Source organism: Gymnoscopelus microlampas, assembly GCF_963454915.1.
Source record: "Gymnoscopelus microlampas genome assembly, chromosome: 10".
NCBI classification, from domain to species: Eukaryota; Metazoa; Chordata; class Actinopteri; order Myctophiformes; family Myctophidae; genus Gymnoscopelus; species Gymnoscopelus microlampas.
The window spans coordinates 50316828-50388404 of record NC_139947.1 but is presented as its reverse complement, the minus strand read 5'-3'; the positions used below and the strand labels follow the sequence as shown (position 1 = coordinate 50388404).

The 71577-nt window shown below is 40.4% G+C and overlaps 5 protein-coding genes across 8 annotated transcripts in view; all 5 read right to left on the bottom strand.

Annotated features, from left to right (window-relative positions):
- Window positions 1-3545: 3545 nt before the first annotated feature.
- On the bottom strand, window positions 3546-7114 carry LOC311053461 (pancreatic progenitor cell differentiation and proliferation factor-like). Its single transcript, XM_084068997.1, has 5 exons — window positions 6976-7114; window positions 5256-5356; window positions 5067-5144; window positions 4876-4966; window positions 3546-4580 (listed from the first exon to the last, which is right to left on the bottom strand). The coding sequence occupies exons 2-5, from the start codon at window positions 5308-5310 to the stop codon at window positions 4388-4390; spliced, it is 417 nt and encodes a 138-aa protein (XP_083925123.1). The 5' UTR covers window positions 5311-5356; window positions 6976-7114; the 3' UTR covers window positions 3546-4387.
- Window positions 7115-11194: 4080 nt separating this feature from the next.
- Window positions 11195-21184, bottom strand: LOC311053459 (tumor protein D54-like). Its single transcript, XM_084068994.1, has 9 exons — window positions 21079-21184; window positions 19448-19569; window positions 18600-18748; window positions 17032-17079; window positions 15785-15886; window positions 13966-13992; window positions 12428-12454; window positions 11782-11830; window positions 11195-11431 (listed from the first exon to the last, which is right to left on the bottom strand). Exons 1-9 carry the CDS (start codon window positions 21089-21091, stop codon window positions 11378-11380), a joined length of 591 nt encoding a protein of 196 aa, XP_083925120.1. The 5' UTR covers window positions 21092-21184; the 3' UTR covers window positions 11195-11377.
- Window positions 21185-22758: 1574 nt separating this feature from the next.
- Window positions 22759-41067, bottom strand: dnajc5aa (DnaJ (Hsp40) homolog, subfamily C, member 5aa). Its single transcript, XM_084068993.1, has 5 exons — window positions 40926-41067; window positions 33611-33742; window positions 28483-28696; window positions 27379-27550; window positions 22759-25909 (listed from the first exon to the last, which is right to left on the bottom strand). The coding sequence occupies exons 2-5, from the start codon at window positions 33721-33723 to the stop codon at window positions 25803-25805; spliced, it is 606 nt and encodes a 201-aa protein (XP_083925119.1). The 5' UTR covers window positions 33724-33742; window positions 40926-41067; the 3' UTR covers window positions 22759-25802.
- A 2087-nt stretch (window positions 41068-43154) lies between these two features.
- On the bottom strand, window positions 43155-59677 carry LOC311053453 (voltage-gated purine nucleotide uniporter SLC17A9-like). Its single transcript, XM_084068987.1, has 13 exons — window positions 59411-59677; window positions 57088-57285; window positions 56025-56164; window positions 54625-54724; window positions 54182-54306; window positions 49904-50012; window positions 49206-49302; window positions 48691-48778; window positions 48494-48528; window positions 48224-48339; window positions 47142-47197; window positions 45596-45625; window positions 43155-44846 (listed from the first exon to the last, which is right to left on the bottom strand). The coding sequence occupies exons 1-13, from the start codon at window positions 59569-59571 to the stop codon at window positions 44677-44679; spliced, it is 1425 nt and encodes a 474-aa protein (XP_083925113.1). The 5' UTR covers window positions 59572-59677; the 3' UTR covers window positions 43155-44676.
- Window positions 59678-61215: 1538 nt separating this feature from the next.
- Window positions 61216-71577, bottom strand: part of LOC311053457 (glucose-induced degradation protein 8-B homolog) — a 14455-nt gene continuing 4093 nt past the window's right edge. For 2 of the 4 annotated variants that reach the window (XM_084068991.1, XM_084068992.1), the window contains exons 3-5: window positions 71495-71577; window positions 67361-67558; window positions 61216-64335 (exon numbers count right to left, since the gene is read on the bottom strand). The exon at window positions 71495-71577 is cut by the window's right edge and continues 114 nt beyond it. In XM_084068991.1, the coding sequence (XP_083925117.1) occupies window positions 64162-64335; window positions 67361-67558; window positions 71495-71577 (455 nt within the window). In that variant the 3' untranslated portion in view covers window positions 61216-64161. The remainder of the gene's footprint in view (window positions 64336-67360; window positions 67559-71494) is intronic. The other 2 variants (XR_014601640.1, XR_014601641.1) reach the window with 2 other exon arrangements.

Genomic DNA, 71577 nt, shown 5'->3' with positions numbered 1-71577 from the left:
ACGAGGAAGTGGATCGATACCGACTTGTTTGTCCATTTCGTCCTTTTGTACTTTATTTAGCATGTGTCTGGGTAGACTGGAGTTAGCATGTGTCTGGGGTAGAGTTTGTCCTTCGCTGTGTAAACTTTGAACACAGTGACCTGAATAACTCACTGTGTGTGTGTGTGTGTGTGTGTGTGTGTGTGTGTGTGTGTGTGTGTGTGTGTGTGTGTGCGTGTGCGTGTGCGTGTGCGTGTGCGTGTGTCAGGTGTTAAAGAAACTCGTCTGGCCGCTGAGCGTGCTCGGTTGCAACGTGCAGGATGGGATTTTTCCCAGGCCAGTGAACTTGACTTAGCGGGTGTTTTTGCATTTACAACATCGTGCACATACAGGACACTTTTAGACACTAGGAACTCTCTCTCTCACGGTCTGCCAGGAATGGGGACATGGGTGGGTGGGTGGCTAGGAGGAGGAGGGTTAGAGTGACTCAGGGTGCAACAGAGGCCCATGTGGATTTTTAAAGTGTATTGAAGCTCTGGTATTGAGGTGACCCTGCTCCATGAAGGTTGTTGTAGCTCAGTGGTTCTCAAACGGTTTTAATTGCCCCATAACTCTGAGAGCGTATACAGAAGTAACCAAATGGACCCATCCCATAAGGGATTTGGTTACTTCTGTACGCTGTCTCTAATGCTATACACACAGTAAAATCCACAGGGTTAATTTAACTCTGTACAAATGTAACCAAGGGCCCGTAATCTGTTAAGTTAGAAATGTTTTTGCCTGTTACTGTATATGTTTCCATCAACTCAGGGTGTCATCAACTGTATACATTATCTATATAGCTTGTGTGTGGCAATTCAATCAGTGATCAATCAAGTTAAACATTTTGAATGCACCAGAAATGCACCAGTCTACAGAGCAGTTTGAATCACTGCAGATATCACGTCACAAAATAACTCCAAATATACACCTGGAAATGACAAGGTACTGTTAAAGGAGTAGTTCACCCAAAAAATGACTTATTTTCTATCAATTACAAACCTCATGAAGCCTTGAATTCATGGAGATGTTTTAGTTTTTGTCGCATTCCTGAGCCAATAATTTGATGACCGGGTCATCGGTCAATAGGAGACTCAGTAGGAGACGACTCCGCCGGTCATCAAATAATGGCCTCAGGAATGCGACAAAAACAAAAAATCTCCATGAATTCAAGGCTTCACGGGGTGTGTAATTGATAGAAATTTTGTTTTTTTTGGGGGTGAACTACTCATTTAATAGCAGTGAAAGCCAGCTTTAGTAATATGTAAGCGATTCACTTTGATATAACAGTCTGTCTGGCTTATCAGTTTGATATTATACCAGACTTATATGATAACATATACTGTGACTGATATAACAGTGTGTGTGTGTGGTTGACCCATATACTTCATCAGGTGAGGCATTGTGTGTAAGCTGTGTATGATTAGCCAACGCACTAACCTCTTACCCACTTCAACCCTAATTCTGGGTGGAACATTTCCGAAAAAATAGCAGATCTACAAGCTCTAGATCTGCTATCTTGAGCTCTCATTTAGACTGGAATCAGACAACACACTCTCACTCCCCAAAATACATAATTGTGACTTTTTGTGACAAAATGTTACCAAACGTGAGACGGTGCCGTCCCGGGCACTTCCGCACTCCAGGAATGTGGAAGTGCCGTTCTCAAACCCAAGGCGTGACGGGCCCGCCAAAAAAAACAGTTAAAACTACGGAGGTGCTCCGTCTAAAGCATGCCGAGCGCTGCTTAGTCTGCTTGAGCTGACTCAGAGACGTACGAATTAAAGTTGTAACTCGTAATTAACTCATAATTAAAATAATCGTAACTCATACAGTATCACCCCTAGTCAACATGTGCCGTATTTTTGTCCCCCCCCCCCCTAGAAGTCAAGGGTTGACTTCTTGGGATGTTCGTCCCAAGAAGTCACACGTCTGACTTCTTGGGGTGAGAATAGTAGGCTAGTATGACTGAGCATGCTTGCAAGGTGTTGATATCTACGGGTCATTGGGTCAAGCAGACCTGCTACTGGACACGTGTGTGTGCTCAGCTGGACCCTAAAGGTCTCTGATTAAGTCATCAAGCTCGACATAAGCATCTGTCATTTTAGATTTCTTTGGCTATTCAAAAATAGCAGATCTACGATCGGAAAAATCGTGAAAATGTGTTCAAATCTTTGAATATAATATATTATTTGTTATTGCGAACATTTTTAACTCAAGTCTTTGCTTCTGGGGGGTCCCTGGAACAAAATATTTTGAGATGGGGGTCCGCAGCCAAATGCATATCATTTTGGGGGTCCTTGGCATGAGAACAGTTTGAGAACCACTGATATTATAGCAACATAAGTTGTTTTTTTAAACTGTTAGGATTTAGAAGACATTTGTAGAATCCGAGAAGCAAAGATTTGAAATGCTTGCTTTAAAAAAATATATATTCAAAGATTTGCTCAAATGTTCACGCTAGAAAAAATGGCAGCTCTACAAACTCATAGCGTGGCACGTGAACTTGTAAATCTGCTATTTTGTGGAATGGCCAAAGAAATCTAAAATGGCACAGATGCTTTCCCCGTCTTAATGGGTTAACATAAAGATAGGATATAGGAGATAGGAGACACTGTACAACAGCATGGATGCTGATGCTGGATGCTCACATGATTGATGTCAGATTAATTTAAGAATAGTCATTGCCTTGTTAGGCAAAGGAGGTTCAGAGGCGGGATCACTCTGACACTACAAAACACTTGTATTCTGATACATTGGCTAGTTTAGATTAACTTAAGCTCTATAGCTGTTTTGCCCATGTGCGCTAACTTGCAAACACCTGTCTGTCAGCCTTTATTGTGTCATCATTGAATGTGTGCAGATCTACAACAATCGTATGACGTGTCACAAAAATAACCAGTCTACAGAACTTTCAGATCATTCCTGAACATGTCTGAAAGATTACTTTTTCTTCTTTCATATTGTTATTTTCAAAGTTTATTGGTTGCACATCCTGCCATTTTAGTTTATGCTTGGTTTGATCATCATGCATGTGCAAATTGGTTTTATTTTTTATTCGAAACTTTGTTTATTACATTTCCTCACAAAGTAGAGGGAGATTTGTAAGTGTGAATGTGCCGTATAAGCAAGAAAATCTTTGCCTGCAGTATAACGTCATTGCCCAAATGGGTACGCAGTTTGAACGTTTGAAGATCGAAGCTAAACAGCTTATGTAAATGTAGCACGCAAGGTGCTATTCTTATAGTTATAAATCAGTATTCTTCTGCTCATGGTAGGGGTCACATTAATAAATGTGTCCATGAATTCCTGAAGGTAATTGTCACATATAAATATGCCACATAATGTCACATATCAAATATGTCCATAGTCACAACTAAAGTTTTGACTAATGATGGAAGTAGCCTTCTTCAATAATGAAATATAACATGCCAGGCTGTGAGTCATTAACATAGTACTTTCTATACTAAAACAAACCAGACTATAACATCCCAGGGAGGTCATTAAAATACAATGCAACACATAACTACTGACTGCAAACTTTTATTTGACAGTAAGAAACATTATATAGCAAAAACAAAACAGAAAAACACATCATACATTCAATATCTTAATTTGGTCATGACAAAAACATAATATACAATAATAACTAACATTCTCTACAGGTACTGTATACAGTAGGTAGAGTGGATGATGGCTGAGTTAATGTAACTTTTTTTGTGAATATTTATTTTCATTTTGTTCAATAGAGTATGTTAATACAATATAACATCTCAGCACTTTGCGCAGGAAATACCGGAGTTCAAATCCGGAAACACCAAAGCGCCATGCATATTTAAGCAGTCACATCTGGGCCTGACTCTGAGCCAGGGTACGTGTGATGATGACACATCTGTTGTGCAACCAAGCTAATTGATGCAGCCATCTACGCACACTCGACAAGAAGTGCTTCTGTCTGGACGGTACAATACATCTGCTCCTCTCTGTATAGTGTCTTAAGAAGCCCGATTTCGTACATCAAAAACAGCCCACCTACAAGCTCACTTGCGAGCTGGTAGGTTGGCTATTTTCGGCGCACGGCAGAGCACAAATATAGGCTTCATTCTGTGGGATGTTTAACCTTTTTGAGTATGAAAGAGCAGACCCACATATGGTCTATAATAAAAATATATATATATATATATTTTGGGGGGAACAACCTTTATCAGGTTAACTGATGAGAGTGCACCTGACGCATTGGCAAGCAGCGCCACGGTAACCCAGTGTGAGTTTGAATGTAACAGTCCTGCTGTGGCGGTAAAAAAAACAAGCTTCCATTCGTCTCCAGCACATGAAGGAGGCGACGAGGAGGAGGAGGAAGGAGTCGCCTCTAGGAGGAGGAGGACATTGGCGGTGGGGTTGATGGCGGCTGTGCGGTGGTCGCCTCAAACTTCCCGCTGCCACTGTCGCTGCTTTCGCTCGTCCTCCGGTGCATGTTGCTCTCGCTCATCCTTCGCTGCATGCTGACCATTTCCCTGGCGATGCAAGTCACCTGACCGTTGGCCACCGTGTAAGATCCGTTCCTGGAAAGAGACAAACGTGACGGTCAGAAACGAGCTCGGGAGATCCCCAAGGGGCCTTTAAAAAAAAAAGAAAACCTAACCCTGAACAGGGTTGCCAGATTTGCTTATTATAATTTCCCCGCAAGATTTTATTTGAAAATAGCTGATGTATATGTTAAAGTGCTCATGTGGCCCATTAGTCGCTTCTTTTGGGCTGGTTTTCCTAGACCTGGTTGCTTGTTTCTCTCACAGAATCTGGCAACACCGACCCTGACCCCCATGGATATGTGTGATTTGTCATCGTTTATCAACTCACTTTAGAGAATCGGGTCCTGTGGTGCCGGGCATGTTCCCTTTCGGGAAGAAAAAAGAGGACCACCAGTGGCCAGAGTCCTGTCGCTGCAGACCTGTTGAGAACGCAGACAGACAGGGGCTATGGTAAGGTACAAAGTGACCGTCAGACAGGGAGACGTTTAGAATACATTTGTATGGGAGGGTATCCTTTACCTGGGGGGTGTGGGATGACCTCTCCTGCGTACTCGGAGCTGCCACAGGAGGTGTTACTGGAGGTGGACCCTACTCTCCCTGTGAAACGAATACATCAGTACGTCAATGAGAGAACGCAAACGGGCTTGAAAACTAAAAAACAAATCTAGAGCTCAGAAGGAATCGTCATGAACCATGAATTTCACTCACTTCTGTAGTAGTCGTGCGTTGCGATGAGGGACCCGCTGGATGGAATTGATGCCATTTTGTCAGACACTGGAAGATTGCTCAAGGGTGGGAAATGGTTTAACCTGGGAGGGGAAAAACAGACATACATAATGAAGCTTATTTATTATTTATCTGAAAAGAAAAAAGGGGGGGGAAGGGAATACGATTGTGCACTAAAATGGTTGCATTGCATGTTGTTTGCCTGCACTTGTGTTGCAAAAACCCTGCATGTAAAGAATCCCATTAAATAAGATAGATAGATTAGAGATATGGCATAATATAGGTAGAGACAAGACAACGTGACTGAGAGAATCAATCAATCGTGAGTGACGGCATTCACAGAAAAGCTGGCTCAAATGTGGCATGTTCAGGGAAAAGCTGGCTCAATGGGTCAATGTCCTCTATTCCAACAACCCCAGCTGCTGCCGGGAGGGATCTGGTTTCAACTGACTCAAATACTTGGAATAGACCGGGTCCACATGGCCACCTAGTGCATGGCAACCTGACACTGACTGACCCAACCTTTTCTCCTTGGGGCTCCCTTTCTTTTTATCTGACAGAGCTGAGATCCCCCAAATGGGCCCGCACCGCACGCACGCCCACGCATTTGGTAGACATTAAGCCCCATGTACATCTAATGCAACAATGAATACTGATATTAGAAGATCTACAAGCTCACAACGTGGTGTCACGCGCTGTGGGCTTGTAGATCAGCTGTTTTCGCAAACTAATTTGCAAAGATTTTGAAAATGTTTTTGACTATTTTTGCCAATATAATGTAATAAAATAAGGATGCCAGGTTGAAAGTGGTTGCATTTGATACTTTTCTTGACCGTTATGATACATGGCCCCTATGTTACTGCACTGTGGTACTGGTGTCTGCAAGCCCACCCTTGTAGAGTACTAGTATGCAAGCAATCCCAAATGTTAAAAGGAAACTTTAGTCTACAATGATGAATATATATACAAATTAAATGTGGTGCAAGCGATATTCTTTGTTCATATACAGTAAGTGTAAAATAACACTACTGATAATCATTGCTATAAAGTGTGTTTGTTCAGTAATAGGGGTCTCCCCAACTCTCCAGCTCTTTAGTAAAACATGTTATTGTAAGGTAAGCTCTAAAAATAGAGCATCTGTTGTGAAGCCAGACAGAGCAGACCAACACCAGACCTCTACCGGACCTCCAGATGGACACTGAGATTATAGCAGACCAGTTTGCACTAGATCTAATAGAATACATAGAATATAGCAGTCTGCACTGCACCTAAACACCGTAGAATACAGGCATACTGTAGAGGTACATCGCCAAATACAGTCTACCTCTACCCTACATACTGTACATACAAAAAGACAATGCAGTGCACGATAGCCTATGCAAAAGTAAAAAAAAAGAAGCTTTAATTAATTTAATGAATTTAATTTAATTTAATTAAACCATTAATTAGGTCACATAGCCTGCTATACATTAACAATACCAATTACCCTGTGGCTATATTATATACTGTATAGACTAATGACTTTACATAAGTTTCTATAATATTTTAGACCTACCTTTATTCAGTCTAATAATAATCAGGTCACATACTATAGCCTACATTAATAATGACAATTACACTGTGGCTAATACATTTACTAATAACGTTACAGGTTAATAACTTTACATACTGTACATACGTTTCTATAATATTTTAGACCTACCTTTTAATGAGGTGAAGGAATGATGATATCACCAAAGTCGATGAAGTCTAATAATAATAATAATTATTATTATTATTATTTCCCATTAGTGGATAAAGTGTCCTGTGGTCACAGCAGCTCTCTCTCTCAGGGTGATGTCCACTTCTTAAAGCAGCTAGGACACCCAGGCTGTTTTATATCAGCTGGAGCACCCTGGTGACTCCCATGGGTGACATGCCAATGCTGTCACCATGAGGGCGGAGCGAGAGGAGAGAGACAGACAGCCTGAACAGGCAAAACGTGCTTGGGTGCGTGGCTGGCTGATGACACCCAGTGGGTGACACACCCAGTCAGATGTACAAGTGAACGCGTGTTCGCCTGTACATCTGTTCCTTTCAGCATGACGAAGCGTGATGTAGGCCTATAGATACACAGGCCTACCTGACACTTTTGCATCCTATGTTTAACCTTTTTGATTGATTGATTTGACCTCATTTTTACTTCTTTTGTTTTATGCATCCTTATGTTTTTTTTTTGTGATTGATTTAATACTTTATTAACAGTTTGGAAATCGTACAGATGTACGGTTTACAATGATTGTTAAAAAGATAACACAAAAAGCCCTAGACCACAATGGCTTGTTTCCATTGTGGTCCTGTAAATGTCATTGTATAATTGTGTTTCCTTTGTTTGGTGTTCTGTGTAAAGCACATGGAATTGCCTAGTTGTTGAAATGTGCTGTACAAATGAAACTGCCTTGCCTTGCCTCATCAGTGGTGGAAAAAGTATAAAAGTGTAACAAAGTAAAAAATATCTCAAGTAAAATTCCAGTGTCAATATATACTTGAGTAAAAGTATCGGCATCAAAATGTAGGCCTACTTAAAGTACCAAAAGTAAAAGTCGTGCTGTAGCCTACATTCGTGCAGAATGTCCCATTTCAAGTTTTCAAATGTATAAAAATCTTTTGAAAATAAAATCTACAAAGTAAGTAGTAACTAAAGCTTTCAAATAATTGTAGTGGAGTAAAACGTATAATGATTGATTGAATATTTTATTAGGCAAAAAATGTAAAACAACACATTTACATTTAATATTTGCCTCTGAGATATAGTGGAGGTAGTGGAGGGTGAAGTAAAAGTAGGCTACAGACAATTGGAAATACTCCACTAAAGTAAAATAAATCCTCAAAAGTGCACTTAAGTACAGTACTTGAGTAAATGTACTTAGTTACTTTACACCACTGCTTTTACATTCTCAACGTCGAGTCCGTCCGGCTGGGACCTTAAGTGGACGCTATTACGGGTTCATTTGGTTAGAGTTAATTAACACGGAGGAACCAATAGATTGGGGTCCCAGAGATGATGGGGGTCCGTGGACTGACGTATATCGAACGGTCGGTCCTAGAAATAAACAAGGTTGAGAATCACAGATTAGGACAAATTGGCTTTGGACAGAGTAGCTTTAGCTTTACGTCTAGCCATGGATCACACGACGACGGTCATCTGTCACGACCGTCATGGATGAACTTCAACCTGGTGTTTCAACTTTCCATTTACAGCCCATACATCTACATAAACGCTCAGATTTCAAATATAAAGTGCTGACCCCATGGTCACAAATGTTACAACTATGTTCGGGCCCTCATAAGTACCCGTATGTTCCGTATTGTTCAATTAAAAAGTATTTTAAATCGATTGGTGGCCATTTTCTCATAGACTTATAATGTATCAGAGTGCAATACCCCCCCCCCAACCAATAGGGTCGCGTAGTAGAAATGGCCACCGATCGGATTAAAAAATATTTTATTGAACAATACGGAAGATACAGGTACTTCTGAAGACCCGTACATAATTGTAACATCTGTGGCCATGAGGTACGCACTTAAATGAAATAAATGAAATTTGAATGTTTATGTAGATGTACGGACAAAAAATGAAGAAAGTGCAAACACCATGTTGAAGTTCATACAGTCCATGTATCAGGGCTACTTTACGTCTGAATGTTGACCATGTTTGACGCTTAGAGGGGGCGGAGCCAATGAGATTTTCCTCTTAAACATGAAGCGAATCAGTCTTTCTCCCGGTTCAACATTTAAGGGGGCAAATATTTATTTGAGCCAGTAAGGTGTTTCCCCCTGTAAGCATTGTAAGTGTCATCGGCAAATCAGATTTCAGGTTTATTATTGAACCACGCCCGGGCGTCCAATACCACTCCCTGGTGGTCTAGTGGTTAGGATTCGGCGCTCTCACCGCCGCGGCCCGGGTTCGATTCCCGGTCAGGGAACACGCTTTTGTGTGGTGAATGTAGGTTGTTGTAATTTTACTCTGTTGTTGAGTGGACGTTTCTTACGGTCTGGTAAAACGGTAAAAGGTTAGAGGGGACTCTGTAGGCTACATGGAGAACAGATAAATTACACCATTCAGTTGACTTTGATTGAACAATCTAAGTGTAAAAACACTATAGTCAAATTCTCCCTTTTCAAACAATATATAGTTATACTTTCGATGTACATTCTAACTAGCTTTCTTAAGTCTTAAGTCTTTCATTCATAAACATAAGATACACAGTAGCCTATGTACACTTTCATTTACCGTGACAGTACCTAAGTCCTTAAAAAGTCATTGAGCTTTTGGAATGACATGTCCTTAATGACCTGGGGGTGGCCAAGACAGGGTCTAATAACAGCGTAAGGATCCCTGGGGATCTATGACATAGATCATATCGATGACATCAGTGTGGATGGAACTCCATATTTGGGCAAGACTTATCAATAGATCAGTGAATTAACAGAATGTTAAATATTCATACACACAAAAATCATGTGACAAGTATTCTGGGATTTCAATCCTTGGACTTCTGGCAGTTTGCACATGAAAACTTGGTACTGACTGGAGCCATAGGAGGTGTCATTCACTGCTGCCGTTTTTCCTTTTTAATATGCTATTTTTGCGTTATCCTTTTAGGCTAAATATCTTACTGTACCTCTGTGCCGTTTACATTTCTGACAAGAAAAAAAAAAAAACAGAAATCCATTTTGTGTCCAGACTGGTGTGGCCAGATCTAGATATTTAAGTCCAACTCAGCATACCTGCACGCGCCTTACCGGCATACTACTATTTTTTAATACCACGATTTTGTAACCCCATTTTTTACACCCAGTGCGAATTGTCTAAGTAATCCTGGGCACTTCCTTCCCTCTGCCGACCTAGGGAGGCCTGGACCGAGCTCATGCCTCCTTCAATGCATGAGAGCCAACTGACCTTCTTGTCACCTGACAGGGGAGAGTTTCCCTGGTAGGACGTAGGGCGTGGAAGGAACACGTTATTCCAACCAGTTCCTTTCCCCTCCATCAAGCGCCCCGGCTGGCCAGGGGGAGGCAGTATAGTGGCCAGGATTACTGCATGTTTTTGTGAGGGTACCTACCCTAGGAGACACGGAGAGAACATGCAAACTCCACACACCGGCATACTTTAAATCAATGTGCACTTGTAACTGAATTACCTTGCTACGAAAATGTAACTTTGACAATAAGAATCACCTCTTTCTGCTGTTCGAGCTTGGTAAATGTAGTGAATAGCTTTGGTCCAAGCAACTCAATTATTTGATGGTGAAACTAAATGCAAAGATCTTAAAGTAGTTTAACTGCCACACACAAGACATTGTAGTTGAACTAGTAGTTCTGCTACTTGTACTCCCAAACACTGGGTTAAATAGTGTTTCAGTAAATCTGAGAGCAACTCAAAAAAACCTGAAGATACAGGAGTAACTTAGAGTCAGACCAGAGTTTAACAGCAGGTTTTAAGCCTATTTTCAAGCATTGTGACTGTCACAATTATTTCAGAATGGCAGCTTCAAATACACAAGCCCTAGCATCCCTATTCTGAGCACGTGGTATTAGGCCAACAATCCACAAAAATAGAATATCCTGCGAAAATAGGCCAACAATCAATGAAAATAGCCAATCTACTTGTAGATTGGCTATTATACGTTTTTGAGTGGTGCCAGCCACTCCTACATTTGACTTTGTCCGTATGTCCGTCCGTCCGTATGTCCGTCCGTATGTTTGAGCACGGCTGATTGGTCAAGCTTCACGTGACAATATGTTGTCACGTGTCACGTGACAACATATTGTTGCTGATTGCAACACAAGGATGCAACCAGTTACACTTTCAAAGGCACCACTCTCTTCACACTGGGTGTGATTTTTTAAGTACAACATAGGATTTAAGTGGTTAAGCAACATTCAAAAAAATATTGTTTTTTAATAGTTTACTGATAAATAATTCACAGCAATTTTGCACAACAAACGTCATGTTTTTACAATCAGAAAAGACAGTTCACAATGTCACATCAGTGTTGGGACTTTAAAAGCTATGAAAAGCCAGATGTGTCAGTCTACATCAGAAGGGTCCATCTTAAGAGTTATGACATGGAGAAACCAGAAGTATTTGCTCGACTACCACCCGTCACCTTCTCCTGTAAGTGAAGATCAGCACAGAAGACACAATGAGTTAACAAAACCTTTTAAGTCCATATTTCAACTTTATATGCTTTGTAAATGAATGCCCTACTTTCCCAAGAGTGTTGTGCAAAGTAGCCTATATACAGTACACAACGCGTTGTGAGCTTAGTTTGAAAACATTAAGTGTTAACAAGGTGCTTGTGACTTAATAACTGCATTGGAACACAGGCTTTTTCCCCCCATTTCCTAAAAAGTAGCATTTAAGTGAACATACGGTACGCATGGATTTTCCCCTGACAGTGACGGTATTCAGATCTATAAGGACAGTGCCTTTTTTTTACCAGTTTAAAAAAAAAAAACTCACCTTCACACCACCAACCATTTCTTCAAAAGACTTGAATGTAGAGGAATGTCTAAGGCAAACATGAACATAAATGACATTTAGCTGAGGTAACAAATATCATTAAAGATCAGTTCCCCACAATCATAAAAACATATTACTTGAAGTTCTTGGTGGGCGTGTCATTTACAACCAGATTTGATTGACAGCCCAATGTACATTTATGAACATTAGTATGCCAATAAAATATGTGCTCGCGTAAAACGTTCAACAAGACTGTTGCTACAGGTCACCTTTGACCTCTGGAATTAGATGACTTGGGCTGCAACTATCGACTATTTTCTTAGCGATTATTCTATTGATTACCTTTAAATATTTATCAAGATATAATAGCAACAAAACTTAATCCCCATTTTATACTTCATTGTACAACAGTGTCGTGCAAAAATAGCCGATCTCCAGGCTCACAACGGATCACAAAGAAAGAGCAGCAGGTTGGTTTGGGGGAATGACAAAGGAATGCAGCCAACAAAATCAAACTAAAATCTAATTTCTAAGTCAAGCACATACTGTAGTGTACACTGTACTGTACAGACATCCCTATGTGAATAACAGTTACTACCAAACCATACAATAGCATCAGCAGAAGCAAACAATCTTAAGCTTTTACCTCATAGTAGGCACACTTATGGAGTGACTGTGTGTCAGGGTTGCAGAGGAGAAAGGAGGTTTTAGATTCAGAGAGTTAAAGAGAGAAGGATAAAGATGTGACATTGATCATCATGTAGGTTAGTCTCAAACATTTCACAAAGAGGACCTTTCATTTGGTTAAAAAAATAAATAATCGGAGAATAATGATGAACCAATGGTGTATTTTTAAGTGATATTCGTGTTGCAATAAGTGTTAAATAGCTCTATATTCCCATACTAATCATTGCTATAGTGCCATTGTTGAATAACAGGGATCCTCCATCTTCTATCCCAGGGGTCTTCAACGTTTTCAGGCCAAGGACCCCCTAGCTGAGAGAGAGAGATGAAGCAGGGACCCCCTACTCTAAATTGTATAAAATTGGTGTTTCATATTAAACCTTTTTTTGTTTACTTGGTCTGCTCTTTTTCCCCCTCTACACCTATATACCTCTTTGCCAAATAATAGCCGATCTACAAGCTCACAACGCCTCGCAGCGCGAGGCGTTGTGTGCTTGTAGATCTGCTATTTTTGGCTAAAGTTCTCCTCAGAAAAAGGGATGCTAGGGTTCAAGTGGTTACAGTAAAAAAAAAAATCATATCACACAAAGATTTGGCGGACCCCCTGTAGTAACTCTGAGGACCCCCCTAGGGGTCCCGGACCCCATGTTGAAGACCCCTGTTCTATCCAATCAGGAGAGAGAACTCATACAGTATAGAGGATAATAATAGCAAAAATGTATATAGCGCTTTTCTGAGAACCCAAAGTTGCTTTACATAAAGAAAAAGGAAGGAATCAACTTTATTAAGAGGATGAACGAGTGCAATCAGGAGAGAGAACTCCTACAGTATAGGGCATAGCAGTGGCAGCCATATAATATGATTAAATATTTAAAATATCCTTTTGACACAGAATCAAAGGTTTTATGGTCATGATTCACCAGGAGCCTGCATGGCTATTGGTTCCAGGCTTAAAACAATTTATATAAATATTTTCAGAAATCTCTATGGAGGAAAGTAATGGGTTTTCTATCTGTGGAGCCACAAAATGGCCGCCACCACTATGCCCTATACAGGATAAACGAGTGAAATTGGAAGTGATGAAACGACAAAATTGGAACTCGAACACAAACTGATATTTGAGGGATTCTCTCTCATGATTGGATGAAAATCGTAACCCACCGGAAGTAATTCTTTGTTTATTAAAGAGCTGGGGAGACAGGTGGACCCCAGTTACTGAACAAACACTCTACAAAACTGTTTTTTTAGTTGATTACCATGAGAACAGAGAGCTTTAACACATTCGCTTTTAGTTTTAACCAAAAGAATATCACTTGACGCTACCTTTAATGTTTCTACATTCCGTGTTAAACCCAGTCACCGCATTAAAAAAAATCAGATGTAAGTGATACACACACTTAATGATCAATAATACCCATGCAAAGTGCTCTTCACACATGAAACGCCACACACCATTCCAATGAGACTAATTGGTCTTACCACTTAATGAAAGGGTCTTACCGGGGTGGGGCAGGGAGCGGCAGAGCTCTGTTAACATTGTGGGGTTAAGATAAACACACATACGTTAGGTCACACACTTAATGATGTCATCACTTCACACACACAGCCGAGGACAGCAGAGACCAGGGTTCCCCGCAAGATTTTATTTGAAAATAGCCGATCTACAAGCTCACAACGCGTCGCATCGCGACGCGTTGTGAGCTTGTAGATCTGCTATTTTCAAATAGCTGATGTATATGAGAAAGTGCTCATGTGGCCCAGAGTCGCTTCTTTTGGGCTGGTTTTCCTAGACCTGGTTGCTTGTTTCTCTCACAGAATCTGGCAACGCTGGCAGAGACTGGTAAACTGGAAAGCTATTGTTTGTGTTAAGCTCAGATGTACTGGTGTGGTGATTGGATTACGTTGAATGTTTACTGGTGTGTGATGGGATTAGGTTCATTGTGTTTACTACACAAGACAGGAGTCATTCCACTGGGAAACGTTTGTCCTCCACGCTGCTGGCCACACCGTCTATAACCTCTCTGTCAGCACCACTGCCCTAAACATGTAGTGTTGTTGTTGTTGGTAGTAGGAATAAACACAGACGCACCCGGGAGGAAGTGGACTAAGAAAGCCAAACCGAGTTCCTGTTTATACACACACAAAAAAAAGGAGGTGGCGCCCCCAGAGGCAAAAACAACATATTTTTTTCCCACACTTTTTTTTGTTGAATGACTTTCTTTAGGAATGTGGGTGGTGACATAGCCTGGCTCCAGCCCCCCTGAAAATCACTAGCCTCGCATTCAGTCTGGCGACGCTGTAAAAGGCGGAGTTTTCTCGGGTTGAAAATCTAACCCGGCGGCCCGGTCCAATCAGGATTGGGTTAATCCAGTATGAAACAAATCGCTAAAGAGTCCCACTTTGGCCACGCCCACATCTAAACCATATTCACACGGTGGCCATTTTGGAATTTTGCCTGGGAAGTTCCACCCCGTTGCCGTGGCAACCGGGGTGGCACTTCATTGACTTAATAGCAACATGGCCACCGTGTGAATATGGTCTATGAGAGAGCTTTCAGACTGAATGATGGAGTGAAACGAAAATTCAGGCAGAGTGTCAGGCTAGGGGTGACAGACACGTTTCCTTTCTCTTTTCTTGACATCAGCATGCAGGATAATCATATTCCACACAACTAGAGAACATAAAGACAGAGATCTCTCTGCCGACTATGATTGCGTTACAATTTGAGGCAACAAATTAGTGTTGATTTCGTCGACTAAAACTATGACGAAAAATGTTGGTCGACTACCTTTTTTCACTGAACAAAACTAAATAAAAACGAAGCTACGATGACTAAAACTAAGACTAAATATATTGACAATTTCGTCATCAAATAAAAACTAGACTAAAATGTTAGTGAGGGACTAGTGGAGAAGAGATCCAGTAGAACTAAAAGACAAGTCATTTTATGTTTGGTGTTGTGCTCTGAAAATAGCAGATCTACAAGCTCACAACGCGTCGCAGCGCGACGCGTTGTGAGCTTGTAGATCGGCTATTTTCAGCATGCAACCAAGTGTAAAATCAGCCATTACGACGCCATCAAGGCACCGCCAGAATACATTTTAGTCGACTAAATCAACTGTAGTTTTAGTCGACTATGATCTGATGATATTTAGTCGACTAAAACTAGACTAAAACTAAAACATTTCAGATGACTAAATTATGACTAAGACTAAAATCAACACTGCAACAAATCCTTTCAACGGTGCACAGGGTGGATGGAGAAAAGATGAAGACGTCAAGAACAACGAGGAGAACGTTGTAAAGTATGAGGGTGTACCTCATCTCTGCCAGTCTCCTGGTGATGGCCACACCCACGCTGGACAGCGCAGCAGAGGTCACCTGACCCACATGGGAGAAGGTCTCCTGGGTCCTCTTGTACCTGTAACCATGGAAACAACGTTATGGTCACATGGTCATATCACATGGATTCATATCAAGGAAGGATGTTAAAGCTCATTTATTATTAGAGTCTAACGTTCATCGCATATTTCCTTTTTCAGTCAAAATCCCAATCCATCCAAGAATGCAGTGGTGGAAAGTAACTAAGTAAATGTACAGTACTTAAGTAATTTGTTTAGGTATTTGTACTTTCAATACTATTACTTCTACTCCACTACATCTCGGAGGAAAATATTGTCCTTTTACTCCACTACAATTCTTAGAAAACTTTAGTTACTAGTTACTTTGCGGATATAAATTATTACATTATAAAACATACATTAACCACTTTAGTCCTATTTTATACCTTGCCTATTTGAAAATAGCCGATCTACAAGCGCGACACGTTGTGAGCTTGTAGATCTGCCATTTTCCAACATTTCAGTACTTTCACTTTTGGTACTTGAAGTACATTTTGATACCAATACCTTTGTACTTTTACTCAAGTAAATTTTTAACACCAGACTTTTACTTGTAACGGAGTACTTTCTACATTGCCGTACTGATACTTTTACTTAAGTAAAACATTTGAGTACTTTTTCCACGACTGCAAGAATGACACGTCAATAATATGGCTCCATCTGTCCAGCTATCTTCAAACATTTCACATGCTTATATTTAATGTTTGATTTGTTCTCCCTGCCCCTAAACTCAAAGAGGGTTTAATATGTTCCTCACTCGTACAGGTACAAGTGTAGCACAGTGACTCAGAGCCTAGAATCTGAGTGGTGGAAATCACTCAATTTACAGTCTACTCCATCACAAGACACTGTGTCGCTTGTATCACTCGCCACGCTTGTGTCACTCGTCAATAAGACCTTGTCATGAGAACCACATAGCCATCTGTGTTTCAAACAAACAGCAGTCTCACCCTGCCTGCAGTCTCACACTGCGGCCGGCTCTGTCTTAAGTCAGGCTATTAACAGGTTCACTGATCCTATTTGATCTGGAAAATCCCATCAGTCTTCCAAACAAGAGCCTCTTCAACATGTGAGTGGAGCAGAACAACAACTCCAAGGGAACATCGTCATTATTATACTCAAGGCATCGTTTCAGTAGAACATTAAATGCTTCACTACTACTCACGCATCAGAGCGACTGATGTCATCCAACGTTGCAGAGGCTGTAATGTATCTGCAGAAATAGAACAACATGCACAGATCGGAGGATTATCAACACTTACAGAGACCATGAGAGCCATGCATGTGGTTATGTAACCCTATGGCACTAGGGCCATAGGGCAGACATGGTTTTTGGCCAATCCAGATTGGAATCAGATTAAAACAAAGTCTGAACAAAACAAAAAAATCATTAAGTTTCATTATAGTGCCAAATCATAACATGTTGTCTCAAGACACTTTATATTGTCTCTGTGGGCTGGGCCTAAAACATTGCAGATCTACAAGCTCGAAGAACACTGCGTTTCGAGCTTGTAGATCTGCTACTTTGGTGCTTTTGTGTGACGCTGCAGTACGATCAAGTAGGGCGTAAAACGTTTATATGGTTTCTGCCCGACAGCAACGATATATTAGAGCAGAGACCATGTCGGAGGGAAAGAGGGAAGGAGAGAGAGAGCAAGATACAAGCAATAGAAAAAACAGTGATGGCCACAATAACAGCAGGTATAACAACATTTTTGTCAATCACATTCCACATTCCTAGGTGGTTTGAAATGTGATTCATATCTGATTTCTAAACATGCGTCTCAGTCTGGACCCTCAGGCCACTGAAACAGGATTTATAATTTGTGGCATTATGGCTTTACTTGACAAAAAGCGTGGACAGTCAGTCCTAAAGATCACATTTAATAACAGTGTGGACAGTCAGTCCTAAAGAAAAATGGGATTTACCTGAACAGTCTGAACCAAGCATTGAGAACAAACAACCCTCCACCAACACTAGTGATCAGACTACATTATGAGCATAATAGAGTATTGCTACAAAAGCACACATTTTCAGTTGGTCTTCATAACCTCTCGTGGTAAAATAAACGTAATTACAGGTATCACATGGTTGCCAGCTTCCATATTATTGCATTTGTTTCAGAGAAAAGTGTAAATAATGTGTGAATGTCTTTGTCATTATTCAGTCTAACACGCAAACCTCATTCTTCTATGTGCGTACATACTTTGTACACCAGAGGTCTTCAACAGGGGGTCCGGGACCCCTAGGGGGTCCTCATAGTTACTACAGGGGGTCCGCCAAATCTTTGTGTGATGTTTACATTATTACCACTTCAACCAAGCATCCCTATTCTGAGGAGAACTTTAGCCAAAAATAGCAGATGGCGTTGTGCGCTTGTAGATCTGCTATTTTTGGCAAAGTGGTTTAGTATAGGGGGTGAAAAAGAGCAGGCTGAGTACAGAGTGAAAGGTCAGGTATACTAAGTATTGTTTAAGTGCATGGTTAAATGTCTGAAAATACACATTAACATGAATCCAACATGATAGTGCTGTGAAACAAGTCTATGAAGCTGCCTATGAAATCTATGAAAAAATGAATATTGTATACAATATATAATGGGGGTCCCTGCTTTATCTCGCTCTCAGCCAAGGGGTCCTTGGCCTGAAAACGTTGAAGACCCCTGATATACACACATAAACATGGAAAATCATATTATTACTATAATCATTTGTTTGACATCCTGTACTTACGGGGTTGAGGTTTGGACATCTTGCCAGCCTTTAGACAGATTCTGTTTGATGTTGTTGAGCGGATTCAAACCCAGCTGTCTCTTGATGTCCGTCGCATATTTCTCTTTGGCCAAAAGAACTTGTCGCAAAGTCTGTATTTCATCCTCAGTCTGTGCAATGGCAAATGAAAAAAAAAATGTCTTAACTCATGAGACCTGAAACGCATCTGTGTCACTTTTTGATATGAGCTAAAAAGCATTATTTTACACGTTGGCTATTCAAAAATAGCAGATATACAAGCTCATAGCGCGGCACCGAGTGCCGCGCTACGAGCTTGTAGATCTGCTATTTTTGAAAAATCGTGAAAATGTGTGCAAATCTTTGAATATATATATATATTCTTTTAAAGCAAACATTAACTCAAATCTTTGCTTCTGGGGGTCCCTGGAACAAGATATTTTGAAATGGGGGTCCGCGGCCAAATTCATATAATTTTGGCATGAAAAAGTTTGAAAACCACTGATATAGAAACATACGTTTTTCAGAAAACCGTTAGGATTTAGAAGACATTTTGCAGAATCGGAACCTAAAAGCATAAAGGATATTTTACATGATACTATATTGTCTCTCTGTCGGGTGGAAACCTCATATGTCCAAAACCTTTCAGGATTAAATTCAAAAATAGCAAAAGATCTACAAGCTCAAGATCTGCTATTTTTTATGCTTTAGTGTGACGCCTGTAAAACACAAAAAGTTAGAAGAATATGGAGATGGAGATAAGAAGTTTCTGCCCAATAGCGATAATATGCACACAGCACAATAGTCTTATCTGGAGAAAAAATAAATATGAATTATCTATGAATACAAACCTTTAATAATTCAATTCTCAGATCGTCCAACTCTTCCTCGGTCAGCTCAGGGGGTGAGATATCGTTTCTAGGTCCAGTGCTGTAATGCATTGGTCCAGGAGAGACATTTTCTCCAGCAAAGCCTTTGAAAAAGTACACGTTAAAAACAAAGTGGCTGACATGGAACAATCAAATATTCATAACTGAATTACATATTTCAGTAATGGGCGTTCGAGTTATTTGTCCTGAAGCAATTTGTTTACAAAACCTAAAAATGCAAACAGAAATGTAATTTTCATTTATATGTTCAATGGCAAAAAACAATTAATCACGATTATTTGTATGACAATTATATATAAACTAAAACGTCATGATCGTGACAGCTCTTATCATGTAAAAGCAAGCATGCAGATGCAAACATGATGACTGCGTCCATAGTAATAATCATTATTATTATAATAATTATTAAGATGTAAGCATGAGTCCATTGATTGATTGAACACTTTAACAGTTTGCAAAAAAGTACTGTGGTATGATTATACAAATGGTGCTAAAAGGATAACACAAATAGCTATTATTATGAATCACTTCAAGAAGGCATGTAAAAATGTCATATTTAAGAGGTAGGCTATTTGGTTGAGGAGGGGCCATGTTGCCCTATAGAGTCCTGGCATCCCTAACATGCAGTGGAGATGTTTAGGTTGTGAATACATGTAGAAAATTTGTGAAAATCACTAGTGAAAAAGGGGGTTTTAGACTTCATCCTACTCCTTTTCAGACATTGTTGTTGTAGTTGTTTTGTTGTTGTTTTTTCTTCCGTTTTGTATTCTATTTGTCTTTTTTTAAATAATGTTCGAAATAAAACTCATTCATTCATTGAATGATAATATGTAGTGTCACTCTCCATGGTGCTGAAAGCTCTCCATCTTGTCTGTACCTGTTGCTACAGTAATGGACTCAGCATCTACTGTTGCACCACAGCTAGCCATGGATCACACGACGGTCGACTGTCACGACCGTCATTGATGAACTTCCAACCTCTACCTTTTTTAGCCCGTACATCTACATAAACGTTCAGATTTCAAATATAAAGTGCTTTACACCATGGCAACGGATGTTACAATTATGTACGGGCCCTCAGAAGTACCCGTACGTTCCGCATTGTTCAATAAAAGGTATTTTAATCCAATCGGTGGCCATTTTATCATAGAGTTATAATGTATCAGAGTGCAGTACACCTCCCAACCAATAGGGTCGCGTAGTTGAAAGCGTGGAGAAAATTCGGAGAAAATGGCCAACGATCGGATTAAAATGCTTTTTATTGAACAATACGAAATATATAGGTACTTCTGCGGGCCCGTACAGTATTGTAACATCCGTGGCCATGAGATAAGAACTTTATATTTGAAATGTGAACGTTTATGTAGATGTACGGGCCGTAAATGGAGAAAGAGCAAACACCAAGTTGACGTTCATCCATGACGCGGTCATGATATGACAGTCATGGTTCAGGACCACACCACAACACAACACAACACCATTCTCACACAGAACACCGACACAAAGTATCATTTTACTGACAAACTACAGCGTTTCACTTTAAAACCAGCGGTAGTTTATGTTCCAGTAGAAGTAATCCTTCATAAAATTACCTTGTCTGTGCATCGTCGCTCCTTTTTTTCCTCGCAGACAGTTTAGAACAAGCTAACGTTAGGCTAGTTCACTGAGCTTAACAACAAGGACGATGATGATGATGATGACGACACTTTTGATGACGTCACTCCCCGGTGACCAGGTGCGACGCATTTTGTAGTCTTTTCACAGCTGAAGGCGATGAGGTTAATAGTGTGTGTAATATAATACTTTATTGTCTGCCTGTTTTTGTTTTCATGTTTTTTTTTGGGGGGGTGGGACTGAAATTCAGTGTTACACTGTATTGATATTAACATGCGGTGTCTCGTCTAAATAAACAAATAAAGTAAAGTAAAGCAAAGTCATAATAATAATTATAATTATAATTATAATTATAATTATAATAATAATAATAATAATAATAATAATAATAATATAATATTTGTTGAGTTTGTTCTTAATAAAATGTTTTTTTGTGCACAATTTGTAAGAGAGCTGTATGCCCTGGCTACCACCTGGAATACCATAAATTCCATAATCACATGGAATTTATCATGATTATGATTATTTTATTATTATACACAAACACATTTTGTATCGTCAATGTATTAATATAATTAAACAGAACATATTTGGGATAGAAGTTTTCCTCTTTACATTTTATGTAAGTGGTCTTTAAATATGTAAAGTAAAGCTTACAACCATCAGCTAAAAAGGCTGGGTTTCCGAGGCTAACAGATATGTGACTCTCGCTCTCAACTCTCAACAAGTCGTTGTAAGATGATAACTAGAGATTTGACTCCATCTGCTGGCTGTACTAAAACACTGCAGTGCACTAACATCTAGTTGTGTAAAATACATTCTGGTTCTAGCTGACAAAATAATAATATATATTTCCTCATCACAGCCATAATAACCGTAGTGTGCCATGGGATATTATTTTATCGCTGTTGTTGGGCACAAACCTCATATCTCCATATTTCAGCTTTTAGTTTGTTCATAAATTAAAGGTAGGGTGATATGTTTTGTTAAAAGGTTTAAGCACAATATTCTGATAGTAATAATTGATATAGAGTGTTTGTTCAGTAACAGGTGTCTCCCTGTCTCTCCAGCTCTTTAATAAACATTTTCAGGTGGGTTGCAAATCATCAGCCAATCAGGAAAGAGTAGCCTATACCCATTTTATCAGATTCATTTTTTATACTGTTCCAGTTCCAATTTTGTCTGTTCATTTCTTTGTGTCATCACTTCCAATTTCACTTGTTTAATCTGTATCCGGTGCGAGTTCTCTATCCTGATTCGATAAAATTGGTACCCCAACCTGAAACTGCATTTTATGCTTACTAAAGAGACCCTATTTAATACTTTGTACAACAAAGTATTAAATAGGGTCTGTTAGTTAATCAGTCTAATCGATTCAGTCAATTATATATAACAAGGATTAGGGTTAGAATTTGTTAGTGTCAATTGAGATGTTATATATATATATAATCTAACAAATTATCAAAAAAATGTTTTCTTGATTATTTGTTTACACAAAAACAATTGATGGAATAATCACTTACAATATAATCTACATTTGCAGCCCTAGTTGCAAGGTGCAAGTTTTCTCTACCATTTCCATGAATAATATATAATGTAAGTTGCAGTGAAACATGTACTGACAACACCCCAGCGACACAGGCCCAAATGTTCAGGAACATTTATTCAACAACAGTAAATCAGATCCATTAGTTTTCTTTCAGACACACATACAGTTACCATGCTACAACATAAAAGGTCAAGATTTATACTTCATAGAGGCCTAAGTGTATGTACAGTACAAGCAACCTTTTTTAAACCATTAAACCATGCGTCGCAAAATTTAATGGCCACATCACAACACCATACCATTGAAAAATCATAGCCAATCATCATTTGAAACGTGACAAAAATAGTGAAATAAATAATGGTCCAAAAGAATGCGTCATATAACCATTTCACTATAGTTACACTATATATACTATGCTCGAGATATTTTCATGGAGCCATTTCCTGATAATTGATCCATTAGAGTTGTATTTTTTTCTTTTTTGAACACACATTGCATTCAACTGAACTGACTGTAGAACATTAATATTATCATCCAGTATGTCAATGAAACAGCTGACAGGTACATCTATTGTTTTATCAGGGGTTACAGGGGGTTCATCATCACCCATACCGTTACTAGAGCAAGGTGGGCAGTAGCAGCCCACCCTTGTAAACCATTGAAACACATTATTAGCAGTTATGAAACAAAGTGGCAAAGATTATGGATTATGGCAATTCACACAATTCTGTGGCAAAATATCTATGCATATTCAGTGGTATGAAAAGATCTAAGTGTCTATTGTCGTTGTTCAAAGCTGCCTGTAATGCCCACTCACAGATGATTTGCTTCTGTGAGCTTTATGCATCTATATGATTTGTAATATTCAACAATGATAAACAACTACAGCATTGGACCAAAAAGAGTCAACACCAGACTTTCCCCTGAAGACATAAATAAAAAAATAAAAAAAGATGAGGATAATCTTATTATATTCTCCAATGCTAGGAATTATTTTTGACAGATTATCATGTAGGCAGCCTTCACATCAAAAGAAAATGATGTTCCACTTCACATGGACTATTAAAGACTCAGACATCTGCAGTGCGGAGTAGTGAGTGATAGAGATTGATCGTACCATCAATCTACAGATGGGATTAGGACTGTCTAGGATTACTGGGTCATGCTCCACGCTTCTTTATGTGAAGAGAAAACACAAGATTAATGTCTCTACACAAATAATAATGGAGTGCAATGCCAAGACATCCAGTGAATGTCCGTTGTTGTGTTATTTCTGCATTGATTTAGACTTTGATATTAAACATTGGTTTACCTATAGGTGCTCTCTAAGGAGGAACACTATATTTTATAAGTTTGATACATACATATGTGCGGAAGTGTATTCCTGACATGCCAGGAAATAAATCATTTCATTCATTTTATAACATGAAATGTTTCACGTTATAACGTGATACATTTCTCTTGTTATAACCTGATAAGTTAACATGTTAACATGATCACTTATGAAGTTAGATCTTGTTGTGACATGAAAAACATCTTATAACAAGAAACGTTGCTTCATAACGTGATAGGATTTTATTTGTTATTCCTGGCATGGCAGCAATGCACTTCCATAGATAAGTCATTGAATGCACGTGCATTTCCCACTGTAATCATAGTTATGCTTTTTGAACGTGATCTGGAATTTCACCAGAATGAATCGCACACCGCTGATATGATTAAAAACTAATGATGAAAAAGGTGCTGTTTATGTTCCACTGAAGCCCTACATAGTGACAGTACTGTGTATGTTACGGTACTGTAGGGTGAGAGTTCATGTAGGAACACCCTTTGAACACCATTCAGTCAACCCGGGATGAAAACATCCCATAATGAGATGAATTAACTTAAAACCAGTGTAAACCGACAACAACAACAAAACGTTTTACGCCAATGCTCATCATCACACCCTACAGGTACCGATGGAAATAAAGCTCAGACACCAAAGACCCGACCCGACTAAAGCTAAGTCTGATTTATACTTCGTCTTACGATGGCACCGAAAATAGCAGATTTGCAAGCTTGTAAATCGGCTATTTTCGGCACCGTTGTAGGACGGTACATAAGTCAGGCATTAGTTACATCGACATGTGTCAAGTGACGGATTTAAATAAACCTTATATTCATAAAGTCCCTTTTTCCCTTTTAACAACCAAACTGATCACAATCAAAACACTGGAGGGGGCAGCAACGGTCCAAACCACAAACACAAACAGCTCAGACAATGAGACAGGTAAAGAGGAATTGGCATTTTGGAACTATGACGTGTTGTCGATGGCAAAAACAAACAAAACAAAAAAACCTGAATGGAGAACGTTCCTCGTGTACGACAGCTTTGTCGATTTCAATTTAAAACACCAAACCAAACCAGGACAACATAAAAACGCATCTCAGCAACTCCCTGAGCCACACACCTCTCTTCAAAACATCGAGTAAACTTTACCCCCATAGTGGACGACACTTATATGAACATATTGCACACACTTCCGCGTCGACGTGAAGGAATGAACGATTCCTCAAATCAAAAGATGTCACACAAAAAAAAGGATCAAAGGAAAATCGGAGAGGATGAGTTCTCTTAAAACAGTGCATGCTACACCATGATGCAAACCATGGGAGGGAGACAGACAGCAGAGGAGGAGGGTGAACCGTAAAGGAGAAAGGCCTAGAAGTACCAATAAAGAGCGGCGGTTCTCAAAAAAGTGGGGTCCAGGGACCCCCAGCAGTTCCTCGAGGGGGGTTCTAAATGGACCCCTTTACAGGTCTGTAACTCGGAGAGTGTACAAATGGAACCGAAATGCACCCAGTAAAGGGGTCATTTGTGCACTCTCAGAGACAGTTATGGGGGGTCCTTGGAAATTAAAAGGTTTGAGAACCACTGCCGAAGAGGAACATGGAAGGGAATCAATCGTAATGAGTTCCTGTCAGGGACCGCGCTCGCTTCTCCTCTCTCTCTCTCTCTCTGCTAAAAGGTTGCACAGCTTCTCGTTCAGCAGTGGAAACGGGTCTCAACCCCTCTCATTCATCTTCAGGTTTGGAGCAGGGAAGCAGGCGGAAAGGCCGCGGGTGGGGTCCGGGTGACCCCCCCCCCCCCGGCAGGCAGGAGGGCGCAGGTTAGTTGAAGCCGGTGTCGGTGTGGTAGGACTGGTGGCCGTCGTTAGCCGTTAGCTGGGTCGTCTCTGTCGCGGAGGGTTGCAGCACGATGGGCTCGCCACCGGCCTCTGTTGTTGGGAGAAAAACCACGGCAGCAAAAAACGTTGTGAGAAAAGCGAGAGAGACAATAACAGCAATCAAATCACGTGAAATCTATCTATGAATGGACGGAATCTGCTAGGTTCTTGGTTTACCTGGGATCCTGTTTTTTTGAGGCACTACACTGTCACTGGCTCTCACTGTCTCTCTAAAATACATTTTTGCCGGGCCGTGATGGCATCAAAATGATTTTCACTTAGCTGCATGCCGAAAATAGCCGATCTACAAGCTCACAACGCGTCGCGCTGCGACGCGTTGTGGGCTTGTAGATCAATTATTTTCGGTCTGAGACACCCGCGTGCACCCATGATGACTTGTCTTAGTTCTACTAGATCTTTTCTCCTTTAGTCCCTCCCAAACATTTTTGTCCAGTTTTTATTTGTTGAAAAAATTCTCAGTATATTTAGTCATAGTTTTAGTCATCATAGCTTAGTTTTATTTCGTTTTTATTTCGTTTTTGTAAAGTGAAAAAAGGTAGTCAACAGACATTTTTCGTCATAGTTTTAGTCGACGAAATCAACACTCTGCTCTGCATTCTATGTACATATGTGATTACCTTTCTTATTGCAAGCTGCATCTGCTAAGTATCTAAATTGTAAATTGTAACTCAAGCACCGTCTGACCGATCAACTTCAAACCTCAAATCATCAGATGGGTGTGACGGACGTGTGCATTTTCAGAGCATGTTTACTTTAACGATCACTCAGAGGATTGTGTTCTGGCTTGGATCAAGTGTTAAAGAAGAAATACCATGACATTTGTGACATCAATCACAAATGTCACACATTTTCAAACATTTTAGTACTTTTACTTTTGGTACTTGAAGTATATTTTGATGCCAATACTTTTGTACTTTTACACGAGTACATTTTTTTATTCTGGACTTTTACTTGTAACACAGTATTTCTATATACTATATTGCAGTATTGGTACTTTTTTTTTTTTCTTACATTTTTTATCCCGCGATTTTTGTAACCCATTTTTTTCACCCGGTGCCAATTTCCTAAGTGATCCTGGGCGCTACACCAGCCCTACACCAGCGCTACACCAGTCCCCCACAGCCTGGGGAGGCCAGGGCCGAGCTCATGCTTCCTTCAGTGCATGAGAGCCAACTGACCTTCTTGTCACCTGACAGGGGGGAGTTTCCCTGGTTGGACGTAGCGCGTGGAAGGAACACGTTATTCCAACCAGTTCCCTTCCCCTCCATCAGACGCCCCGGCTGTCATGGGGGAGGCGGTATAGCGACCAGGATTACTACATGTTTTTGTGAGGGTATTAACTACCCTGGGATACACGGGGAGAACATGCAAACTCCACACAGAGTAGGCCCTTTCGCCAACCCCACCTAGGCAGTATTGGTACTTTTACTTAAGTAAAACATTTGAGTACTTTTTCCACCACTGGTAATCAGCTAACCCGACCGGTGATTTGTCCTCACCTCTCTCGTCAGATTGCAGCTGGGCCTCCAGGTCCTCGGGGGACACGTAGAACTCCTGCTCCTGGCCCTCGGGGGGCCGGGGTTTACACTTCCCACAGCAGCAGTTACAGCAGCAACACAGGCAACAGCAGAAGTAGCAGCCGGTGGCCAGGCCACAGCACACAAACAGAGCCTGTGTGGTTGTGTGTGTGAGTGTGAGTGTGAGTGTGAGTGTGAGTGTGTGTGTGTGTGTGTGTGTGTGTGTGTGTGTGTGTGTGTGTGTGTGTGTGTGTGTGTGTGTGGAGACGGTGACATAGGGGAAAAACCAGGAGAGAGATGTGTTGAGACGACAGAGAACAGATGAGAGAGAGGTTGAACAGTGTAATCAAACTGTACACAGGTACTAAGAAAAAGACTATCTAACAGCTGAATTTTTGTTAGGCTAATGCTAATGCTCTTTAATCTTATAGAAATGACTGTCGTGGCGACTGAGAACTTTAATGCATGATACCATGCATATAGTACAACCAATGGACATTAAAATAATCTACTGTATAGTAGTTCTCAAATATTTTCATGTCAAAGAATAAAATGTGTGCCACATTTTCGAAAATGCTTCGAAAATAGCTGACCTGCAAGTACATAGTCTTCCTTAATTGAGAATATATAATTGTATACTATAATAAAGAAAAAGCATGATTTTAAAAATACGGGAATACTGGTTATACGCTGTATGACTTGATTTAACTCGATTAATGGTTATTGACTCTTATTTGACTTGATTGTATTTCTATGAGAATACCTTTGATAAAAAACAGCGCCAAAGTTATTTTAACTTTTAACATCCTTAAATTATATTCCATGTTAGAATATTAGGAGTAAGAAGAAGTTTTGTGAAAACTTTTGGATCCAGAACCGGAGGAACTGGTTTCTGGAACCGGTTTAAGCCTGCTATACACTTACAATAGCGGCAATAATTTGATGACCGGCGGCGGTCATCAAATCTCAAAAAATAAAATAAAAACCTCCATGAATTCAAGGCTTCATGGAGTGTGTAATTGATAGAACATAAGTCATTTTTTGAGTGAACTATCCCTTTAAGGAATCTGACGGACTGAGTCTCACCTTGGCCCACCAGCTGGACAACACAAAGTATGTGTTGACGTTCTCCTCTCCAAACTGCTCGGCTACGTACAGGCCCAGGGAGCCGTATTTGTCGTAGATGTTGCGCTTGGTGGGGTCGTTGAGGATGGCGTGTGCGTTGTTGATCTCCTTGAATTTGTCTGCAGCGTCTGGGTTGTCGGGGTTCTTATCAGGGTGGAACTTCAACGCTAGTTTCCTGAGGGACACAAGGGACAGTATAGAGATGGGATAATCGTTATTATCGTTTATTATGATTTAAAAAAAGGTCACTATAATCGTATTGCAGAGATTTGAATTTATCGTGAAATTGTCCTCCGTCATACACTAGGATGAATTAGCTTTAGTTGAGCTGCAAATTCAGTAACACTTAAACCCTCTGTACTTGATAAAACAAACCTGAAAAGATTGCAATTGGTACGCTCTTATCTACACAAATCGATTCGCCAAAAATAGCAGATCTACAAGCTCACAACGCATTGCAACACAACGCGTTGTGAGAATACAGAGCGGCTATTTTTGGTGAACATTTCCCCTACGATAGGGATGCTGGGGGTTCAAGTGGTTAACAAAAGTGCCATTTTAAGTTTTAGGCATATTTTGATCATAGTGAAAATATTGTGAATTATTAATATCGCAATTATTTTTGCCACAATACTAGTGACGTGTAATGTTCATATTGTCCCATCCCCAAGGGACAGCAGTTATTATCCTGTACATACCATCATTCCATTGTCTTTCTCATGACTGCCTGTATGTGTATATGTGTACAGATCGCTGTATCTCTGCAGGACATCACTCTATAAGCCATATCTCCAAAGCTGGTGGGTCAAACCAACAACCAATATGTCAATTTGGAGCTATGATTCCCTGCTTTCATATGACATGACAAAACTAAAATTAAAACATTTTCAACGACTGTCTGTTCATGGCGTTGGGTCAGAGAAGACTGTCAGCTAGATACGGCCGGTCACATATTTATTTTTCTACCACCCTACTAGGACATTTGGACTATCTAACCTGTTTCTATACTTTTTTCCTTGTTCTTTTTTTCTGTCTCTTTTCTTAACTACAAATAAGAAAAAAATTAAAACGATTTCACCCATTTCTACACCTGCAAACCTGTGATGTGACAATAAAGCTGATTCTGTTCACAGTGGGTGATGGAAGGCAGTGGGACTCATATATTTTCATGTCACCAAAGTACAAACCACTGACGTTGACCTACAAAGCAACCAAAGGCACAGCACCTCCATAGCTTCAACCTCCTCCCACTCACTCAGCTAACTCTTCTCGCTTCTGGCTCCCAAACTGTGGAACGAACTCAAACTGGAACATACTCACTCCCAATTTTCCACCGTAATCTAAGACGTTTTCAGGCCAAGGACCCCCTAGCTGAGAGAGAGATGAAGCAGGGACCCCCTCTATATTGTATAAAATTGTGTTTCAGATTATACTTTTTTTGGTTTACTTGGTCTGCTCTTTTTTCCCTCTACATCTATACCTCTTTGCCAAAAATAGCCTTGTAGATCGGCTATTTTTGGCTAAAGTTCTCCCCAGAAAAGGGATGCTAGGGTTCAAGTGGTTAAGGTAAAAAGAAAAATCATCCCACACAAAGATTTGGCGGACCCCCTGTAGTAACTCTGAGGACCCCCTAGGGGTCCCGGACCCCCTGTTGAAGACCCCTGATCTAAGACTAAACTCCTCAGACTCCACCTCAGCCCCTTAGCACTGAACTCTCCCCATTTGTGATATGATAAAACGTTAATTTCAGCGTTCAAATGATTCGTTCACGTACACGTTCAGCAGCACTTCCGGTCCCAGAAGTGCATGGGAGCGCATGGGCTATACCACAGTATATGCATGCAACTGTGTGCATCAGATCCCACCAGGGGCGTCACGGCCATTCACTGTGCGTACGACGCAACACCCTCACTCTCACAGATCCGTGATTTCATACCCCCCACTTTTTTTTTTTTTTTCTTATAATAAATCGGTAAAATCAGGCAAAAATAAGAATTAAATAACCTAACCCTAACCCCGAAATAAAGTAACCAAAACACGAAAAAAAAATCCGCCCCAAAAACTTTTTTTGAAAATACAGAATTTGTTTATGTTTCACAGTTACAAATGTTTTTCACGCTTTTTCAAAAATAGCAGATCTACAAGCTCATAGCGCGGCACTCGGTGGCGCGCTATGAGCTTGTATATCTGCTATTTTTGAATAGCCAAGGTGTAAAGTAAGGGGTATAGTCCACCGAAAGTCCACCCCCCCCCACCTTCTGAGAGCCTGTGACGTCCCTGGATCCCACTGACATGACTGCACAGAAACACAGCACTGTCATTTTACGCTCTAATTGCACTATCTTCTTTGTAATATAATAATGTGTAGAAGTAATAAATAACTACAATAAATGTTGTTAAGTCGTTTTTTTAAATTAAATTCCATGTTTTATACGAAGCAGCCTAAGTCAGTACACTCGCATGACTATGCCATTTCCTTCATGAATAGTAGGTGTAGCGTACTATTTGCATCTTCTATTCATACTGAAACGTGTTAATTGACCAGTACCTTCCTGTCCTTTGTCTAGGACCATGCATATTTATTTCTTTTCAGACTTAAATGTGGTGCCAACACTATCTGTCTTTTGTCCAGGAACAAGGGCACTTTATTTCTTTATCTTTATTTCAATTCAATGTCTATTGTCTAGTGAAAAACTCTTCACCTCTGTCTGTCTGTCTGTCTGTCGTGGGAAGAACAGCCCGCCCCCTCCTGTGGAAGGGGGGGGGGGGGGCATGAACGAAAGCCTGAACGTAGCAGTTTCAGGAAGTGAGCGAGTTTGTTCACGTTCACGCCAAAGACCGAATCATTTAGAACAGGGGTCTTCAACTAGGGGGTCCTCAGAGTTACTACAGGGGGTCCACCAAATCTTTGTGTGATATGATTTATCTTTTTTTACCTTAACCACTTGAACCCAAGCATCCCTTTTCTGAGGAGAACTTTAGCCAAAAATAGCAAATCTTCAAGCTCACAACGCCTCGCGCTGCGAGGCGTTGTGAGCTTGTAGATCTGCTATTTTTGGAAAAGATGTGTAGGTGTTGTAGAGGGAAAAAAGAGCAGACCAAGTAAACTAAAAAGTTTAATCTGAAACACAATTTTATACAATATAGAGGGGGTCCCTGCTTCATCTCTTCATCTGCTTCATCAGAGGTATACTCTTGGTTGCTTGTTTTTTGCAGGATATGCACTTAAGACTTCTGGTGATTAGTAGTTTTCGTTCCCTACCTATGTTGAATACACTTATTGTAAGTCGCTTTGGATAAAAGCGTCTGCTAAATGACTGTAATGTAATGTAATGTAATCTCTCTCTCAGCTAGGGGGTCCTTGGCCTGAAAACGTTGAAGACCCCTGATTTAGAACAAATCGGTCATGAACGTCCCATCACTACTCCCCGTACCCCTTCCTGTCACCCTCTGTTCCAGTGATGCTACAGTGACTGACCTAGATATGATGATGACCATGTAGACACAACGTGGTCAATTGTTCTCATATTTTTCATTACTTAGGCTTGTTTCGTTTTTTTTCTTGACCACAATGTTAAAATGTAATTATAGCATTTGATTTAAAAAAAGAAGCCAGGTTCGACCTGGACCGCCTGGCGTAGGTTCGAGTCCAGATCCCCACAGCCTTTGCTGCATGTCACTCCCCATTTCTCTTCCCATTTCATGTCAGCCTACTGTCCTATCAATAAAGGCATAAAAAGCCCCAAAATAAATCTTGAAAAAAACACCAAAAAAAGAAGCCGGGTTCATTGTATGGTTGGTATCCTATAGTTTCAATGTACAGATTATAATATTTTGATAGTATATTGTTTAGACTGATGCTAGGCTCCTGGCTTACTTGCGATCCCAGATTACTGAGACACTACATCGTCTCTCTGCATTTGATGTGTTTACCTTGCTTAAATCGCTTAAATTGTAAATCGCTCTGGATATGAGCGTCTGCTAAATGCCTACATTGTAAATTGTCAAGGACCCACAAATTGATATGTAATTTGACCACGTATCCGTGTATCTGAAGAGATTAATGCCAGAGACCCCCATAAGAGAAGGGGTGGCGCGACAATAATGATCACTTATTACTTAAGTTGCTATCAAATGCCTTGATGTCATATTCGACCATAGGCCTAATATATCACATTTATTTTGTTATTAACCTGCTGTAGCTGAGAGTATGTTGCTAGGGGATTTAACAGGCTTAAAAACACATCAGGAAAAGAGACAGTGATAGACTTAAAACGGAAAGTGATGCGTTTTGAACTGAAATAACTGTGTGTTCTTACTTGATTCGGTACTTGAACTTGTATTCTTGTTGGAATGGACAGCATTCTCTTTCAGCAGTATTTCGCTTTTGATTAGATCAACGATGCTGCCAGCGGTTCCTTTGATCATCGTCTCTCGACAAAATAAATGCGTTTGTGACTGACCGTGATGTTAAATGAAAGAATGCCCTAGAATTGAACTTCGTTGCTGTGTCTTGTCACTGAGATCGCGGCCGGCAACAGAACCAACAGAACCGACAGAACACGGTCCAGTCCAGTTGGCTGTGTGCTCTCGTTAAGAGCTTCAGCAGCAAATCAGCCAGCGCACCTCTCAACAACCTGAGCATTGATTTAGGACTGATATTGTTTTATCTCCATCTTAAAGAGGGTGATTATAGAGCGCTTTCTCCACACAGACCTTTGATGAAACATAGATTTTAAGACGCACATTTGAACACTGGAGATCGCCAGCCACAATGCGGGACGGCGTCTCAATTTGTGGGATGTGTGAAAAGTCATGGTAATGTGGGACTGTCCCACGCTAAGCGGGACATCTGGTCACGAGTGTTGCCATGTCGGCTTATTATAAGCGACTTTTTCTTTTAAATAGCAGATCTACAAGTTCACAACGCGTCGCGATGCGACACGTTGTGAGCTTGTAGATCTGCTATTTTCAAAAAAGTTGCTTCTTTTGGGCTTGTTTTCTTAGACCTGGTTGCTTATTTCTCTCGCAAAATCTGAAAACGCTGCTGGTCACCCTAGCTGGTGGAGGTGACGTCGTGTCTTTTTACCTGTAAGACTTCTTGATGTCATCGGGCGTGGCAACCTTCTCCACTCCCAGCACCAGGTATAGAGATTCCCCGGCAGTGGACAGAGAGCGTTGTCTCTGCTGTTCAGCCGTCATGATGTCTCACCTCCCAGATCTGTGGCAAACACACACACACACACACACACACAAACACTACAGTGAATAGTGGTGGAAAAAGTACTCAAATGTTCTACTTCAGTAAAAGTATCAATACTGCAATGTAGAAATACTCTGTTACAAGTAAAAGTCTGGAATTCAAATTTGACTTGAGTAAAAGTACAAAAGTATTGGCATCAAAATGTACCTAAAGTACCAAAAGTAGAAAGTACTCATTTCATAAGGTTTCAAAATGTTTTGATCTACAAGCTGCGACGCGTTGTGAGCTTGCAGATCGGCTATTTTCAAATAGCCAAAGTATATACTGTATATAGGGCTGAAGTGGTTAATGCATGTTTTATAATAATAATCTACAAATAACTAGTAACTAAAGTTTTCAAATAGTTGTAGTGGAGTAAAAGTACAATATTTGCCTAAGAGATGTAATGGAGTAGAAGTAAAATTATTGAACATTTCAAATACTCCAGTAAAAGTAAAAACACCTCAAAATTGTACTTAAGTACAGTAATTGAGTAAATGTACTTAGTTACTTTACACCACCAGCGTAAATACCAGTCTGACATTATAAGGCTTGGCGGTGTGACTTCCAGTCAATATCATGATTGGTTAGATTGATTGATTGATTGAATATGTTATTAACATGATTATGAACAGTACAGGTAGTACAGTCAAACGTTATGCTAAAAGGATAACACAAAAAGCCCCAGGAACTCGTTTCCATTATGGTCCATTGTACTCAATTCATCAGTAATACATATAATACATAATACATACAATACAACAAACGTTCAAACTTTTGTCTCACTTACGATTAATGATCGATTATTTAAAATATATATATAGTAAAAATAGCAGATCTACAAGCTCACAATGTGTCGCGATGTGACTCGTCGGCTATTTTCACAGTTTTTGTACGCCACTGTTGTACAATGAACTATGATACAGGGTTAAGTGCTTAATTAAATTAATCAATTTAGTCAATTATAAAAAATTATCTATTAGAGTTTTCTTTTCTTTTTTTGGAGAGTCCTAGACCACCTATTAGGCTACTGATGATTTGACCGGTATTCTGTCAAAAAGTGCACACAAAAAAAAATCTAATCATCATCTAATACATTGGTTCTCAAAGTGGGGTCCGGGACCCCCAGGGGTCCTTCCAGGGGGTCCCCAGAAAAATTTGTTAATACAGCCTCACAATCATTTTAACCACTTCATCCATTTATATGTTGGGCCAACATATAAAGTGGTGCTATTTTTGAATATTTTTGAATAGCCATTGGGCTATTCAAAAATAGCAGATGTACAAGCTTGCGCTGATATTCTTTTAACATTTTTTAAACATCTTAAAGTATTTGTAGATTTAGATTACTATTACAAAACACACAGTAACAACTTCAGCCCTATATACATTTCGGCCATTTGAAAATAGTCGATCTACAATGCGTCGTGATGCGACACATTGTGAGCTTGTAGATCTGCTATTTTCAAAAGATTTTAAGACATTTTATGCATTTGAAAACTTGTGAAATGGGACATTCTGCATAATGACTATTTTCTACTTTTGGTACTTTAAGTACATTTTGATACCAATACTTGTGTTTATTTATTTACTAAGTAGCTGTGAAATAAGCAGGTTATTAAACCCGCTTATTAAATTAAACACCTCGGCTCTGTGCCTCTGTGTTTAATCATCCTGTCGGGGGTTATTTATCCCTTGCATAATACAGGTGGTTAACCACTTAAACCAGGGGTGATGCAACTTTGATGATGGAGAGGGCCACTATAATTCCACACTCACTCCAGAGGGCCTCATTGCATATACTGTTGGGCAGACGACTATTATCTCCGTATTTAAACTTTTTTCGAAAATGAATGACATACTTCGCCATTCTATGTCACACAAAAGTAGTAAAAATAGCCGATCTACAAGCTCAAAACGCGTCGCAGCGCGGCGCGTTTTGAGCTTGTAGATCTGCTATTTTCGCTATTTAGTGTGGTTGCCCTAACAGGGCAACCAGACTATAGTACTCTATACACTTTCTTCCACTTCAAGATAAACAATATTTCGAACCGCATCTCCTCCCACAGTTTTTATCCCCTAATGTTGTGCCATATATCAAAATGACCATCTAAATCGGGAATCGTGCGCTTGTATTTTGCTAAGAGATTGGTTAAATAGTTTAATTGATATTGATTTATTAGTGCATTAAATTCACCCATCCACTTTAATGGAAAAGTGAAAAAACTCAAATTCAAGTATTTTTTTCTCAGAAACCGTAAGAGCTAGAGTTACCAGATTTGGAGGGAAAATTCATAATATTGTCCGAAATTAATGAAAAAAATATCACACCATTCGGCCTCATGGTGGCGCTATAACAGCCCCCTTTACGTTTTGGCCTGTAACTCTTGAACCGTAGGTCCTAAAATCAAAATTTCTTTTCACCTGGATTCCTTGGGTCACTACGCATCTCCCCATATAGGCCACGCCCATTTGCGTCAGGATAGATTTTTTGATATTGATTTATTTGTGCATTAAATTTCCCCATCCACTTTAATGGGAATTGCAAAAACTCCCATTCAAGTATTTTTTTCTCGGAAACCGTAAGGGCTACAGTTACAAGACTTGGAGGGGAGGTTAATAGTTTTTTGCAAAATTATTAAAAAAAGAATCACACCAGTCGGCCACATGGTGGCGCTATAACAGCCCCCTTCACCTTTTGGCCTATAACTCTTGAACCGTAGGTCGTAAAATCAAAATTTCTTTTTCCCTGGATTCCTTGGGTCACGACGCATCTTCCCATATAGGCCACGCCCATTTGCGTCAGGATAGATTTTCCGCCATTTTGAATTTTCTTCAAAACACACTTTTTGCTCCTTTTCCTTCAATTTTTTTCCAAATCTCACACAAATCGGTACACGTGATCTATGGACCCATGCGATAAACCTATCCAAGCGGAATTTTGATAGTCCGTACCTTTCGTCCGTAAATGGCTTCCAAAGTTAGCGGGAGGGGCCGCTTGACAAAAAATGCCAAAAATCACGAACGAAACGTCCGGTCAATCCCAAATTTGAATCACATGTCAAGGGTGGTATACTACACCAATCCCCAAAAGGATTTCCACTTTGATCCATAGGGGGCGCCACGAATGCTCCAAATGTAACCGTTTGATGCAATAACATGATTTTTGGGGGATCAATCCTCTCAAAATGAAACGCAGGCGATCTCAGGAGTGACGTGAAAATGTAATTGGCGCAGTCTCCGACGGTATTCCTCCCGGCGTATTGCTCGAGTCCCGACCGGCGTCGGCGCAACCACACTTTGCAATTGCAAATTGCGACGCGTCTAGTTTTTAATTGGAATCCTGGCAAGTAATTAAAGCGGGTCATGTTTTTTTTTTTGCCTTATAATTTTTATCCCGCGATTTTGTAACCCTTATTTTTTCACCCAGTGCCAATTTCTAAGTGATCCTGGGCGCTACACTCCCCTCGCCAGCCTAGGGAGGTCAGGGCCGAGCTCATGGCTCCTTCAATGCATGAGAGCCAACTGACCTTCTTGTCACCTGACAGGGGAGAGTTTCCCTGGTTGGACGTAGCGCGTGGAAGGAACACGTTATTCCAACCAGTTCCCTTCCCCTCCATCAGACGCCCGGCTGTCATGGGGGAGGCGGTATAGCGACCAGGATTACTACATGTTTTTGTGAGGGTATTAACTACCCTGAGAGACACGGGGAGAACATGCAAACTCCACACAGAGTAGGCCCAAAGCGGGTCATGTTTGCATGTTTGGAGCACAGCTGAAATAAATGATACATCAATATTCCGATATTAACCTGCGGGCCCCATTAAGTGAAGGTGAGGGCCGCATGTGGCCCCCGGGTCGCCAGTTGCCCATGTATGACTTAAACCCTCTAGACGTAGTCAACTGGACCTGAGTTGTCTACTTGGACTGCTTTTATCTCTCTCTTTTTTAAAATTTGATCTGATTTATTTGAAATGCAATCAGTCTGTGGATAAACACAAAATAACCCTAAGACTTATTTCCATTGTGGTTTCTCTCACAACAAGCAACAGTTAATAAGTTAAAAAAAACACATTGCAATACAAAATAAATGACAGTAACACATACATACATAAAAACAAGCGTTCCACAATCTGTCCCTATAGACAAATGACCTTCTGGGACCTTTTCTAATAAACGATAGACATGCTCTAGTCTGATGCTTAACCCATTAAAACCACTTAACCATTTAAACCATTATTTTAAACATTGGATATAAAAAAAAAATGCAGATATACAAGCTCATAGCGCGGCACTGAGAGCTTGTAGATCTGCTCTATTTTTTTATTTGAAGTCTTTGAATATGTATATATTTTTAAAACAACATTTTTTTACTCAAATCTTTGCTTCCGGGGGGGTTCCTGGAACAAGATATCTTCAGATGGGGGTCCGTGGCCAAATACTTATCATTTTGGGGGTCCTTGACATGAAAAAGTTTGAGCACCACTGATATTATAGCAACATAAGTGTTTCAGTCAGAAAACTGTTTTCGGATTTAGAAGATATTTGTAGATAATTGTATCTCAGGGCTTAACTGGTTGTCAGTTTGACAACTCCTATGTAAGTAAAATGATCCCTTGCCAACTTTATATATTTTTCAAAACTACACCAAATCTCTCTGCCAAAAATAGCCGATCTGCAAGCTCACAATGCATCGCATTGCTGCGTGTTGTGAGCGTAGGTCTGCTATTTTTTGTTTAATGCCCCCCCCCCCGGGGTTCAAGTGGTTAATATAATATAAAAGCAGTACATACAGCACTATATACAGTGGGCTAGTTGGCAACTCTATTTATAATCCTCACATTAATGTTTATAGTAAACTGTCAGTCATGTACGAACTGATCCAAAAGATCCAAACGGATCAATATGGTTCTGTGGACACAGGCCAGACTGGGTGTAAAATGCACCCATGACTTGGAATGATGACAATGGTTCATTCAGACCATGCAGACATGGTCATTTTGTTCTCATGTTTTAGATAGATAGATAGACCCCTAGCTGAGAGAGAGATGAAGCAGCTAGGGACCCCCACTATATTGTATAAAATTGTTTCAGATTGAACTTTTTTTTTAACGTAATCTGCTCTTTTTTCCCCCTCTACAACTATACCTCTTTGCCAAAAATAGCCGATCTACAAGCTCACAACGCCTCGCAGCGCGAGGCGTTGTGAGCTTGTAGATCTGCTATTTTTGGCTAAAGTCCTCTTAAGAATAGGGATTCTATAGGGTTCAAGTCAAGTGGTTAATGTGTAAAAAAAAACATCCTTTCACACAAAGATTTGGCGGCCCCCCTGTAGTAACTCTGAGGACCCCCTAGGGGTCCCGGACCCCCTGTTGAAGACCCCTGGGATGGATAGATAGATAGATAGATAGATAGATAGATAGATGGATAGATGGATAGATGGATAGATGGATAGATGGATAGATAGATAGATAGATAGATAGACACCTTTATTATCCCACAGGGAAGCTTGTTTTTTCTTGACATAAAATAAATGATATAGCAGGTTATTTAGACAGATGCTAGCTTCATTATTTACCAGGTATCCTATCATTTCAATGTACAGATTATTATTTTTATTAGTGTATCGTTTTTAGACTGATGTTAGGTCCTAGTTTACTGAGGCACTACACTGTCTCTCTGCATTTGATTTGATGGATGTGATTTGCTTGGCTAAGAGTGTCTGCTAAACGCCTGATGTAGGCCTATAATGCAAATTGGAATTGTATATTTATTCATAAACATTTCATTTTCAACCTTTTCTCCACTATGCATGTGCACCGCTGATACAAACGGCGTCCCTGTATATACTGACACCACCAGTCATGCTGTAAATTCAGCCTGACATCTTGTCAGGATCATCATCATCTCTGTCATGAATTCACATCCCCACACATCCCCACACACACACACACACACACACACACACACACACACACACACACACACACACACACACACAGCCAGACATGCTGCAAGAAAGCATCACAGTTATATTAACTGAACTGACGCAGCACTGCATGGTGAACATAATAATAAAATGCACTTCCAAGAATAACTAGTGCTTTCCTTAAAGGATGCCCATAGGCTTGCACCTCCTCCTCCCCCAGATAAAACGCTTTAACACCGATAATATGGGGCTATTATACTGACACCTGTTTTTCATTTAAAATACCTTCATCATAAACTAGCATGATCTCTAGTTAAACGTGCGTAACAAGGCCATTTTGAAGCATTACAAACACCTATACAAGGCGATGCTTGGATCTTAATCTGTGTGCAGCATCATCCATCCCCACACACACACACACACACACACACACACACACACACACACACACACACACACACACACACACACACACGCAGCTATAGCGCAGCATCCATGTTGATTAGACTGGCTGTGGCCTTCTCTCTTTGGTCCAGAGCGTTTAGTGACTTCTCTCTCAAACGCTCCTCTGCCAGGCTGCTCTGTTCTGCTCATAGACTCAACGTTACACTGCCGTGCGAGCTCTCAGTCTTTTAGTTAAAAAAAAGAACAAAGCTATTTCACTTCTCACCGAAACAAAGGTGGTTTTGTGTTGTTGATAGACTATTCTCCGCGGTGGGAAACGTCTCGACACCCTGCCTTTTGTGTAGAATCCACTTTTTGGGGGCAGAAAATAAAATATGTCCGCCAGATGGATATTATTTTTATTTGCTCTACTGCGCCCTCTGCAGATCTTGGTCAATGTAAAGTACCATTGACCAGATCTGTAGGGGGCGCAGTGTGAATAAATCAAATCAAATCCATCTGGCGGACATATTTTATTTTCTGCCCAAAAAGTGTATTATACAGAAAAGGTGGGGTCCTGAGAGGCTTGCCACCCTGGAGAATAGACGTTCAACAACACAAAACTGCCTTTGTTTCAGTGAGTAGCGAAATGGTTTAGTTTATTTTTGTTTTACTAAAGACGGAGACCTCTCACGGCAGTGTAATGTTGTCTCTATGAGCAGAGCGTTAGAGAGAAGCTCTGGACCAGAGGCTAACAGGAACAACAACCAACCGGACCGACCGTTTTACATCAAAGGGCAAAATGTCGACATTTTAAATAAAAACATGCCATCATGTTAGGATCCTCACCTTTCAGCCGCTAGATGTTGTAGAGAATAGATCTATTCCAACGGGTTAGAATAATGATAGAGTGATGATGTGTTCTCTATGGTTGCATCCTCTCTCTCTCTCTCTCTCTCTCTCTCTCTCTCTCTCTCTCTCTCTCTCTCTCTCTCTCTCTCTCTCTCTCTCTCTCTCTCTCTCTCTCTCTCTCTCTCTCTCTCTCTCTCTCTCTCTCTCTCTCTCTCTCTCTCTCTCTCTCTCTCTCTCTCTCTCTCTCTCTCTCCACCACACACACACGGACAGCTGCAGCAAGTCACTGCAGGCCCCGCCCCCAACGACCACCCATTGTAGGCCCGGCTGTGACGCGCGCGCGCATCACGACCACGCGCTCGTGCAACCAGATTTTGGGGGAAGGGAGGGGGAGGAGGAGAGGATGCAAATTGTAGCCACTCAGCTTCTTTTAAGGTTAATTTATTAGACTACTATGGGTTAGGGTTATATTTTATATATGTTGTTTAAGACTTACAGTAGGCTGCCTTGCCCCACTGGAATACAGTGACTGATATGAATTCATAATATACTGGACCATATATAAAATGTGATGTCAGTGACATTTTATTGCAAATGAAAATAAAAATAAACAGTGCAGTAACAATACGTTTTCGTATAGCAGCAATTTTGCATGTACAATATAGATATAGATAGATATGGCTATTTTATTGCTACTTTTAACTTTTTAATGGATCCTATGTAAGTAAAGCCTGATGAAAGTGTCAAACTCCCAAAATCCACCAGAATACTGGAAATGACATCTACTCTGTTAAAAAATGTCCTGGGGGGGACCCCCAGCATGGTCAAGAGTGGTCAAAATCTGTAATATATTATCAAACATCTAACAACAATATGAACTATAGTGTTAACAGAGTGACAATGACATATCACATGAGTCATTGTGAAACAATTATGATTCATGGTCACACTCTATTTCAGTAATATAATTCAATTGATTATATCTTACTGTATTTATTTCATTTTATTTGAATGCAGGGTCATTGAAATGAGTCCATATACAAACACATGTGTTGAATTAACTGTGGAAAAACTTGAAGAACAAGGCACTGGATTAAGTAAGCTTGGCTGTTAGCCTGCTCCCTACCAGGCTAACTTCACAGCTAAATTGCCATGGTAACTAAGGTAGGATTGCGTAAATTTTCTTTCGTGAAATCGAGTCATGGATAAACTTATCCAGGGTGCTCTGGCTAAACTAATCTGGCAAGATAATTCAGCTTTCATGAAACCGATTCATTGCTAATCCTGGCTAAATAAAGAGATGGTGTTAAATCCAGGCTTAACCCCTAATTCTGCTTTCGTGAAATAGGCCCCAGGAACCGGAGGAGGCGGATCCAACATTGAATCAGAATCGGTTCCATCACATTTGGAACCGTTTGCGGTTTCCGTTTCAAGGACCACCATAACTCTGAGAGAGTGTACAATTGGAAGGGGTCCATTTGGTTCTCAGAGTTACAGACCTGTACAGAGTCCATTTGGAACCCCTCAAGTAACCCCACAGGGTCCCTGGACCTCACTTTGAGAACCACTACAACAATATGTGTGCAATGCTGTAGGCCAGGGGTCTTCAACGTTTTCAGGCCAAGGACCCCCTAGCTGAGAGAGAGATGGACCCCCCTCTATATCGTATAAAATTGTATTTCAGATTCAAAATTTGTTGTTTACGTGGTCTGCTCTTTTTTAGCTCTTTGCCAAAAATAGCAGATCTACAAGCTCACAACGCCTCGCAGCGCGAGGCGTTGTGAGCTTGTAGATCGGCTATTTTTGGCTAAAGTTCTCCTCAGAAAAGGGATGCTAGGGTTCAAGTGGTTAAGGTAAAATAAAAAATCCTACCACACAAAGATTTGGCGGACCCCCTTTTGTAACTCTGAGGACCCCCTAGGGGTCCCGGACCCCCTGTTGAAGACCCCTGCTGTAGGCCATGCAAAAATGTTGATGAAGAATGCATTTTTTTAAAATGTAGGAATGGTTAAAGGGAACTGTTAAGGAATCGGAAAATTAATAAGGAATCGTTCAAAAAGGACCCCAACCCTACTTGTCTGTCCACTATTCACTGGTGGAATAATTTATAACAATACCACAATGTTGAAAAAACATTTGTTTACTTGATTAAAAGTACAAAATTGGCATCAAGATATACTTACAGTACCAAATAAAATAAAAAACATTGTAAAGGTAGTGGTGAGTCAAGACGGAGGGCGCGTTTCACTACTTTAGTGAGACACTTGTGTGATGAAGGACGGGTATTAATCCACCAAAAAACATAAAAAGTTGAAATATGGAGATACAAGGTTTCTGCCTGACAGCAACGGTATTCTGTATATCTTTGCAAACAAAAAGAAAATATAAAGAGAAAATAAAATAGAAATAAATTATGTTATAATAAATTATAAACTAAACATCTCATATAGAAGAAGGTCTCATATATTAATATGTAACTTGATGTGTAAATATATGTATAAATATTTATTTATTTCATTTAAATTGCATTTACAAATTGAAAAATCTCAAATTAGTTCTGACCTCCTGAATGTTTTCAAACCTCATAATACGTTCTTTACCATCAGTAGTTGTTCTTGTAATAACATCCATTAATTATTATAATAAATAATTGCTGAGGATAAAAAAAACATTCATAAATCATATTGACAGTTTGATAGGCTACAATATACAGTACCAGCATTACCATGTTTTACATGTACCATCATATATATAATATATCATCATCGGCGGTCACTCGTAGTCGAGTATGACTGTCCTCCCTCTTGGTCCTTGTGGGTCTTCAGGTGGGCATAGAGGCCGATTCTGGACCCGATTATTCTTGTGCAGTGTGGACAGGGGAATGTAGTGGTGGTGGGTTTGGGTTGGAGCTGTTTGGTGGTTGCTCTCTCCTTCCTGAGTCTGCGCTTGTCTTGTGCAGCATGGCGGAGGTCATCATTATATAGTGCAGCACCCTCACGGACAAGGTTTCTCCAGGTCGCCCTGTCTGTTGCCATGTCTTCCCAAGCTTTTAGGTCTATGTGGCACTTCTTTAGATTTATTTTTAAGTTATCTTTGTACCTCTTCTTTTGGCCTCCAGGGGCCCGTTTCCCTTTAACAAGTTGGGAATAGAGGACTTGTTTTGGGAGGCGAGAGTCAGGCATGCGGATAACATGGCCAGTCCATCTGAGCTGGTTTTGGGCAATGGTGGCAGTGATGGTGGGAATGTCAGCCTCCTCCAGGACGCTGGTGTTGGTGCGCCGATCCTCCCAGCTGATCCTGAGGATTTTCGGAGGCATCTCTGATGGTATGCCTCAAGTGCCTTTAGGTGCCTGCTGTATGTGGTCCAAGCTTCTCATCCATACAGGAGAGTGGGGAGCACCACAGCTTTATAGACCAAGATTTTGGTCTTTGCTATCAATACTGCAATGTAGGAAATACTCTGTTACAAGTATTGGTATAAAAATGTACTTACAGTACCAAAAGTGGGAGGTACTCATTATTCTCATTACTCATTATCAAAATACCTCCAAATTGTACTTAAGTACAGTACTTGAGTAAATGTACTTAGTTACTTTACACCACTGGTGTCTACGTAGGTGGCACACCTCCTTCCTCTCCTGTAGCGGTGCCTGGGGTTGGCTCTCACAGTATATACTATAGTTCAGTATATATTCATAATAAATAAATAAACACCAGTGTCAGTCAGACTCGTCAAAGCCAGTGTTGTTCAGACGCGTGTCACGGTGTTCCGCTGGTCCTTGTCCACACGCCGGGCGTCTCCATATACCAGGAAGACCCCCAGGCCGGCGACGTTGACCAGAACGATGATGGAGAACACGTTGGCCCAGGACAGGGTCACCTCGTTCACATAGCCAGAGAACGACACTAACAGCAGGCCTGAAAAACACACAACACACCTTTAACTCTGCCAAACCTTGTGTGGGCAAATGTATACAAAACGAAAAGCGAAAATAGCAGATCTACAAGCTCATTACATGTCCCATTGCAACGTGTTGTGAGTTATTTTTATTAGACTTTTATTTGACCTCATCTTATCTTGTAGAACTGCTATTTTCGCTATTTTTTGTACGACGAAGTATATACGCAGGTCTACATATGGAATTTGGTTTTCATTCATTGGTGCTTTCCCATCAAATGGTTTTCTATTTTATTCCTCATGTGTAAAACCTCTACCAGAGTTATCAGTTTTGCCACAATAGGCCATATCTTACAGGCAATGTGTAATGCAGTGGTTCTCAAACCTTTTCATGTCAAGGACCCCCAAAATGATATGTATTTGGTCGCGGACCCCCATCTCAAAATATGTTGTTCCAGGGACCCCCAGAAGCAAAGATTTGAGTTACAAATGTTCGCTTTAAAAAATATATATTCAAAAGATTTGCAAAAATGTTCACGATTTTTCAAAAATAGCAGATCTACAAGCTCATAGTGCGGCACTCGGTGCCGCGCTATGAGCTTGTAGATCTGCTATTTTTGAATAGCCAAAGTATAAAAGGTCATAATTATTCTGATGCTATATTTACACATTTTGCTGGGTACCCCCTGGAACCCCCTCAAGTACCCCTGGGGGTCCCCGGACCCCACTTTGAGAACCAATGGTGTAATGGACCTAATGTGATACTTACCCATGAAAGCACCGCACATATTCATAAAACCTGTAGCAAAAAAGAAGAAACATAAAAAATAGATGGTGATTGAGGTGATTTTTTTAAAAGTGATTGTTCAGTAACAGGGGTGTCCCAATCTCTCCAGCTCTTTAGTAAACAGAACATAGATTTTCAGTTTGGGATACCAACTGTATCCAATTAAGAGAGAGAACCCCACAAAGATCATTAATCATGAATACATAACATGGCAGGGCCATGAGAGGAGCCTGACATCTATAAAACATTGTTTTTTTCTCTCTCCCTGGGAAGTAGGATAATAATTACATAATAATCACATACTAACAGTCCAGTTTAATGTAAAATGGATGAGATAAATATCCAGTGGTGGAAAAAGTACTTGAATATTTTACTTAAGTAAAAGTATCAATACTGTCTGCATTCTCTGCCATGTAGAAAGACTCTGTTACAAATAGAAGTCCGGAATTCAGAATTTACTTGAGTAAAAGTATAAAAGTATTGGCATCAAAATGTACTTAAAGTACCAAAAGTAAAAGTAATCAGTATGCAGAATGTTCTGTCCTGTATTTAAAAAGCTCACAATGTGTCGCGATGCGACGCCTTGTGAGCTTGTAGATCGGCTATCTTCAAATGTATAAAATAGGGCTAAACTGTTTAATGTATGTTTTATAATGTAATCATTTATATCTGCAAAGTAACTAGTAACTAAAGTTTTCAAATAATTGTAGTGGAGTAAAAGTGTGGAGTAAAAGTATAACATTTGCCTCTGAGATGTAGTGGAGTAGAAGTAAAAGTGCTGAAAATTGGAACTACTCCAGTAAAGTAAAAGTAGGGTCAGGTATACCTGACGAAGGCCGCAGAGGCCGAAACCTAGTTTTTAACCACCGCTCTATTAATAAATAGTTTTGGGAGCATTAAGACGGTGTGCGGACGTTCTCTTTCTTTACAATAATTAGCCCTTTAAGACCTGTAAAAAGGTCTTAACATTTAACATTGCAAATTACAACATGATGAGTCATCATGTTGTAATTTGCAATGTTAAACCCACAATCAATCCTCCAGTTCAAGGCAACACAGAAAGGGGGGAACTTTTTTCTTATTTCCACACAACTCCTTTATGCTATATTAATGACATAGTTAAATATTGAAAATGGGTGGATTTCCCCTTTAATGTCTTCTAAATCCAAAAACAGTTTTCTGAAAAACGTATGTTTCTACAGCAGTGGTTCTCAAACTTTTTCATGTCAAGGACCCCCAAAATTATATGTATTTGGCCGTCGACGCCCATCTCATAATATGTAGTTCCAGGGACCCCCCAGAAGCAATGAAAATATTTTAAAATGTTAGCTTTAAACAATATATATTCAAAGATTAGCACACATTTTCACGACTTTTCAAAAATAGCAGATCTACAAGCTCATAGCGCGGCACTCGGTGCCGCGCCATGAGCTTGTATATCTGCTATTTTTGAATAGCCCAAAGTGTAAAATAATGCTTTTTAGCTCAAATGAAAAGGTGACACAGATGCGTTCCAGTTGGCACTCACCATAAAGAGCCCCCGCGTGTGAAGGAGCAATGTCATGGACGTTCACAGTCACACCACTGAAACACACACACGCACACACACACACACACACACACACACACACACACACACACACACACACACGCACATACACACACACACACACAGAGTTATGTTTATGAGAAGTTGCATGTTGAATATCGTTGTTGTCGGGCAGAACAAGTTGTAGAACAAGAGAAACAACTTAGAAAGTTGCAGAACAAGAACAAGTTGTTCGTTGTACAAGAGTGTCGCACAGAAGGAGTGAAAATAGCAGATGTACAAGCTCACATGTTCACTATTTTAAAATGGTTTGAAAATAATAATACAAAACGGACATAACAGGTTTCCCTCCGACAGTGACGATATTATATGTTGAATATGGTCAGATAATAAAGTTTGCTTGCATCCAAAGCTAGGGGGCGCTATGAGCTTGTAGATCTGCTATTTTTGAAAAATCGGGAAACTTCTTTCAAATCTTTGAATATAATATATAATATATAATATATAATATATAATATATAATATATAATATATAATATATAATATATAATATATAATATATAATATACAATACATAATATAATATATTCAAAGATTTGAAAAAAGTTTCAAGATTTGAGTTACAAATGTTTGCTTTCAATTCAATTCAATTCAATTCAATTTTATTAAAGTGTCAAATCACAACAAGTTGTCTCAAGACACTTTTAGAGAAGAGACCTGACATCCCACCCTAAGAAAGCAATTATATATATATATATATATATATATATATATATATATATATATATATATATATATATATATATATTTTTTTTTTTTTTTTTTTTTTTTAAGCAAACATTTGTAACTCAAATATTTGCTTCTGGGGGATTCAACAAATGTCTTCTAAATCCTAACAGTTTTTTGTTAAACTTATGTTGCTATAATATGGTTCTCAAACCTTTTCATGTCAAGGACCCCCAAAATTATATGTATTTGGCTGCGGACCCCCATATAATATATATTCAAAGATATGCACACATTGAACGCATGTTATTAACACATTGTTTTTATGAACTTACCCGCTGTTGAAGGTACGTAAGCCCACGGCGGCAGAGACCAGGGCCAGGGCAGAGGAGAAGGACAGCGGTCTGCAGAGGAGCAGGATGAATATACTGGACACACCCATGGAAAACAACTGAGAGAGAGAGAGAGAGAGAGAGAGAGAGAGAGAGAGAGAGAGAGAAATGTAAGCATGTATTGTACAGTGTAACCATTGGGCCAACAAAAAAAGGAAAAACTCCCATTTTTGTGATGTGATGTAATTGATATATTACTTATCATGCACTTACCTGCATGGTTTTCCTTACAGATACTATGCTGTATCCTACAGAAAGAAAGCAATGTCATCAACATGTTCTGCCACCTAAAATGTACTTAAACAGATCCATAAACACAAGGCAAATGTTCTTAAACGCATACATATACATACACAAGTCAAATTAAATGTACTTCAACACATTCATAAACACAAGGACTATGAAGGTACCTCGGCTGATGAGGGAATCTGAAAGACATCCAGCTACCAGAGCAGAGGGGACAGCGACTAACCAGGGAACCACGTTAAAAACCCATCCCTGGAAGGAGCACAGGAAGCAAGCTTACTGTAGTTAACTAACTCTTAGTTAGCTATACGTTTTAGTGTTAGTTTTAGTTACTAAAATGAACACTAAAACTACATATTCACCAAAGAATGTTTACGAAACAAACTAAAAGCATAGAGAATATGTCCTAATTAGTTTTAATTTGTTAGTCTAGTAGCCTATTTTGGGTGGATAAGAAATCTATCTTACATATTTTAGCTGTGCCAGCTTTAACTGTGAAATACGTTTTTTAAATGACATAAATTACAATAAAAACTAAAAACACTAATACAAACTAAACTAAAACTATGACTTCAAAGACACAACAATTTAAATACAAACATTGATGGAAAACATGACGTGTCTCAACATACTGTACAGGAAGAAATATGTGTAAACAAAAGAAACACATGAATAATACCATGGCATGTGGGAATGTGTCTTTGAAGTATGTTGGCAGCCATGACAGCAGGGTGTATGAGGTGCTGCTGTAGCACATGTGAGTGAAAACCATGGCACTGAGAGAGAAGAGAGAGAACAATGTTAATGGAACCCATGTATAAGAGAGATACCCTGTTACAAGTAAAAGTCCAGAATTCAAAATTGACTTAACCCATTAAGACCTGGAACTGTGTCATTTTTAGATTTGAGCTAAAAAGGCATTATTTTACACTTTGGGCTATTCAAAAATAGCAGATATACAAGCTCATAGCGCGGCACCGAGTGCCGCGCTACGAGCTTGTAGATCTGCTATTTTTGAAAAATCTTGAAAATGTGTGCAAATCTTTGAATATATATATTTTTAAAGCGAACATTTTTAACTCAAATCTTTGCTTCTGGGGGGTCCCTGGAACAAAATATGTTGATGGGGGTCCGGGGCCAAATACATATAATTTTGGGGGTCCTTGACATGAAAAAGATTGAGCACCACTGATATAGAAACATACGTTTTTTTCAGAATACTGTTGGGATTTAGGAGACATGTAGAATCAGCTTCAGGTCTCAAAAGTAGTAGAAGTTCAAAAGTAGAAAGTCTCATTTCACAAGTTTTCAAATGTATAAATTGTACATAAATTTAAAAAAATAGCAGATCTACAAGACATTATGGTTGTACTGTACCACACAGAGGGCTGTTTAAGAAGGCCCAGCCAGGTAACCCTGGATAAACTGCAGCTGGAACCCTGGCTGCTCAGCATCTGTTTCAGCTGGTTGGTGGGGATGACCTGACCTGTAACACAGCGACACACATCACATCACTGAACGTTAGACCAGCGGTTCTCAACCTGGGGGTCCCCACATGACTTGGGGGGGGGGGGGTCCCCAGGGGACGACAGTGAAGTGACAATTTAAGGACTTTTAAGACCTCAAACAAAAGAAAGAAAGAAAAAAAATGACCATTACTGCATCAAAAGTAATCAAAAAACGATACTATAAAAACTGGTCAAATTTTGACCAAATTTTCAAATAATATAAGAAAGAGGCAAAAAAAATCTACAAGTTCACAACGCCTCGTGTTGCGAGCTTGTAGATCTTCTATTTTCACAATATTTATCTGTGGAACCGAGTCAAACTAAATGCAATGCCTCAACTCCTACAATTCTAAGTGCTTGTCAGGGTGGGGGGTCCCTAACCTCACTCCGTCAAAGGCTAGGGGGTCCCCAGTTCAAATAGGTTTATTTTGGGGGGTCGTGGCCTGAAAACAGCGGTTCTCAACGGTGGGCTGTGAGGATGTTGCTAGTGGCCCCCAAATAACTGGCAAAAAGATTTCATAGATAATAACCTTTTCTTTTTTTTTATGTCAAACACAATGGATTGATTGATCATTAAAATAAACAACACGTGGGCCATGATCCCCAAAAGGTTGAGAACCGCTGGGTTACAACTGTGGCGGCAATCAAACTAATCAGTTTTATTGTGTATAAATAGAAAAATCAATTTTAATACAAATGATTCTGCTGATGAGTATTTGTGCTGATGTTGATGGCATTGTATAGTTCTTCTGTTGATGTTGTGTTGTTGTTGTTGTGTATATGTGTTATTGTGTATTTGTGTTGATGTTGTCATGTGTAGTTAATTTTGTCTCGTGTTGCGTAGACTAGTGTAGCCGTGTTCTGATGTTGCGTTGATGTGTATTTGTGTTGATGTTGTAATGGTGTTGTGTAGCTATGCACAAAATCTTTGTCTGTCTGTCTGTCTGTCTGTCTGTCTGTGTGTGTCATGACCTGTCTGTTGGATACTTTTATTATGTAGTATTGTCGTTCGTATACCGTTTTGAAGAATAAACAAACATTACCCATGATGCCACATGTCTTTGCAAATGTATTGTTTGCAACAAAACACTCAAAATACAAGAGACAACAGAAAAGGCCATTTTAAGTAAAAAAAAAATACTATTTTAATTGCATTTATTAATAGGAACTCTTACTTTACAGATGCCTGTGGCAAATTTAAATGTTTTTGTGCAATATTTGCCGCTGTTAGAATAATAAAGAAGAGCTCTTGTAGTAAATTCTGCTCATAATTCTAAATCAATGTGTATCGCTTTCGTATCATATCGAGGCCTCTGCATCGTGATACATATTGTATCGTGAGGTTGTAGGCAATACCCAGGCCGTGTGTGTGTGTGCGTGTGTGTGTGTGTGTGTGTGTGTGTGTGTGTGTGTGTGTGTGTGTGTGTGTGTGTGTGTGTGTGTGTGTGTGTGTGTGTGTGTGTGTGTGTGTGTGTGTGTGTGGGTGGGTGGGGAGAGGGCAATATGGCATCATAGTAGTGATGTCATAGACTAGTTTCTAAGTACTATGGTAGTGGGTTCCACACTGGGTACAACGAGTACAACATGTGGGGGCGGGGCACGCATCCCCATCTTGCATCGTTCTAGAGTAGATCAGTATAACTAAACATGTTTAATCACACTGATCTTCCTTGGTAACATCCTAAGAGGGAGCGTATCATCACCATTATAAATGTACGGAAAGAGTGTGTCAGTGAAAGTGTGTGTGAAGGTGTGCAGGTGTGTGTCAGTGTCAGGATCAGAGAAGGACAGCTTTCCTCTGTTCCAGTTCAGCTGGACTCTGATCCTCCGGGGTTTCCGTTTCACTGAGAGAACAGTGGCTGACTCTCTGGAGCCTGCTGTGTATTCACCGTCATATAAATGTATACACCAGCACTGACCCAGTCTTTGTCCCTGGTAATGTCCCTTCCTCTGGAAAGACTCTGCTAACACACCCAGGGTCCAGCTTGCGACGTCTCCGACCTCCACGTCCCAGCCGGGGTGAGACCCTGAGTTGAAGCCCTCAGAACCCAGGACTCTGTACCACCAGTCGAACCTCTCGGGGTTGTCGGGAAGCGGATGTTCCTCTTCTCCACGCCTCACACTGGTCAGATCGCCGGACAGGATCCGTCTCGGATGGACGGTGTTGGGGTCCAGGATGACCGGAGTGTAGGAGACCACGTTCTTCATCTTGTGCCAGACGCTGAAGGCCAGGTTGCCCAGGTGTTTGGCCTCGTCTATCGGTGCTCCCGAGACCAGCTGTGGGTCCTGCAGTGTGAGCTGGACTCTTTCTATCGTGGTCTTGTAGTTCTGTGTGACGCGTTCAGCTCTCAGCTCCTCCTCTATGGCTCTGATAGTGTTCGAAAGCGCTGATATCTCTCTGTTCAGATCGTCAATCTTCTCCTTCATCATCCGACTCTTTATCGACTCTTCCTCCCTCAGTGCAGTGATCCTAGCCTCCTCTTCCTCTTGTAGAAACTGATGAAGCTTCTTAAACTGCCCCTTAATCTTCCTCTCTGTGTTCTGGGTCTGGACCTTAATGTGTTCCGCCGTTTGGTCACAGTTTGTTTTAACTTTATCAAAGACCTTCAGTTTCTTCTGTAAGAGCTTCAGTGACTCCTCGGCCGACTCCTTGGGATCCATTTTCGGACGTTTCTCCTGTATGAAGGTGTCACACAGGTTCTTTGGGGCCGGGTTACGGGACGGAGATTTTCTTTTATATGTTTTCTTACAAAGTGGACATTCCATTTTTTTCTTATGTGTGCGACATTTCTGCAGACAGGCTTTACAGAAGCTGTGGCTACATGACAGAACGGGAGGTTTAAATCTGCCACGACACAGAGAACAGGAAAAACCCTCTTCTGAAGAAGACTGTGAGGACATTTAGGCTCTGAGTGACGCTACAAACACTCAGTTGTGGTAACACTCTTTTAGAATGTTCACTAAAGTTGTATTTATTTGTTCAAATCACACTCTGTAGATGTAAGAGTTCTTTATTGCCTCCTACCTGTGGAAAGATAGTGTTGTGTTCTTGTTTTGGTTTCTCTGAAACTAGAATTATAATGACGTCACTGTGTGTGGGACTCCACAGGCCTACTCCATATCCTATATATGTAATAATGACATCATAATAATAATGACATCAGTGTGGAACTCCATATTTGGCCAACAGTGGAGGACAGACATAATAGACAGAGATATTGATGATGCAAGTGTGGAACGCCATATTTGGGCAATGGTGGAGGAGAGACACAAAGTCAGAGGTATGTGGAAAGTAATAGATTATTGGTTCTCAAAGTGGGGTCCAGGGACCCCCAGGGGTCCTTGGGGGGGTACCAGGGGGTCCCCAGCAAAATTAGTTAATATAGCGTCACAATCATTTGAACCTTTTAAGCCATATTTTATACTTTGGCTATTCAAAAATAGCAGATCTACAAGCTCATAGCGGGCACTCGGTGCTGCGCTATGAGCATGACCTGTGATGTCACGCTCATGTCACCATGACTCAGCCGTAACCAAATAAGGAGTTCCCAATGCAGCTAGGCCCAAATATGGACTGTGTGGTCTAACCTTGACGTGTCCTCATGGCATCAGGCGGCTTGGCGGTGCAACGTAGGTGTGAGGGCGGCATAGCGGCCCGAACCTCCATATATATGGGCATATCGGTCAGATTGGCGGTTCTGTTTGCAAACGCATGACCCATCCGGTTTTGTAATACACCTTGTACCCATATCTGTTGTAGCCGTCCGTCCGTGTCACTTTTATGCCCATATAAGGAGATCTCTGTATCTGTCTGCCTGTGTCCCTTTTACGCATATATATGGAGATCCCTGATGCCATCAGCACATGCCCACATATGGTCGGATCAGCGGTTCTGGACAACCGGATCTCCATATCTGCCTATATATGGGCATATCGGTCGGATCGGCGATGCACAAGTCGGGAACAATGCATGTTGGGAATGCATGCCCCCACCCGGTTATGCAATACCAGATCGGACGTGTGTTGAGCTTGTAGATCGTCTATTTTCAATACTAAAAAAGGAACCTGTTTGGACATACAAGGTTTCCGCCCGACAGCGCGGATGAGGAGCATCGATGACGTGATGTGTTGTGACATCATACTGTACCTTCCAGGAGGAACCACCACACAACGAAGGCCCAGACAGCAGCCAGCAGACCGGTGCCGTAGAACACACTCTCCCAGCCGTACCGCTCCAGCATGACAGAACCCAGGCCCCCCATCAGCAAGGTTCTGTAACAACATGAGAGAACCCAGACCCCCCATTCAGCAAGGTTCTGTAACAACATGAGAGAACCCAGACCCCCCATCAGCAAGGTTCTGTAACAACAAGTAGATCCTTTTTTTTACAGGCACACCCCCTTTTCACAGCCACCCCCCCTTTTCCTGGGTAGGGGTATAAATATGAATGGAAGTGCCCACCCAATTCTCCGCCCCTTTATCGCGGCCCGTTTATAGAGCAGCTTTGCTAAAGCAAGCTAAAAAAAAAAGCAAGCTGCTAAAAAAACCTGTGTGTGCATGCGTGTGTGTGTGCGTGCGTGTGAAACTTACCCTATGTGGCAGCCACTGCTCATAGTGCTCATTAAAAAGCCTCTCTCTCCTTTATTTACACGCTGCGAACAAACACTGGCCAGGGATGGGTAATAAACACCTATAGGAAAACATAATGAAATCATATATTATGTTTACAAAAGCAAAGGAAAGGAAGGTATACACAGTATATTGTTCAGGTCTTCTAAAGCAGTGGTTCTTAACCTGTGCGCCAGCCTGTAACACTTAGTGTTACACTAAAAGTAAGTAAGTAAGTAAATAAGTAAGTAAGTAAGTAAGTAAGTACGTAGGTCGGTGAGGCTTATTGTCGGTATCAGTCAGAGTGTGGGAGTCTGGGACTCTAAAAGGTATCTAAAACAGTGGTTCTCAAACTTTTTCATGTCAAGGACCCCCAAATTGACACTTATTAGCCCGCCGACCCCCATTTGAAAAGATATGCCAGATACCCCCATAAGAGAAGATTTTTTTTACGGCTCTAGCAGTGATTCTCAACCATTTGAATTTCAAGGACCCCCCAGTTTGACATGCATTAGGGCTACAGACCCCCATTTAATGGCATTTCTATCACTTGGACCGCAATTTATATTGTAAAATCTATGTCAATTTAACTCTGAGAGTGTACAAATGGAACCAAATGGACCCGTTAGGGTCCATTTGGTTCCATTTGTACACTCTCAGAGTTACAGACCCATAAGGGTCCATTTGGTGCCTAATCTATCATTTAGCTGGGGACCCCCTGGAACTCCCTCAAGTAACCCTGGGGGCCCCCGGACCCCACTTTGAGAACCAATGATCTAAAAGCACTATTCATGTTCTTATAACTTGAACAGTTCAATCAACATTTTGTTCATACATAGATGGTAGCGGTGTTGATTTCGTCGACTGAAACTATGACGATAAATGTTGGTCGACTAAATAAAAACGAAATAAAAAACTAAGCTATGATGACAAAAACCAAGACTAAATATATTGACAATTTCTTCAACAAAAAAAAACTAGACTAAAATATAGTGTTAGTGAGGGACGAGTGGAGAAGAGATCCAGTAGAACTAAAAGACAAGTCATTTTATGTTTGGTTGCGCTCGGGTGTTGCACTCTGACAATAGCAGATCTACGAGCTCACAACGTTCCGTGACGCGTTGTGAGCTTGTAGATCGGCTATTTTCAGCATGCAACCAAGTGTAAAATTAGCCGCTACGACGCCATCAAGGCACCGCCAACATACATTTTATTCGACTAAATCAACTGTAGATTTAGTCGACCATGATCTCATGACATTTATTCGACTAAAACTAAAACATTTCAGATGAAATAATAAAACGAAATCAAAATTTGCCGTCAAAATCAACACTGGATAGTAGGTAGTAGGTACCCATGCTGTGTGCCTAGTGTGTGCCTACCTTGTAATAATCCCATGAGAAACCTGGCCATGGTCATGGCGGCCAGTGAATGAGAGCTCAGGCGCGCCAGCAGGGGCGTAACGGCGGTGACGGAGGCCCAGGACACCGTGGAGAGGAACAGGACGCGTTCTCCACCCAACCTGATGGAGCAAAGGAGGACATCCAGCAGAACTAAACCTTTACATCATTGAATATCCAAATGCAACTCAGTCAAAACGAAGTCTAAATTAGTAACGCTAATTTATACATTTGTAAGTCGGAGAATGTACAAAATGTAACAAACCGGACGCTTACAGGTCCAGTACAGGCAAGGGTTTCTGGACCAGGGGCCACTTGAAAATCTCTAAAGCAGGGGTCTTCAACAGGGGGGGGTCTGGGACCCGTAAGGGGTCCTCAGTGTTACCATAGGGCAGGGATCTTCAACAGGGGGTCCTCAGAGCTACTATAGGGGGTCTGACAAATCTTTGTGTGATAGGATTTAGTTGTTTTTTTTTACATTAAACACTTGAACCCTAGAATTCCTTTTCTGATGGGGAACATTAGCCGAAATTAGCAGATCTACAAGCTCTCAACGCCTCGCGCTGCGAGGCGTTGAGAGCTTGTAGATCTGCTATTTTTGGCAAAGAGGCTATAGGTGTAGAGGGAAAGAGCAAGTAAAAAAATAACTTTAATCTGTAACACAATTTTATACAATATAGAGTAGGGGGTCCCTGCTTAATTTCTCTCACAGCTAGGGGGTCCTTGGCCGATAATGTTGAAGACCCCTGCCATAGGGGGTCTGCCAAATAATTGTGTGATATGATATTTATTTTTACATTAACCACTTGAACCCTAGCATCCCTTTTCTAAGGAGAACTTTAGCCAAAAAAGAGGTATAGGTCAATAGGTGGAGAGGGAATATGAGTTGAATATGCAACACAATTTTATACAGTACAGAGGGGGTCCCTGCTTCATCTCTCTCTCAGCTAGCCTGAAAAACGTTGAAGACCGCTGCTCTGAAGTGTTCGCGGCCGGGTCCCAGCCCACGGGTTGAGAACCATTGTTGTATTCAGCGTATCTATACCTGTCACTGACGTGTCCTCCTAGGATCTGTGTGAGGCAGTACCCCCAGAAGAACCCGCCCAGGACCAGTCCGGACTCCGTCTTGCTCCACTTGAACGTGGCGGCCATGGTGACGGCGCAGACTGGCAGTGCCATCCTGGCGCAGTAGAGGAGACACGTGCCCAGCAGCAGCATCCAGGTCCAGGTCCGCGCCACCGGTCTGTGTGTGGGCACAAAGTAACCGAGGGTTTAGTTCAGTGTGGCTCGCAAAGCTTTCAAACCTCCCCAGATGACTATGTATTTGGCCTGCGGGCCCCCCCATCTAAACATATTTTGTGCCAGGACCCCCAGATTACTATGTATTTGGCCTGCGGGCCCCCCCATCTAAACATATTTTGTGCCAGGACCCCCAGATTACTATGTATTTATTTCCCCGCAGACCCCCCATCTAAAAATATTTTGTGCCAGGACCCCCAGATTACTATGTATTTGGCCCGCAGACACCCCATCTAAAAATATTTTGTGCCAGCGACCCTCATACAAGGTTTTCAAAAATATTCTAAAATCAAGATCTTTGGGAAAATATTATTATGAGGACTTCACGTCTGCTATACCATTACAATACCGGTGGTTCTCTTTTTTTGTGTTTTGTTTCCAAGGACCACCATAACATGACTCTGAGTGTACAAGTGGGGGGGTCCCCACAGCCCACTTGGAGAACCACAGTTGAAGAAGAAAGCTCAAATGAATCACTTTGAGCTCCACCATGTACCTTTTTTGAAGTGAATGAAATGATATTTCGATCAATGTGTAATACACAAAATATCGAAATATCATTTGTCCGTGGCCCTCTTTTTTTGGAAAAAATATCGTTTCATTATAATGCAAAAACATATTTTAAATATTCACTATCTAATCTTAAAACCCTGTAGATTTGTGGCATTGCGTACTCGTCCATGTTTACATCATGTGAGGACAACAAGATTCCCTGAAAAAATAAAGCTTTTTAAAGACATTTAATGGAGTCAACAACAACCATTTTAACATGCCATTCCACAATCATAATTCATGGAAACCCTTGATCCACAGCCTCACCATCAGAACTCCTCCTCACCTCTGATCAAAGTTAGGCACCATTGCGACAAACTATTGTGACACTGCATTCCTTTCAGTCCTGCCATGCCCTTCATGAATCACTCATCACACATAAGTAGGCTACATCATTATCGGTTTGGACTCTCAAGTCTTTTTCCATTGCTGCATCGGCATACCGTAGACGTAGACTTTCTCATCAACATAGACTACAGTACCGGTTCACCTTAATGGTAGTCTCGCGTAGCCAGACCCCACAGAAAATGAAAAACAGCGACCTCTGCTTTTCTGATATTCTGTGGAGTCTGGCAGGAGTATAATGTTAGACTAGAGCGCAGGGAAACACCGGTTTCATGTCTGCCTATAGCGCATCACTTCCGGTTGGTGCGACCATGTTTTCATTCCCACTAACAATATTTCTACACGGAACACTAACACCACTTCTCCCAGAGAACATGGATGGTTTTGGTTATAAGCCCACTTGTTTCTATGATGAAAGAGTAATTTAAAATGTGAATATCTTTCCGTGGTTTTGTCCGCTCCGAGGACGCTATTGTTAAATTAGTTTCGACTAGTTTCGAGGGGGGGAGGGTGGATCATGGTGGATGGACACGTGAATCCCGCCCACTACATTTGATTGGGTAAAGCGCGGCCCACTTCCTGATCTGAAGGCACGCCCACTTGTAGCCAATGCGCACTGGTTAGGACGAACCGCTCCGACAGATTCCACCGCAGGTCGGAATCTGTTCTTGAGAGATTACCTTAATGGAAACTGTAACAAACAGTGCAAACTATTAAAGTTGACAAACTAAAAACTAGTTTGGCTGGTAGTACTCTTCTTCCTGTCCTCAAGTCATCGCTTATGGGTGTCCCTGGCATATCTTTTCAAATGGGAGTCCGCGGGCTAATAAGTGTCCATTTGGGGGTCCTTGACATGATAAAGTTTGAGAAACACTGGCCTAGGCTACTTGAATAAATGGTCCACAATAGGTGACAGAATTATTTAGAAAGTTACATCTTATTTAGCTGTCCCAATAAGCCACTACTCCCTGTATTAAGTAAATTAAACACATTTTAAGGAGGTTTTCGATAATTTAGACAGTGCCATTGCTTATGCTGTAAGCCACAATATGTTAGCCTACAATATTCAAACTCTCTTTTTAAAAGGCACACAGCCAACACTTGGAATAAAGCTTGTTCTGTTGCATCATTTGACGCTTGGAGAGACTTCTATATTAAAAAACCACACTGACCTGGACCACAGCAGCAGGGTTTGATCCTCCTCTGGTCTTGGAGATCCATTAGGAGTGAAAACTTTAGTAGTATCCGGTCTTGGAGATCCATTAGGAGTGAAAACGTCCGTATATGGATCATTAAACAAATGTTTACTGTTTGATATGTGCCCGTTTGCCATTCGGAGCACGCTGTAATTAAAAATGAGTTTTTAAACTCTAGTTACCGTAATAGTTTCAGTAGTTACAGTAAATGGCCTATATAGTATAAATCCATGTAGTGACCAACGCCAGAGAAACTCCTGTATGAAGGAGAAGGGTTAAGACTGTGTGCGTGAGCGTTTAGGGGAAACAAGTCAGACAAGTACAACTTGTGGAGACAACTTTGAAGTACAATGCCAAGCACAAATTTACATAATTTGCATGACAACTACCTGTCAGCACTCTGACTGCCGCAGTGGGTTTCTATGGCCCTGAGAAGTTCACTCACCTAAAAATAGAACAACAACATTGGTATATGGTTCACAAAAGTCATATTTATTTCAATATTTGCAAATTTTGATCTTATAAACTTTGAATAATAAAAGAGATGTGAGCTTTCTGGCTATCAATATATCCATTATGAATATCTATAAAGACAATAAAACCTTGTAGTAAATGAAGGATGGACATCTAGCAGCAGGTATTAAAAAAAAAAGAAAAAACAAAATTCCCAGACAAAATAAACAAGCATGGCTGATTCACCCATATAAAATTACAATAAACATTTTACATGCGGCAAAAACAAATTAAATGCTAACTGCTTTGTACAAGTCATATGGCAAAATTAAAAAAGGTACATTTCTTATCATAATCCTTTACTTAATCCCCATATTCACACTCAACATTCCAAAGCTTATTTCTGACAGTAGTAATTTCCCCAAACCATGTAAAAAAAAAAGTCTGAATGTTTTAATAGAACATATGATTCATGTTCACACTTACAAACATATTGATGCACCTCCTCCGCAAATGAGTAGTTCACCCAAATAACTACTTATTTTCTATCGTAATTGATAGAAAATAAGTCATTTTCTGGTTGAACTCCTCCTTAAATGAAATAAAACTTAACACAAAACTACAAGGCAGACCTTCAGCTAGTTTTCAAAGACAGAGAGAGAGGAGGCATTATAAAGAACGCATGTAATATTTCCAAAAGCATGTGGTCAATTCTACCGCAAATTCAGTAAATAAAAAGGCATAATCTAAAAAGAATATTATTAAAGTGTATTCTTCCATTTGATTAAAAAATAAATGTCACTTTTTAATCACTGTGATAAGAAACGTTTCAGATTTCAAACTTAAGTTTCTGATTTGGAACAAAAAGGACCTCTGGACCCCCAATGCGGCTTTGATCAATTCAGAGAGAGTCATCATATCGTCTCGGTTGGGTTGGAAACCTAATTATGTCCAAAACTGTTACTTTTCAGGATTCCAATTCAAAAGTAGCAGATCTACAAGCTCAAAACGCGTCGCTTCGCGCCGCGTTTCGAGCTTGTAGATCTGCTACTTTTGCTTTTGTGTGACGCTGTAGTATGATCAAGTAGGGCATTCATTTGTGAAAAAATAAATATGGAGATTGGAGGTTTCTGCCCGACGGCGACAATATTTAACCCTTTAAGACCTGAGGCGATTCTTAAAAATTGTCTAAATCTCAACAGTTTTTTGAAAAAAATCTGGAAAATATTTTTTCGAGATTTTTCAAAAATAGCAGATCTACAAGCTCGTAGCGCGGCACTCGGTGCCGCGCTATGAGCTTGTAGATCTGCTATTTTTGAATAGCCCAAAGAGATCTTAAAATGAGACGCAAATGCGTCCCCGGTCTTAATGGGTTAAATGACCCCCAAAAAATGACTTTATTTTCTATCAATTACACACACGCTGAAGCCTTGAATTCATGAGGATTTTTCTTTTTTTTTCGTCACATTGCTAAGCCAATAATTTGATGACCGGCGGAAACTGAGTCTTTGAGCCTCCTACTGACCGCTGGTCATCAAATTATTAGTTTAGGAATGTGACCAAAACTAAACAATCTCCATGAATTCAAGGCTTCATTGGGTGTGTAATTGATAGAAAATAAAGTCATTTTTTTGTGCGAACTACTCCTTCAACCATTACATTTAAGGCATTGAAACACAGAAACTGCCAGACACTCACACCGTCATTGTTCACATTGTTTAAACACCAGATGGGTGTGTCCAAAACCTGTCCATCAGTGTTGCCAGGTCTGCTTATTATAAGCGACTTTAGGCTTGTTTTCCTGTAAAGTCGCTTGTTAATATTGGTAGCAGCAGCTGCTTGCGGTTTCACAGGCTTGTTTCTAAAGTGTAGTTGCTTATTTGGGCTTGCTTCAGTTTAACCACTTTAACCCTATACATCGGCTATTTTCAAAGAAAATCGTGAAATAAATGTAAAACATCTGGAATGTTTTTGAAATATTTTACAACACAAATCTTGTATTTGCGTCCTTGGCACAAAATATTTTCAGATGGGGGTCCGTGGCCAAATACATATTAATTTGGGGGGGGGGGGGGGGTCTTTGAGATGAAAATGTGTGAGAACCACTGCCCTAAAACAACATTAGACGATAATGTTTGACTGACCTGCCCTAGTCGCTTATTTTGGGCTGGTTTTCATAGACCTGGTTGCTTTGTTTCTCTCGCAAAATCTGGCAACACTGTGCTGTGTGTCACAACTCGGTTTTATTTCGGCGCGTCGACACGCAACACAGAATGAGATCGAGCCAGAAAGGGGTGTGTGTGTGTGTGTGTGTGTGTGTGTTTTCACTCGATTGACTGTGAAGGAAACACAGGTCTGTTTTTAACCCATTAAGACCTGGAACTGTGTCATTTTTAGATTTGAGCTAAAAAGCATTATTACTTTGGGCTATTTTTGAAAATTTGTGAAAATGTGTGCAAATCTTTGAATATATATATTTTTAAAGCGAACATTTTTAACTCAAATCTTTGCTTCTGGGGGGTCCCTGGAACAAAATATTTTGATGGGGATCCGCGGCCAAATACAGATAATTTTGGGGGTCCTTGACATGAAAAAGATTGAGCACCACTGATATAGAAACATACGTTTTTCAGAATACTGTTGGGATTTAGGAGACATGTAGAATCAGCTTCAGGTCTCAATGGGTTAAATCAAACAGACGGCGTGACGTGTGTCTTCAATGAGGCTCTCAGTGTATCAAGGCCTTTAGATTCCCCTCCATCCTGACCAGGTCCAAACATTCCACTGTAGTGATGTAGGTTAGTGGTTCGCAAACTTTACAGGCCACAACCCCCTAAAAGAATCATATTTGAACTGGGACACCCCCCAATATAATCATATTTGAACTGGGGACCCCCCCAAAATATCATATTTGAACTGGGGACCCCCCCAAAATATCATATTTGAACTGGGACACCCCCCAATATAATCATATTTGAACTGGGGACCCCCCCAAAATATCATATTTGAACTGGGGACCCCCCCAAAATATCATATTTGAACTGGGGACCCCCCCAAAATATCATATTTGAACTGGGGACCCCACCCGCCCTGACAAGCACTTGGAATTGTAGGAGTTGAGGCTTTATATTTAGTTTGACTCGGTTCCACAGATACAAATTGTTTCTTTTAATATTTGACAATTTGGAGTTTGGCCAATGTTTGACAGTTTTTTTGGTTTAGTTTGTTGATTAATGTTGATGGCATAATGGTCGTATACTTATTATTCATTTAGTTTTCATTTTAGTCCTTAAATGGACACTTTAGAAATGTGCAGATACCCTGTATTCACTTATACTGTATGTTGGTTTGTTTACTGTTGAGTGAGAAAACAATGTTCACCCCCAAAAAGAAAATTCAATTGGAGACCCCCCTGGGGGTCCCGAGCCACAGTTTGAGAACCACTGATGCAGATTTAGTAGCTTCCACTCTCATTAAGACAAAAACATGAATGGCTTAGCAGAAAAACAGAAATGATCATGGTAAATTACTTGTGGTGGAAGACAAACAAAGAGCAACACATCAATGTTCTTCTTGTCTTCAAGAAGCGTCTATGAACCAACAAGGATAAAAGCCGTCAGTTTAACCACTGAAACCCTTAATACTGGGTTGACCGGAGTCCCCCAGGGGTCTATACTGGATCCTCCATTTTGTTCCCCCTCTACATCAAATCTCTTTGCAGAAAATAGCCAATCTACAAGCTCATCAACGCTTGTCCATCGGCTGTTTTCGGCTAATGTTCACCGCCAGAATAGGGTTCATGTTATGGATGGGCGATCATGGCACACATTTTCTTTTCGATCCAATACCAAGTAATATCAGGGCTAGGATCCTGATACCGATGCTTCTCCTTACATAAAAAGGGCTGGTATTTTTATATATCTACAGTAAAAATGAGTAAATGTGCCGTAGCTAGCAAGCGTGCCAGTGTGTGCCAGGGAGAGGGCAGAATGAGAAGTGCCGTAGTTCCAATCCGATGCGTTTATTAAAACAACGTAATAAACCCATGGTATCATATGGTATTTTAATGTGGGGATCGAGTCCGGTTCTCCCTAGTTCACGTGGTTAAAACGACAGCAAATACTTGAATGCACAATGAATGAAAAGTCTTAGCTGTCATTAAAGCAAAAAACTATAATAAAGTATCCTTATTTCATACATATACATGTTACCTGGTTATCACACAGTCACTGACTGATCATAAATAAAGGGGACGGGGGGGACGGGTGTTATTCTCACTTGGGGTCCTCGATGGTTCCTTTACTAAGGTCAGTCATTTTGGGATATTTGACTTTCTTCTGGTCCAGCTCGTTCTGGGCCCATAGGAGCAGCTTGAGCAGCTTGGCCAGTTTGGGTGTCGACTCGCGGTTTTCATAGTCCAACACGGCCTGGTTCACTTCACTCCACACCTAAACAACAAGCACAAAGTCAGTCACAAATCTTAGTTTTAACATTAATACTCTATTACACTTCATTCCAAACCTAAACAAAAAGCACAAAGTCGGTCACAAATCTTAGTTTTAACACTTAAAGGACGACTTCACCACTTTTCAGCATATCTTCATATAATAGGTCCTCACTAATGCTCATGATAAAATGATACAATTTTTTTCTACTTGGTCTGTGTCTCATAGGAGGGCTGAGGACAGTCCAGAAACCCGTCTACCAGTGACATCATCGTTAGGCAGGATTTTTTTTTCCAAAAAGATTTAAAAATAATTATTCCGATTTTTATCAAGGCGAGAACAATGGGATCTATTATTGCATTGCAACTTTCCAGGAATACAAAGCCTGCAGTTTCTATTAGCTTGGATTCCCCATCGATGATGTCACTGGTAGACAGGTTTCTGAACTGTCTACAGCCCTCCTCTGAGACACAGACTGATAAGAAAAAAATTGAAACATTTTATCATGAGCATTAGTGAGGACCTATTATATGAAGATATGTTGAAAAGTGGTGAAGTCGTCCTTTAAACACTTAACAAATCTCTCCTCCACACTGAATTATGATTAATCTAGCTCAGTGGTTCTCAACCTTTTTACAACAAGTACCACCTCAGATTTTATCTGTCATTCCAAGTACCATTACCGCCAAACGTGCACGCGCGCGCAGCGCGCGTGTACGTTTGGCATCGTGCGCGCGCGAAGCGCGCGTGCGATATTTTGCGCGCGCGCAGCGCGCGCGATTTTTTGGGCGGTTATTAGCGGTTATTGATGCTTTTTGGGCGGGTTTAGGATGGATTTAGGGCAGTGGTTTTCAACCTTTATCATGCCAAGGACCCCTAAATTGATAAACATTCGGCCGTGGACCCCCATTTGAAAATGTTTTGTGCCAGGGACCCCCAGAAGCAAAGATATCAGTTCATTTTCGCTTAAAAAAAAAATATATATTCAAAGATATGCAACACTTTTTCAAGGTTTTTCCAAAAATAGCAGATCTACAAGCTCATAGCGCGGTGCCTGCTATTTTTGAATAGCCAAAGCTAAGTGGTTAAAAATGATTGTGACGCTATTAACTCATGTCCAACTTGACCATACTGTACAATACCAAGTACATTTTCAAAAAGCCAAAGTTTAAATGGGGCTGAAGCGGTTTATGTATGTTTTGTCATAATAATTAAAATCCACAAAGTTACTAGTAGTAACTAAAGTTTTCAAATAATTGAGGTGGAGTAAAAGTATAATATTTGCCTCTGAGATGTATTGGAATAGAAATAAAAATATTGCAAATTGGAAATACTCCAGTCAAGTAAAATTACCTTAAAATTATACTCAAGTACAGTATTTGAGTACATGTACTTAGTTACTTTCCACCACTGTCAGCATTAGATAAGATGAATTACTCACCTTCTGAAAAGATGAAAGAAAACACACTTTTGTTCCATAGCCCCACATTGTCTTGGTTTCAGAGATCATGGTTGTAAATATTAACTTTTGCCACAAAGTCTTTATATTCCATAATGTCCCATGACCCACGTCCGTGTTATTGACATTTTGACGATGCACGTTAGTCAAGTGGAGCTGTGTTCCGTGAGCAGAAAGCTGTCAAGTGGCCTCCAGAAAATAAATCTGGTTTCCTTTCAAAAGGATGTGCATTTCAGAATAAGAGGTTTTTTAAAACTCTATCCTTGTAATGTTACAATTCAACACACGTTTTATTTTGAAATCATACTACTGGAAGTAGAAGTACCCAGGTAGCCTAGTTGAAACTACTTAACTTCACGCGAAAGCAGCTGTTTATGCGGAACGGGGGAGAAAAAAAAAAGTCAGACAAACAGTGGGGGGAAATCACGGATCTGTGAGAGTGTCCCGTCGTCCCGTTTGACTTTTTCTTAACGGAACGGCGTTCCGCCACCGAATCTTTTACCGGAACGCCGTTCCGGACCGTGCCGGCCCACTTTCACCCCTGCCCTTCACCGTGTTTGTTTTGATCGTGGCTACCAGTACCGGCGCATTCAAAGTAACAGCCAGGAAATGCGCTGTTCCCACACTGACAAAGTGTTCAACAAAACCTTTTTTAAATTAAATTTGAGTGATATTATGGTAATGTTATTTCCATTCAAAGTAGTATTTCGATAGTTTTATTATGTTTTCATATATAATTTTTTTTTTTTTTTTTTTTTCATTTCCCCCCCACTTTTTTCATTTTTGGGAAGATTCTTCCGCGTACCACCAGGGGGGGGCTCAAGTACCACCGGTGGTACGCGTACCACAGGTTGAGAACCACTGATCTAGCTCATTCTAAACCGCAGAAAACCTTGTATCTCCATATTTCATCTTTTTCATAAATGAATGCCCTACTTTATAAGTTGTTGGATGCCAGTGTCACGTTAAAGTAGCAAAAATAGCCTGTCCACAAGCTTGTGTTGTCACAATCTGTGAGCTAGTAGATCTGCATTTCTTTTATTATTATTTTCTTTATGTGCCCAACATAAGCAGGTGAAGTTAAGTGTGTGTGTGTGTGTGTGTGTGTGTGTGTGTGTGTGGGGGTTCTATAAATATTGAACCAATGACAAGTATCAACAAGAGCTTGTGCCTAAATAATAACTACATTGGATCCATTGGAACAGGTTATTTGATATGATACATGTCTGTACGCTGCCAGGTCTTCAGTCGCTGACACAAGTCCATTTAGGGACTAAAATGAAAACTAAATGAATAATAATAATTCAAGACGAAATGAATATAGGGCATAAGTGGGTAATGTATGTTTTGTAATAATAATCAAAATCTACAGTAACTAAAGTTTTCAAATAATTGTAGTGGAGTAAAAGTACAATATCTGCCTCTGAGATGTAGTGGAGTAGAGGTAAAAGTATTGGAAATTGGAAATGCTCAAGTAAAGTACAAATAGTGCTTATGTACAGTACTTAAGTAAATGTACTTAGTTACTTTCGACCACAGGTGATCGCCAACCCACCGTACCGTACGTACCTTCTGTCTCTGCATCATGTTGAGCAGGTCTCCGAAGGGCGACTCCTCAGGATTGTCGAAGGCCAGCAGCGCCAGCGTTCTCTCCATCTCTGTCAGACACTCTCTGCTCTCCTCCCCCTGCTCGGCCAACTGTGTCTGGGCAAATTCCAGCGCTGACTCAGTCTCCCTTAGCCTGATTAGTTCAATCAAGTGTTGCTGCTGCAGATGCAAAAAAAATGAAGAACAGAGACTGTAAGAGCAGTGATTCTCAATATGTTCTCATTTCAAGGACCTACAGTTTGATATCATTAGGCCACAGGCCCTCCATTTGATGGCATATTGTTTCTCTGGGAACCCAATCTTTACTGTAAAATCCTCAGTCTTCATTTGACCCATTAATTCTACAAATGTCTTCTAAATCATAACAATTTTCTGAAAAACATATCTATGTCAGTGGTTCACAAACCTTTTCATGTCAAATACAAAATTATGTGTATTTGGCCGCGGACCCCCATCTCAAAATATTTTGTTCCAGGGACCCCCAGAAGCAAAGATTTGAGTTACAAATGTTCGCTTAAAAAAAAATATATATATATACATATTCAAAGATTTGCACAGATTTTCATGATTTTTCAAAAATGAAAGATCTACAATCCTCAGTGTTCATTTCCCATCAAGGCTTGTATATCTGCTATTTTTGAATAGCCAAAGAAATCTAAAATGAGACAGATGCTTTCCTAATTTCCTAAAAGGATGCACCAATTGCGAAATTCTGAGCTAATGAGGGGGGATATGACACAACCTTTAATCTAACATTCTTTTAGATGACACATATTCTTTAAGTGAAAAAATAACTTCAAATGCCTTTTGTGCCTGCCATACATCTACAAAAAAAACATAGTCCACTGCCATTGGAGAATGTCATCTTCTAGGCAATAACGATATTATTAAAAATTAAATTATTTGATTCACAATTTAAGCAGGCGAGTTGAAAATGAACATATTCCTATTTACAGCAATGGCTCAGGGAGTGGCTCGCTGGGAAGAAAGGAAAGGCTTGTAAACCCACAGCCGTGAGCCGCACACAGTGCAATTAATCTTAAAAGCTCAACTGGAACTGCAAAGGCAATACAGCAAAGGACTTGCAAAATCCTGGCAAAGCAACAGAGAGCATCATGCATTTAATGAACTTCTATTCCACTGTAAGAGAACACAGGGGTTGCCTTTATCACAGGGACCTGGGTTGACACATTTTGGGATTATTTCTCTAGTTCTAAATCTCAATCATTGAACCCTTTGCAAAGTTATGTTGTTCATATATTGACAGAATCTGTTTTGTTTGTGTTCATTTATTATATGTGCTAAAATTGTGATTCTGAAACCTCTTTTGCCACTAAATTAATGAAAAACACAATTTAACACCACTATAAATGCCAGTGGTGTGTGCCAAAGTCATACAGCCTACAATAGGCTCTATGCACAGCAGCCATATTGGAAAGAAATTGGGCCTCTTCCATACTTCCTTCACAGGTCTTAACAATGATACTAATGAAGGCTCTGCTCCATTCTGGTATAACAGAGTCAGGGTGCTGATATTGTACATGTTGGCTCACTGGAAACACTCTGCTACACCAGTGGGTCTCAAAGTGTGGTCCAGGGACCCTCATGGTTCCTTGAGGTGGTTCCAAATGGCCCCTTGCAGGTGTGCAACTCTGAGAGTGTTTGTACACTCTCAAGAGTTATGGGGGTCCTGTGTAAAATCGTTTGAGAACTTCATTGGTATGAGTCATTGGCAACACCTGTGATGGAAGTATGGGAGAGGCCGAATTTCTTTCTAATATGGCTGCTGTGCATAGAGCCTATTGCTGCACCAAAACTAAGCACCTGAGATCAAACCAATGTGAGATTTTAGCAAGAGACACAGAATAGTTCAAGACTGGATCCCAGGAGTCCCAGACGACCTTTATACTTAAAGGACAACTTTGTTTTTTTACAACCAATGTTTATGTTTTAGATTGTAATTAAAGTAAATAAAAGATGAGTGTTAAAAAATTCAAATTTACTGCTTTCTATAGTTTTAGCTATTTTCACAATCTTTTTTACAGTGTTTTCACAGTGGGCGGGGGCATTCTGTCCGGTGGCTAAATATGTATTTTTTTAACACATTAACCCGCCGTTTTCTTTATTATTATTTACAGTAGCTCTTCTAGCCCCCAATAGCTCACATCTGGCCATCTCAGACAGCCGGACCTTTTTTATTGTGTAAAAAAGGCATATTTAGCCACCGGACAGAATGCCCCCGCCCACTGTAAAAAATATCGCAAAAAATGCTAAAACTATAGAAAGCAGTAAATGAAAAAAAAATTACACTCATCATTTATTTACTTTAATTACAAGCTAAAATATAAACCTTGGTTGTAAAAAAAACAAAGTTGTCCTTTAAGGTGGCCTTTTCAATCTGTAGCTGCCAGACTCTGGAATGCCCTTCCTCAGGTCTTGGGAGCTGCAGCCTCTGTGGACATTGTTAAGAACCACCTAAAAACACACTGTTTAAATACTGTTTAAACAAGCATTTGTGGAATGTCTTTAGTTTCCTCTCAGGTGTGTAATGTGTCTGCTATTTTATTTCCCAGAGATTCATTGTACAATTGTTTTTAATCGTTTAAATGCTTCTCTGTGTTTTTTTTTTCCTGTTATATGTAAAGCATGTGTGAGTTCTCTATGTGAAAGCTATACAAATAAAATGTACTTTATTAGTTGACCTGAGTACCCCAGGCCTCTAAACTAGTTCCCCCCAGGGGTGTCCAAACCTTTTTCAAAGGAGGCCATATTTGAAAACATTAAAATACCATAGATTACATCTCCTGTCATACTGTACAATTGGACCATAACAAAGTCACAAACAAATGCATTACAACAATGTAAGACAAACGTAAGAAGCAATTCAGCTATTTTTATTTTACATGCATGCACAGTATTGCTATCCTATTTACAGCCTAATAACTTGTTAACATGGCAGTGTACCCAAATCTAACCAAGAAAAAAAGAAAAAGAAAAGAAAAGAAAAAAGCTTTCACACAACACAAGGAACAAGCAGTTGGATTAGGAACATAGGAATCCTTACAAATTCGACTGAGAAATTGCCTATCTGCCCAGGCCATATAAAATCTGTCTGCGGGCCACGGTTGGCCCCCGGCCACGATTGGACATGCCTGCCCTAGTGTTTTTGCTCTACACAAAAAAGCTTCACCGAAAAAAGCAGATCTGCTATTTTCACCGAATGTTCATCCTAGGGAAGCTAGGGTTACGATGTGCTTAAGACTGGATCACAAGAGCATCTAACTTACATTAAATGACTGTTTAATTGACTGTAGAATCGGCCTCAGGTCTTAATGGGTTAACCATGTTTAAAATGTTGGACTGCTTCCACACAGACACGGCCTCGTTTGCATCGCTGATCATGAAGTACGAAGGGGAGCCCTGGGACCCCAGGTTGGGAACCACTGATGTAGCGTCACCAGTGGCGTGCACAGACATTTTGATGGAAATTTATAGAATAAAATTGCAACGCACATCTTGGGGAATTGTTAATATATTAGAAGCTTTTAATCCAGAATTGATTGATGTCACCATGGGCTACATACTGTAAACCAGGGGTCTTCAACGTTTTCAGGCCAAGGACCCCCTAGCTGAGAGAGAGATGAAGCAGGGACCCCTCTATATTGTATAAAATTGTGTTTAAGATTATACTTTTTTTTGTTTACTTGGTCATCTCTTTTTTCCCTCTACACCTATGCCAAAAATAGCCGATCTACAAGCTCACAACGCCTCGCAGCGCGAGGCGTTGTGGGCTTGTAGATCTACTATTTTTGGCTTAAGTTCTCCTCAGAAAAGGGATGCTAGGTTTCGAGTGGTTATGGTAAAAAGAAAAATCATATCACATAAAGATTTGGCGGACCCCTGTAGTAACTCTGAGGACCCCCTAGGGGTCCCGGACCCCCTGTTGAAGACCCCTGCCGTAAACTGAACTTTTTTTCTTCTTTTTTTCAAAAGGGCACTTCTGGTCAAGAGGGCAAAGGGCAGGTGCTCTAGCACCACCTAGAGTCTATCTGTGCACGTCCCTGAGCGTCACATGGCATGGACAATCGCACTCACCTGGAGATGGAAGTACAGGTATCGGTTGGTGTCCAGTAGCTCTGGGTGTAGACTGTTGATGAGAGCGATGGCCTCCTGGATCT

What these genes read in the sequence shown, in the direction of transcription:
- LOC311053461 (XM_084068997.1), bottom strand. Translation starts at nt 5,310, where the DNA reads ATGGCATCAATTCCATCCAGCGGGTCCCTCATCGCAACGCACGACTAC. An exon ending in AACGCACGACTACTACAGAA is followed by an intron (nt 5,145 to 5,255) that starts GTGAGTGAAATT and finishes TTCGTTTCACAG; the next exon opens with GGAGAGTAGGGTCCACCTCC. An exon ending in ACAGGACCCGATTCTCTAAA is followed by an intron (nt 4,581 to 4,875) that starts GTGAGTTGATAA and finishes GTCTCTTTCCAG; the next exon opens with GAACGGATCTTACACGGTGG.
- LOC311053459 (XM_084068994.1), bottom strand. An exon ending in GACATCAGTCGCTCTGATGC is followed by an intron (nt 15,887 to 17,031) that starts GTGAGTAGTAGT and finishes CCATGGTTACAG; the next exon opens with GTACAAGAGGACCCAGGAGA. An exon ending in CCGCTCCCTGCCCCACCCCG is followed by an intron (nt 12,455 to 13,965) that starts GTAAGACCCTTT and finishes CCTGACACACAG; the next exon opens with TCACTCCATAAGTGTGCCTA.
- dnajc5aa (XM_084068993.1), bottom strand. Translation starts at nt 33,723, where the DNA reads ATGACGGCTGAACAGCAGAGACAACGCTCTCTGTCCACTGCCGGGGAA. An exon ending in GACATCAAGAAGTCTTACAG is followed by an intron (nt 28,697 to 33,610) that starts GTAAAAAGACAC and finishes TGTGTCCCTCAG; the next exon opens with GAAACTAGCGTTGAAGTTCC. An exon ending in GCTGCAATCTGACGAGAGAG is followed by an intron (nt 25,910 to 27,378) that starts GTGAGGACAAAT and finishes TCCCAACAACAG; the next exon opens with AGGCCGGTGGCGAGCCCATC.
- LOC311053453 (XM_084068987.1), bottom strand. Translation starts at nt 59,571, where the DNA reads ATGGCAAACGGGCACATATCAAACAGTAAACATTTGTTTAATGATCCA. An exon ending in ACACATTCCCACATGCCATG is followed by an intron (nt 48,779 to 49,205) that starts GTATTATTCATG and finishes TGCTCCTTCCAG; the next exon opens with GGATGGGTTTTTAACGTGGT. An exon ending in AGATTCCCTCATCAGCCGAG is followed by an intron (nt 48,529 to 48,690) that starts GTACCTTCATAG and finishes TTCTTTCTGTAG; the next exon opens with GATACAGCATAGTATCTGTA.